This window comes from Anguilla rostrata, chromosome 8, assembly GCF_018555375.3.
Source record: "Anguilla rostrata isolate EN2019 chromosome 8, ASM1855537v3, whole genome shotgun sequence".
Taxonomy (NCBI): domain Eukaryota; kingdom Metazoa; phylum Chordata; class Actinopteri; order Anguilliformes; family Anguillidae; genus Anguilla; species Anguilla rostrata.
In genome coordinates this window covers 29,372,449-29,442,244 of record NC_057940.1, presented here as the reverse complement: position 1 = coordinate 29,442,244, position 69,796 = coordinate 29,372,449, and the positions used below count along the sequence as shown (strand labels likewise).

Here is a 69,796-nt window from a genome sequence, read left to right as displayed (position 1 = left end):
CAGGACTAGAGAGGATGTACTGTAAAATAAAACGTTGCATTTCTCTAACTCGAATTTTCACATGCACGTTCACCGGATGGCCAGAGATGGCGTGGTCACGTTCACTAGTAGTAAGCGAGGTCAAAGGCTAAAGGGTACAAGCAAGATGGCAGCCGCCAAGCGTGTGCTTTACATTGGTGAGTTAAATTTTGGTTTCTCTCTTAAAACCAGTTTATAGAACTTATTAAAAGTACAAACAAGCACAAAGGATACTTCGGTATAAGTTCGAAGAACTGCATCTACCTAGCTAGTTAGTTATTATGTTTTTTAGCTAGCCAGCTAAACTAAAGTATTTTGGGTGAAGTTAGCAAGCTAGCTAGTGTCGTTGCTATGTAGCTAGGACTAGATACAGTGCGGAAACTGTATTATGCGTTCACAAGGATTCTGTAATAAGCTTTTCCGTTAGCTGATATTTTTGCTAGATGAGCGTGGTAGTAAAGTCAGAATTATTTTTTCTGTAGTAATCTTGACGTAACTAGCTATCGCTTTGCGTTCCTGTTCTGTGTAGGTGGGCTTGCGGAAGAAGTTGACGAAAAGGTTCTTCATGCAGCATTCATTCCCTTTGGAGACATAACTGACATTCAAATACCGCTCGACTATGAAACTGGTGAGTCATCCGTACGCAGTTGGTGTCCAGAGTTCATATTAATAACGTGCTATCATCAATATGTTGTAGGCATGTGCTTGTTTTGATTAACTCGAGGCTCAAGTATTGAATACAGACTATCTTGCCATCTTTTTGTTTGGTAGTCGTACTCATGTAAAACAGACGAATGCTCGCAATTTGTTCATTACATGATCCCTACAAAACATAGATGTATTTCTTTTTTGCTTTTCACTTTCAGAAAAACATAGAGGTTTTGCCTTCATCGAATTTGAACTTGCAGAGGTGAGCTTGGAGTTGTTTGCTCTGAAAAGCCAGGTGTAATAAGTCAGAGGTTCCTTGCATTGCTCGAATCAAAACTGTATGGTTCAGAGATGGGTATATACATTCCTGCAGGGCTGGTGTGTATGCAGCTTTTTCCAGTGTTTGATTACCCTGACTCAGTTAATTAGCTCAATAAACCTATGGCAGACGCTGTACAATGCTTCATATAGGCACACCAAATCTTAACTGTGATTGGTGAGTTTTGTCAATGTACTTGGCCCACATGTCAGATCACACATGATTGGGCTGATTAAATAATTAATAGCAGAAGTTGGTATGATAACCAGAAACAGACATGGCCCTTCTTGCTCAGCCCTGATGTATTCAGTTATTTCATTTGCATGGCATCATTTAATCGGTGCACACATTTTACGAGGACATCATTAAGCATTGTCACTAGGGCATCATTGCTTCTTTGACTTACAGTATTTCTTTCCACTCCTTTTGAACAGGATGCTGCTGCCGCTATTGATAATATGGTGAGTTAAACACTCATAATATATTTTCTGTATGTATGCAGCATGCTACATAAAAAACATGCTTTTGGATTTCACAGGTATTGTATGATGCAGCTGGATCAATACTAGTTATAGATGCTGTCAGATGATAGGAGACCAAAGTGGAAATGTATACAAATGTTATAATGTGTAGCCTTGAGCTTGTGTTGTAGCTGAGCCTTGTGTCTTCCCATTAGAATGAGTCAGAGCTGTTTGGCAGAACTATCAGGGTGAACATTGCCAAGCCCATGAGGATCAAAGAAGGCTCCTCGAGACCAGGTGATAAGTTTTATCCATTACTTCTGTCTGTCGTGTGCGTTGCATGAGTACAATTTTTAAGAATTTGCTGCCGGCCAGCACACAGTTACTTTAAGGCTTGACACCTTGGCAAAAGTCAGAAAAAGGTGTGACCAGATGGATGCGGAATCAGAAATAAAAACTAGTTAGCAATGGGTGATTATGTTCTGCAGTCTCGGGAGGGAAAGGAAAAGTCAGATGGGGGGAAGGTATTTAAATTGGTTGTCATCTCAGAAATTTGAAGGTTACCTGGTTGTTAGTTACAATTATTTTTAATAAAATGATTGTATTTAAAGTAATGTATGCTGTGTGATGAATAATGATAGGCCTATACTAACCATATGAATACAAAGATTAACAAGAATAAGCAAGCTTAACAACAATGAAAAAGGCATCTTAAAAATTTTATTACCTTCACGACAAACTTTAGAAACATTGGATGTAAAATCCTATTGCTTGCTTTCGGAAATTGGCTTACTGCGGCTGAGACTGCTCAAAGCAAAAGCAATCAGTTTTAAATTAGCACAAAACAGACACATGACGATATAATTAATGATAAGCCATGTGGATGGTTTTATATATAAAGTTTTTTGTTTTACTAAGGGCATCCTCGAGAGTTTTTGAGCATGGGTGTGTGTTTTAGTCAACCTTGCGGTGTTCCTGCTCTCCTCTCTCTCCTCGTTGCACTATGTGTGTGCGTGCAGTCACGGCAATCTCCAACTTGCTTCTTTTTTTTTTCGGGTTGGGCTCGGACTTAGTAAAATACATGTGATTTTAGGCCGGTCCGAGCTTGGGCTTCAACTCACTCGGGCTGGGTTGGGCCAGGCTTGAATGTTTCACCCCATTGAGAACTCTAACCCTAAGCACACCACAGTTCTCTGTCTCGCTGATAAAGCACTCCCTCCCGATTGGTCTGTTCGCAGTGTGGTCCGATGATGATTGGCTGAAGAAGTTTTCAGGGAAGACCTCAGAGGAAGCCGAGGGGGCGGAGCCTGCAGGAGAGGCAGCCGGTACGGAAGCACAGGAGGTATGCTGTCACGTCGCTGCTTAAAGAGTGCCTTTTGAAACGGTGCATGATCGCTCTGTTTTAGTATCCTGGGAAACGGGTCCATGATTGTGGAGGTGTAGTGGAATTCAGAGACTTGTCTAAAGGTCCACTACGGAATGTGACATCACCGCTAGAAAAGCAATAAGAGTCTGATTAGTTCTCTTAGCTGCAGACCATTCGTCTTCAGGTTAGCTGGCTAATAGTATGTTTTGCTGTGTGGTAAGGTTCAAAACTTGCAGCTGAGCTATCCCCATTCAAGTGTGTAATTTATCGGGGGGTAGGGTGGTTACAGTATTTTCTCCTTAGAATTCACCAGAAATGATCATTTCACAGTTGTTCTTTCAAAAATTTATTCTGCAGGGGCGTGGGCCCGGACCCCCCTAGGAGGTTGCAGTTCTCGTGGTCTATGCATTTCAACCTTCCCCCCAAATATTAAAACTGAAGTTTTGCCCTTGCCATATTAAATAAGCCTTGTCCCCAAATACAGAAGGATTTTGCCTGTATTTAGTTGGGATTTTTGCTGGCTGTAGTCAGTATTATTGATGTGATGATTCTTTAAGGGCGAGCCACCAGCCAAGAAAGGCAGGTCCAATCCTCAAGTCTACATGGACATCAAGATCGGCAACAAGCCAGCAGGACGACTACGTTTCCTACTCCGAGCTGACATCGTTCCCATGACTGCAGGTACACCAGCTGCACACATGGGTTTCCATTCTAGAATCCCAGTCACTTTTGAAAGGTTTTGTTACATTGTCCATTTGGTGAGCTAACCTTGTAATGTGTATTGCTTCGTTAGTCACTGCAAATGCGACTCCCTAGCAATAGTCTGTCACTGGTATTGAGCCTTACCCACAATGCTTTGCTGTCCCTTGACAGAGAATTTCCGTTGCCTGTGCACCCATGAGAAGGGGTTTGGGTTCAAGGGCAGCAGTTTCCACCGCGTCATCCCTCAGTTCATGTGCCAGGGAGGAGATTTCACCAACCACAACGGCACAGGGGGCAAATCCATATATGGACGCAAGTTTGACGATGAGAACTTCGTCCTCAAACATACCGGCACAGGTCTGGGAAACTACGTTATCTTACCTACACATCCTGAAATGGCATAGTGCAAAGTTCACAGCTCTGTATTTTAACGGGTTGCTTCAATTGCTGTGTTTCAGAATTGTTCTCATGGTGAGACCATAGTTAGGTTCAAATGTTGTATGCATAAATATACATTTGACAGCTGTCAACTGATGGAAGGATTTCATTACTGAGCTTGGAAGAAGTCATTTGTAGCTATAGCCCAGGACTGTGCAACTTCCATGTTATGTCTGGTATTTATTTGTGTCTGTAACGGTTACATTTTGAGGCTATAGGTGAGACCTGTTAAATGTGCCGCTCTATAGGACAGTGAACACTGTCCACCATTTTAAATCTGCCCGGTACAGAGACGCTTATTTGAGGTGATCCTACCCCCTATTGTTTCTGCAGGGCAGCTCTCTATGGCCAACTCAGGCCCTAACACCAACGGCTCGCAGTTCTTCATCACCTGCGACAAGACAGACTGGCTGGACGGCAAGCATGTGGTGTTTGGGGAGGTGATCGAGGGCATGGAGGTGGTGCATGCCATGGAGGTGAGGACTGAGGGTGTGGGAAAAGGGAGAGAGATGTGGGAAAAGATGGTGGAAAGAGTCAGGGGAAAGAGAAGATTGGGGGAGTGAGGAACCAGAGGGGGACAACATAATAAAGTTGGTGTTATATACTGTGTACTGTTATTGAATATTACCGTATTGTCAAAACTGCTGTTTGATGTTGCCTTTTTGGCCAAGACTCCTTGCAAAAAAGATTATCTCCAGTAAAAGGAATGTACCATTTAAAAATAAAAGATAAAGAGGTACAGACAGGGGATTAAACCACAAGGGATCCTGTACATGTAGTCAAGATTGCAGCCTGGCTTGATAAAGTGAGTTCCCAAAACCCCATAGTGGCAGTGATGTGACCATGTTCCCGGCGTCTTTTTCAGGCCCAGGGGTCAAAAGATGGCAAGCCCAAGCAGAAGGTGATCATCTCAGACTGCGGGGAGTACGTGTAACAGGCACATACAGGAAGGCAGACACGCCCTGCAAGTTCTGTCTGCCGTTCTGGGAGAGGGACCCATCCTGAGTGACTACAGCTGACCAGGGCCAGGTCAGATTTAGAAGGTTGGTTCTTTCCACACCAGCAAACCCACCTGAATCTGGATTCCTCCCACAACTGCTTTAGGTTTCCAGACATGTGCCAGATTGTCCCCACAATAACACTGGTGTGACCTCAAAATATCCTGTTTGTGTGAGGCCCAGGCAGAGATGTAAATACTATGTGAATAAATGTTTTTTTACAGTCAGAAACTGCTTCAGTGTTTGCTTTTAGAAACCTGTTTTCTATTTCCAATCTCAAAAGCAGTGCCAAAAGACAAAATGAGCCAAACTTTGCAAGTCCTTCCATGTGGGTGTTCTTGTGCTCTTGCCTTGAACTGAATTCCTGAATAACCCCTCCGAGCCGTGTGATTTACAAATGTTGCAATGGCAACATTTTCCATGTTGTAATTAGCTGCATGTTTAGTTTTCCTTGTTTGTTTATTATGAGCAGTGTTTTGTAACTTCATAAGCTACGTGCAGCAGACAGAAAATGGAGCACCAGTGAGAAACGAGGGTGTTGGGTCGTCACGTGGTCAGTGTGGCCTGTGTGCGCTGTAGCACAGTCTGTACCAGGAACACAGCACTACTGGTTCACAGGGTGGAAGTGGAAAATACGGTCTCGGGTATCATTCCAGAATGTCTCGTATAGAAAAGAAAAAAGAACACATGATTACAGTCACCTATATTGGTTTTATTAGTTTTCAGATAAAAGCAGACAGAAAGGGGTCTTGCCCACATCGATATACAGCACTGGAGCTAGTGCAGAGATGAACAGGGCCAGTATTGCACTTTAATACACAGCTTTAAGCTGCCCCGTGTTCATTTCTACACTCATTGATTTGATTAATCCGTGTTATTAACAGGTTATGCCTTTAATCGGTTCTCTTGACACCTTATGTCTGCGTAAATGTATCCTGGTTTGACTTTGGCTGTGTAAGGACCTTGAGATAAAGTGGTTATATTTCCAAAGGTGGACCACTTAACTGGGAAGCAGCTCGATGCATAATGCGTAAAGTCAGCCATGTGTCTTGCAGAAGTGCAGCTTTGCAGTCATAAAGCTTTAGCTTATCAAAATGGCCTTAGAACTAGAAACATCATCACAGCATATTATGAGCAATGGCCGTAGTGTGTTTGTGTTCTCTCTCTGTTCTTACCTTGTGGCTGTATCAGAAGGGTTAAACTTTACTGAAAGCGGCACTAGGAATATAATTGTCCGTTACTATTGCTTTCTCGTCACAGTGGAAAAGCTCTAAAAATACCTCTTGCGGCCGACTAGCTTTGCCTGCTGACACAATGGTCTTCTCACAGAGATTAAGGTTTTCACAATATAATTGGCCTATTAAAATGTCCTCTAAATTAGCTACAGCAGTGAATTTGACATATTAAGCACTTAAGTGACAATGGACTTATGGGTAATAATTTTGATCCAAAAATTCCACGTGGTATACTTACATACATGTTTTTGTTTTTTTGTTTACAGTCTCGGAAAACCTGAGAACATGTTAGTGTCCCCATCTATTGTCAACACCCCCCCTTCCCCCCCAACCCCCCTAACCCCCTACCCCCCCCGGGAACTCACACAGCACATCATAGCACACTGACCCTGAAGGTGTACCTCACACACATCTCCCTGTCCTGCAGGACCCATTCTCAAGTTACAGCTGAGTTAGTCACATGGGCTGCGGCCATTTTTTTGTCTTAACGCTGAAATTCACCAAGCCGTTAAAATGAAAGCAGCGGAAAAAGGTAGAAATAAATGCTTTAGCAGTAGGGAGTGGCCTTCCCTCTACGACACACCCACTTCTAACAGCCTGCTTCCCTCTCCCTTTCAGATGGTCTTTAATAAGACTCATCTTGGAATGCACTATAAAGAGATTAATATTGCCATTAATATTAGCGTAATTACTGGAGATACATACTGTGGCCTCCCTACCACTAGGGGGCAGGGAGGGAGGGGCACCAGAGGAATACCTCGTACCACCCCTGGCCTTGACCTCACCCTCTGAAGCCCTCAGTTCAGGAGCTTTGATTCACCAGCTTTATCCATGTCCTTTCCTGAAGTTCTTGCCCGGGATTCACTCCTCGTCAGCTGCCTCCCTTTTAGATTCTTCTGCTTTTTGAGTCACAAGCTGGTCGCCAGGGCTGGGCAGGCCCGCTACCTCAAGGGCCAGTGAGCCAGCGTCTTCCTCAGTGTCCTTCCTGGAGGACACTTCTTCCTGTGAAAGAGGAAGGAAAATTACCAGAAGACAAAGAGTGGAAAGAAGAATGCCTTGCTTGGATTGCGGTAGGGTAATGCTGCATGGAAATGAAATGACTCACCTGCTCACAGAACTCAGAAACCTCTACTTCCTCTCCATTTGAGTGGCAGCTGGGGCTTGGCACTTCAATTCCATGGCTTTCAAGAATGGCAGCTTCTATGATGAAGGGAAATGTGCTGTCACTTTCCTATAGTAAAACTTACGTTCTAAGTGCTGAATGCAACGCAACTTGTAAATCACTCAGGATAAAGACACAGAGTCCAGTCCAACAGAGGGTGCAGAGACAAAAGCATAAAGCCCCAACATCCATTCATGCTGTTCCATCAGACGCATCTCACCGATGTTGGCCCGCCTCTTCATCTCCTTCCTGCGATTGGCAAACCAGTTGTACACTTTGAGGGCCGTAACTCTCTCAAACTCGGACAGCTTGCATCCTGGGAAATGGAGGAACGACAGGCAGTTGGGTGCCACAATTGGATTTCATCCCTTATTTTAAATTGTCCATTTACTTAGCAGGCACACATTCAGCCTCAAAGGTATTACAGCCATGAAACACACGTGCGCAAAGGGAAATCAGACCATTTGACACAAACGTGTTCAGAGATGAGCTGCCGGACAAAGGGAAATCATATTTGCGACTACAAGCTGAATAGGCCCACTGAGCTGACCCAAATGCCTGTAATGTAATGACCCACGGGGCCAGAAGTCAAGTAACTGACCAGGTTTCTGGATCACAGAGTTACAGGCATTGGCGATTTCCTCTCTCCTTGCTTCATCTGGGTACTGGTTCTCAACGAAGAAACTGAGACACAGAAGTCAGCTGGTCAGATGAAATATAACACTCAAAGAGCCATATCACTTAACCTGAAGCCTACCAGGAGCAACTGTGTAGTGATAAGAGCAGCACTGACATGAACAGCACAGGGGAAGATAATTACCGTCTGATTCACAATGCTTCTCAAAGGACCCATTACCTAATTTAGCTTTTGCAATTCAGCTTTCACAGCAGAAATTTATCTTGGCGATACAGTTACTGGAGACCTACACGCTGCTCAATATCTTCTGCAATAGAACTACTCTTACTTAAGTTTTCCTTTATTTGTTAGGACGCAGTGCTTATTCAACACGAAGGAGTAGCCTGTTACTTTATATGAGTGGTGTGCAATGAAAGCAAAGCATTTCAAAACACTAATGGACATTTCATTTGTGGCGTGACCACAGTGACTTCATTAATGCAAAGCGTTTGATTGGCTCACCTCTCCATGATGGACTGGCACTCCTTCCTCCAGGTGAACCGGCTCCCCCTGCGCAGCCGCAGAGGTCCGCCCCCCACCCCGTTCGCTGCAGGGCTGCCACTGGACCTCCAATCCGGCTCCTCTTTCACAAGGGAACGCACAGACATGCTGGCACCTGTAGGGGGCAGTAAAAGTTCAAAGCACAAGTACCATATTAGTTATTCAGAGGCATCTCGGGCAGAAAGTGACTGCCACTGTAAAGTTCTGTGTGCAATTAAAAAATTTGCATCCATTCTTTTTTTTTTGTTTTTTGCATTTGCAATGCTATGGCATTTACCCCATTTCAGAGCGCGTGCGTTTCCTGTGCCGTTACCTGGCTGTGTTTGATGGGCAGAGTACCAGGGGAGCAGCTGCATCAGCAGCTCTCTCTGTCTGTTCCAGGGGGTTTCTGTCCTCGTCCTGGGGACCTGCGTTTGCTGGCTTTCGTTCCATCGGAACCCTTGATTTTTTTTGGTGGGCGATCACAAAATCCTAGTCAGTGACCACGGCGTCGTTTTTTCCCTGCGACCAGACTCACGTGACAGGAGAAGCAGCACTTTCTCAACAAGCTGATCGGCCAGAAGACGCTTACACTCATACAGCATATAAGGGCAAATTCATTACCACAAACCGTGCTGAAATGCAGACCAACAAACGCAGATTTCTTTGCCATTCGTACGCGCAACGTGGGACGAACCCACAGGCTGAGGGCGCTCCGGGAGAGCTCACCTGCGAGGGAGGCAGGGAAGACCGCGGTGCTCACCTGGGTTGTTGCGCTCCAGCAGGTACCAGCGGTAGAAGGCTCTCCGTTTGGGGTCGCTCATCTCCAGGCCCTGCTGCAGCAGCCATTGGGAGATGTAGCTCTGGCTGATCCCTGGCAAGAGCCACATGGTTGAGGTGAACACCGAGAGGCGTGAACAGCCATCCGCCAGTAAGTCAAAGTAGATCAGTGCACATTTTAAATTAGAAATGTGGTGCATTCAATCATGAAAAGTCATTAATCCTGACGTAGTTACGTGAAGGGCCCAGTTGTCACTAAAAATCACATCATTATAAATTCTGCTGGCAAAATAGACAAACAGCTATATAAAAATATTTCTTGAGACAAATTACTATTTATTTATTTTTTAATGAACTTTGTACATTGGGTTTCTTTCCCACATCCTTGTCCTAAATAAAATCTGACTTGAGTTTTGAACAAATGAAGTTAGCTAAAGGTCAGCTTGGCCGTGGTGTTGAATTGAACTCTGTTGGTGTTTAAACTGGTCAAGGTACCTGTCACCTGGCCCACGATGGCCTGCGAGATCCTCCGGTTGTTGAGGAAAGCCTTGATCTCCTCCTTCACCAAGTTACTGTCCCTCCTAGGACCAGGGCAGCGCAAAGCAAGAGCCGCAGGGATATGTGGATCGAGAAAAAGTCATGCTAAATGTAATGTGCTGTATGTGCATATTCCATTTAGATGCCTTTCCTAAATTTCCCGTTCCTCACCAAATCCCTGTCTGCTTTTTCTCCATATAGTCCCTGCTCAGCTGACCCATTTCTGCACTTTATGAGCACCATGCCTCTATCCAGGAAGGTAACTTAACTTTAAAAATGTGCACACAATCTTCCAAGTGAACAGGGAAAACCCTGAATATACACAAACCAAAATGTAATGGCTGAATGAAAACGCTACAGTATATGCTTATAAATTCTACTCTTCCCTAAACGGAATCTTTCTCATCGCTAGTGCATGTTGAACTGGGTTACAGAACTCAAGAAATCTAAACAGAATGATTCAGGGTTCTGGGCTAACCATACCTCTTCAGATAATGTCAGAGGCAAAAAATAGCATAAGAAAAGTCCCACCCAGTAATCTAACATGCATAATGCCATGGAATCAAACTTTTACAGCTTACCTCATATACTCCTCCACTTTCTCTTCCACGTCCCAGTCCTCCTCAGGTATGTCGTAGCTAAACGACCTCTGACCCCCACTGGTGGGGTACTGGGGTGGGGGGGAAGCCTCGTAGCTGTTGCTTGGTGACGGGGAGGTGTCTATGTTGGGGGTCTGCGTGGTAGTGGAAGTCAGGGAGGAGGAGGAGGAAGACGGGGCAGCCGCTGCAGCGGCAGGAGCGTTGGCGGGCGTGGCGTGGGTGTCGCAGTAGGGCGACCGGTGGTCTGAGTCCAGCCTCTCCAGGGACTCCAGGGCATGGACGATCTGGGGCTTGGTCAGCCCCGACAGACGCAGGCGCTGCAGCAGGTCAATCTGCTCGATGGTGTACCGAGGCTCTACCTCGCAGCATTCCATCCTGGCATCTGAACAAGAGGCCACAAACAAAGCCCGCTGGAGTACTGGCAGCCAAAACAAAAATAACACAGCAGAGCACTCCCCTACTTAGAAATTGGTTGTGCCAATTTTCTACAGTAGATTACTCTCCCGTCACTGTCACTCACGCTGAACTCTCGGTTTACACTATAGCTTAGGTGGCTAGCAATAACAGAGACTTCAGTAATAGCTTGCTAGCTACATGTCTACTGTAGCTCACTAGCTTGCTGTACACTTATACAGCTGGTGAAGGGTGTACTGAAGCTAGCTTAGTACCTTTGTAGCTTGCCAGGCAGGCTATGTAGCAGCCACAAAGCATGCTAATAACCAATGTTTGTGTGCTATTCCTGTTAGCTTGCCAGCCAGACATTTGTTCTGGTTATGGTAATTCTGGTTTAGGCTATCATCATCATTTACTACAGACTGATGCTAAAATAGTTGGAAAATGTTTTCACTAAGCCGAGTGATTTATCGTTTGACCCCCTAATAAGTATGTTTACATTTTATCCTGCTTGCATACACTGTGCCAGCTGATACACATAATTAGCTGTTTACTAAATAACAAGGGACCCAGAAGTCAGGACTATGCAAATGCTTCACAAGATGATTCATTAAGGATTTTACACACCATAATATATCATTTTTTGCATTAATTATGTTTACAACCCTCACTTCATTGTGTTGCTAGGAAGAATATGGGCACACCTATGAAAAAATTTAAATTCTCACACTTGCTTTTAAAAAAAATAATAAAATACTAAAATGCAGTGGGGACCAAAAGTCTAAGGACACTGCCAAGCATTGATTGTTTTCATTATTCATCAAGGGCTACTACAATTATCATACTACGTTTATACTTCTTATTCAAGAACACATTATTTTTAAGTAATACTAAATATACTAAATAAGTCTAAAAAAGGTGTGTGGGTATTTATTGAACATCAAAAATTGTTAGAACTTGGTGAGTCTGCCTTTCGCCTTGATTACCACCTTCACTCTGCTTGGCATTAATTCCACCAGCTTATGCAACACCTCGTCTTCCATTTCATCACAGCACTTTCTCAACACACCCATAGATGTTATTTGACATTTAGCCTTTTCCCTCTTCAACTGCTCCCATAGATGTTCGAATCGGTTCAGATCCAGTGACTGAGGTGGGAATGTCATCCTGATAAGATCTCCTTATTCTCAATACTGTCAATAAGTAATTGGAGTGTCATAATTTAATTACTCCTCAGTAAATAATGAAAACAACCAGTTATTGGCAGCGTCCTCATACTTTTGGTCCCCACTATATCAGTTTGAGAATTTACCAATATGGTGAGGTGAACAGTGATCAGAGGTGGCCCTGTAAATATGTTGATATTAATAATGTATCAGCTTTTAATTGTGGTATAAGGTCATACCAATATATTGGTCTCATATAGCAGGCACCAGGTGCTTTTTTAAACTTATATTGCTTCAATAAACCAATCACCTGTTGAAGCCAGGACCAATGCTCACATGCTAACATGCATATCAATCTGTTAGGGCCAGGACTAAAAGATGAATTCAACCTGAAGAGAGACCAACTATTCTTGTGCTCCCAAACGTATTACTTTTACAGGACAATATTTTAATCCACAAGGATCCATGTCCAGCAAACGACTGGGAAGCACAACCAAACAAAACATACCGGGATGCCAGAAAAATAAATGCATATACAACAACTGTATTCATTCACAAGTGGCAGACAGATCCAGAAATTTGGCATAAGTCTGTTCTATAAATAAATAAAAACAGTTCAAACGCACCCTTGCAAAGGACCATAAAAGGCAATTAATCAATCGATCAATAAATCAATCAACCAGCCAATCAATAAATAGTACCTTTTATTTTTTGTTTACCTTAAATGAAAATGCAAGTGAAGACACTGAACTGAAAGCCTACCAAATCGAGATTAAGGCCTGGAAGAATATTTGCCACTTGCATCTTCACTGTCAAGCAAGCGAAGAGAGACCATCTTTATTGAACCACACTTTAAAATATCCACATTTTCACAAGAATCTCTTATGCTTGTGTTTTGGCAAACCTGCAGCAAGGGTGGACCACTGGGCAAACTGCCACAGGACTGCAGCTTTGCAATTATGGGAGAATGAGCTAGAATATAAAATATCACAGTTACGTGTCTAGGACTGCTTGATGCAATTTTACATATACTGGTGAAAACAGCAGTTACGGTCCTCTGGTGGTCACAGGTTAAAATCCCTGGATGGACAAAACACCCAGGCAATTAATAATAATAATAATAATAATAATAATAATAATAATAATAATAATACAAAAATAGAGGGATCATTTGAAATAATGTTTACAGCCATAACATCTATAATTAAACATATAGGCTATATTCATGATAAAATAAATGTCAGTAATAATAATAATAATAATAATAATCACCATCAATTGTATTATCAGTGATACTTAACAGTTCCACACAGGCAAAGTGTCCCGCAACAGTTATAGCAATGAACCTCGAAACTGATGACAGCACTTCGTTACCTGACAATTGAGGTGACAGTCGGCCAGTCAGGAGCGGTTCTGTGCGTGGAGCCACAGCCGGAAGGCACCACTGTCGCATGGCTGGTGGAAACCACAGTTACGAGGATAGGACCATAGCCAAGATAGCCTAACTACACTACATTGAAAATATCAAATATGACAAGAAACATCAAACAAGGCTTATAGGTCCCTTTCTTAATAAGTTATGTTTATGTAAATATACTGCTAGATACAGCAACCTAGTTAGTCTCTAAAGTCGTGTTCTATTGTATGATAGCTAGTTAGCCGATTCAGCTGCTTTCAAACTCATTATGCACTCGCACTTTTATTATTAGCTAGCAACACAGCTACCTAGTAAAGTCCAACTACCACTTGGTCCCTTTGAGACTAAGGAGTTTTCTTTCCACAAAGTACTCAGCTAGCTGGAGTCTCTGTTTTCCACCTTTGTATATGGTGCAGCCGTGACATACGAGTTCGCTGTCTAGCTAAACTTGCTAGTTAGCTAGCTCGCTACTGTAGCACTTACTTGCCAGCTACACAATGTGACAATACACAAATTAGCAATCGTGTAGGTTAATTATGTAAGTAGCAAGCAAGCAAAGAGGAACCACAGCAAGCGAATTGCAACTCGGTACAATGTTTGCGGCTGATGAGTAGCAACCTAGCTTCACTGTCTCTATGGGAAAAACCTAGCAAGGGATTTGTCTTACCTCCCTATGCCGTAGCGGCAGCCGGAGTGATGGATTGTTCGGCAGGCGAGGCAGTCGGGAGTCCTCCCCGGGAATTTTGGCCCACTTGCCTGTGCAATGTTTCACCTCGCGAAGCCGCAGCTGGATATCAACGATTTAAGTTATGTGGCGATCGGACAGCAGTCATTCAAACTAATGAAGGTGATAACAGGGTCACATTGTACCGGGATGCTGCTGCGAAAAGAATCCTGTCTCCGGGACTTCGTTTCTGTCTCTGACCCCTCACCCTCTCCCGTCCCGAGTTGATGCAGGAAGTACTTACTACGCCGGGAGGGAAAATCAAAAAGTTAAAAGCGGAGAAAAGTTTTTACTGGACTAGCTAGCTTGTGAATGTTGCTTTTTTATCATCAGTTCTTACTGAAATAGTAATAATAATTTATCTAGGCTGTAGTTATAGCTATACAATCTGGCTATGCAGCAAATGCATACAACAGGTCGTTATTCTTGGAAAGATGGAATATCAATAATAAACTATTTTCTACATTAAGGATTGTCATGTGCAAATGAGTAATGGGGTTCTCTATTATCTGCATCGCAAAAAAACAAAAAATATTTCAATGGTGGGCTTTTCGTGAAATTCATTCACTAAAATAAAATAACCTGGAGTAAAACTTTGCAACCTACGGTAAGAGAAAATGGCGCTGTTCCACTGTGACTGAATATGTTTACTGCCTGTCTGAATTTCATGAATCACTCCATCATTATTGCACACATTCTAGGTGTGATAAGACCTCTCCCTTTCAGAAGGGTGTCACATGCTTCTGTTTACCTATCCCATGCATAGTTAAAGTAAACATTGTTTAGCTGTGCTATCACTCAAGTGCTGCAGAAAAACTTTGAGAGCTTTATTCGGCACTCCCTACCAACTGTGTCTCAGTCAATCAAGTAGGTCTGAACACTTGGTTTAATAGGCTTGGTTTAGTCGCCGGAGTTGGACAGGCTGGCCTCAAGATGAACTGGCTTTTCCTCCAGGGCCTCCTCAGTGGGGTGAACAAGTACTCCACAGCGTTCGGCCGCATCTGGCTCTCAGTGGTCTTTGTCTTCAGGGTGTTGATTTTGGTGGTGGCTGCGGAGAAGGTGTGGGGCGATGAACAGAAGGAATTCTCCTGCAACACGGCCCAGCCGGGTTGCCACAACGTCTGCTATGACCATTTCTTCCCCGTGTCCCTCGCGCGACTGTGGGCCCTGCAGCTCATCTTCGTCACCTGCCCCTCGCTGCTGGTGGTGTTGCACGTGGCCTACCGCAAGGAGCGAGAGCGCAAACACTGCCTGAAGTACGGCGACGGGTGCCCTCGCCTCTACGCCGACGTGGGGAAGAAGCGCGGAGGTCTGTGGTGGACGTACTTCCTGAGCCTGCTCTTCAAGATGGGAGTGGACATGGTCTTTGTCTACCTGGTCTACTACATCTATGAGGCTAATTTTTTCCCCCTGCTAGTCAAGTGCAAAGAGGAGCCCTGCCCCAACGAGGTGGACTGCTTCATCACCCGGCCAACGGAGAAGCGCATCTTTGCCACTTTCATGGTGGTCATCAGCCTGATATGCATCCTCCTCACTCTCAGCGAGCTCCTTTACCTGGCCGGCAAGCGCTGCAGGGAGAGCTGCAGGCCCAGGCGGCGCTCCGTTCAGCCGTCTGCGGCCTCTTCAGTGCTGGATAAGAATAAGACTTCCTTCTTGGAGGTCCACCCTCTGAAGCAGCTTGATAATGGTAATAAAGACACCAGCGTTCCCGCGTACAGCGTGGCGGTCTCCTGAGCAGGAGACACTAGTCTTTGGAGGTTGTCAGAGGAAACAAGGTTCAAAAAGACTAAAGATGTGGTGGCTACTTTTGTTCCTAATGCCCAACCCCATGCATTGCAAAGCAATTGAAGCAGCAGTTAATATGTTGTATTTTACTGAAAAATTGCTGGAAGAAGAACAGTTACAGTAGGTGTAGCTAATTTTATCCCGAGTGGTTGATAAATTTCTATGTTTCCTGAGAGTGTGTGCAAATATGACAAAAAGTAAAAAGTTATAAATAAACTGAAATGGAAGATTTGTAATCATCATGCCAAAACCTCACATTGAAACCCTGTAACAGAACTTTAAAAGATTTTTTCTTCAAAAGGACGTTTTCTTACAAGTTCTGTGTGCAATTCAGTCCTCTTGACTTCATTTTTGAAAGACTTTGAAATGTAGGGAATGTTACATTTCTTCCTTATCTAGTGTTCCTCATTGTTGTTGATATGTTTATTTTTAAAATCTAAATGTAAAATGCTGTTGAATAATATATCCTTAAGTATAGCACCCTGGAAAATGGCCTTTAGCATCAAATAAAATATCAAAGAAAAACACATATAAAGGAGAGGAATGGCATTCCCTTTTACATGGCTTGTCACATGTCTGAAATGCACAACCAAAAAATAAACTTATATTTGATTTATTTGTTATCCTCATATCTGTTGTAAGAATAATTTGTCTTAAAATGTTTTAAAAAACATTTCTGATCATTTCAATTAAAAGATTAAATACAGTGGACACTATTAAGGACTGATTGTTTTCATTATTTATCAAGGGGTAATTCAATTATGATACTCAAACTGCATTTCTCATTCAAGAATACATTATTGAGAGCAAGGGAAGCTTATTACGATGGCATTCCCACTCGACCTGAACCCAATCAAACATCTGTGGGAGCAATTGAAGAGGGAAAAGGCCAAACATCAAGTTACATTAAGAGATTCTCTACGGGAACTGCTGAGAAAGTTCTGGAATGAAATGGAAGACGAGGTGTTGCATAAGCTGGTGGAATCAATACCAAGCAAAGTGGAAATGGTAAACAAGGCGAAAGATGGACACACCAAGTACTAACTATTTTTTACCAATAAATACCGACACACTTTACATTGTTTTAAATTTATATATTCTTGAATAAAAAGTATTAAAAAGTATTGCGAAGTATCATAATAATGAAAGTAATCAGTTCCTGGTAGTGTCCTCAAACTTTTGGCCCTTACAGTATTTCTAAATCTCTGTGGGGAAAAATGGTTATTAAATTAGATAAATTATTTGACTTTAATATGTACATAAATTGTACTAGTTAATATGATTATTCACTACACTCCCCAAATTATAACCTCCTTTCATCCAAGAAGTTCTTCACTGTGCACCAAATAAACATATGATTTTTTATTTACTATTGTGTGCTTTGTTGTCTTTATATGTGGAATTCAGGGATGATGCATTTAAATAACTCATTTCCTTTATCCCAATGTGTAGAAAAATATTGGCATCACAAAGGAAAGAAGCAGGATTTCATTGCTAAACAATAAGTACTACTGGAGGGACTCTGGGACTATTCTGGCTCTCATAGCTGCAATACAAATGTTTTAATTGCATAAAAGCACACAAAGGCATGAAAGTAATTAAGCTACTTATAGTTTATCTTCCTCTTGACTATCTTCTGAGGCCCATAAGCCCAACCCCTAGCAGTGTTGGGAGTCTCTTTTCTGAAAACTTTGAGAACTTTTGATTTGTAAATCCCAATGTGCACTGACAACATTTTCCAGCAGTTCCCTGTCTGCATTTTCTTTTTGAGACAGAGAATAGAACTGACAATTTCATCCAGAAATCACAATGCAAATATGACCGCACAATCGTAAAGGTTATAACTGGCTGTGTCAGTTATGGCTGACCAGAACTTATTGCAGGACTAAATAAAAAATAAGTTTGGTGAATGTCTAAAGACATTTGTGCCGTCACAAAACAGATGCACATACTTCATTCAATTACATTAAATAGCTGTCTGTGGAAGACTGAAGAAAGAAATATTTATTGCCTGGTTACTGTGATAAATCAAATTACTGCATTCTCCTGGGTGGTGTGACTCGGTATGAATTTGTAGAAGCTTCACATTTTTTATAATTTGATGTGCTGCCTCTTGTTAAATTATTTTCCAATGAAAACATTCAATCATTTTATCATCTCCCCTGGAGAGCCACCAGGGTTGTTGGTTTTCATTTTCACCTTAAAATCAGCAGACAATTCAGACCCAGGAAAGTACATGAAGTGAGTTAACTGTAATCAACTGCTTTAATCAGTCTGTTACATGCTGAAAAACAACAAATACCAGCACCCATGTGGCTCTCCAGGGGCAAGTGTGAATACCACTGTTTTAGAGCTCAGAGATTCAATCTGTTCAGTATAATGTATGCCTTATCCCTAATCAAGTAAGCGTGCAGGAGTCACATGCACATTGATGTCACTGGTGAGTACTTGCACTGATACAGACTTCTATAGAATCTAGAGGACCACAGCGATATCATAATCTCGAGGTGGGCCACCAAGGGTAGGGTTGGGTGGAGTTCAGGTCACGATGGGTGAGTTTCCTCAAATGTAAACACTTGTGTGTTTACAAATGTGCGATAAAACCTGGAGGTTCCATGAACCATTGAGGCAGTGCCCATAAGATACGCAGACAAGTCATAGGAGCCACAAAGCCCAACCTCAGAACATTGTTCTCCAGCATAACTGTACCAAGGGTTTGAGTCTCCCAAGAAAATAAAGGATTGGCCTCGAGACATTCTGCTATTCAGGTGGGTCAGATACCACACAAATAGTGGGGGGAGGACATCCAGGAGTACAGCGTCACACCACGTCCTCTCACAGGAAACATATACGAGCGAGACAAACGCCCTGGCCTCCACCGATAAAATAAATGCCATCATGATGATCTAGGCACCTTGTCACTATATCCACATAAACCACGTAAATGCCTGCAGTGCTTTGGCAACTCAGTCACTGAGGTGAAACAGTGAACATGTTTACCCTGGAAACGGGGCCATTACAAAGAGTGTTTTAGTCAGGAAAGTAACAATTCTATTGGTATTAGTACCCTTCTCTTTCTGATTGCATACTATACAACTGCAGGCAGATAAAGTATCTGTGCAGGTTGCATTGGAGGGAAACTTTTAACATCGTCAAACTGTGAGAAAAGAATCAGCACAGAGACCAATATAAAGGGATAGCATAGGAATCTTAAGTTTCTCAGATGTTAAAGACCCTTAGCCACTGGTGTAGGGTGAACCTTTTTGTGAGTCGTCTCTATATCTAAGTCTGGACTGTATCAGTAGTGAGCTATAGCCTGGAGTCAGAAACAGAGGAATACAATTGTCAGAATAGGGTAAGCTTCAGTCAGCTATAGGGTTCCTCGGGTCACAACTGACAGCTCCAGCTATTTCTATACCCCTCACTGGCACCTACAGGTACCAGTCGTGATGAATGAGACACGTGCCTCTCCTTCATGTCAATGTAAGCTGCCCTGTTCTATGCTGTGTTGCAGATAGTGCAGGCTGAAAAATTAAATTGCCTTATATGTAGGAGAGTGTTTCAGAGGAGCGCATGCAGTTATGCTGATTGTATGGGCACAGGTGACATCGAGGTGACATGATGTAAGAGAACAATCAGTGGTTTCAAATATGAGAAAAGGGGAAAATGAAAGAATGGGATAGAAGGGTCACATAATTCTTGAAAGCAGCGATGCATTATATTTTATATATAAAGAATACATACAGTGGGGACCAAAAGTCTGGGGACACTATGGAGAATAGGTTGTTTCCATTATTTCGCAATTGGAAGTACAATTCTGATAATCTTTTTATATTTTTTATTCAAGAATATATCATTGTTTCAATAATATGTCAAAAAGTGTGTAGTTATTTATTGAAGGTCAAAAATGGTTGGTGCTTGGTGCCTTTTTCCTTGATTGCTGCTTTAATTCTGCTTGGCATGGATTCCACCAAGACCCCATATTCCATTTCATCCTAGTGCTTTCTCAACACTTCCCATGGATCATCTGTTGATGTTATTTGATGTTTTGCCGTTTCCCTCTTCAGCTACTCCCATAGATGTCTGACTAGGTTCAGATCCGGTGACTGGTGGGAATGTCATCCTAATAAGCTCCCAGTGTTCTAATACGATAATTTATTCTTGAATAAGAAGTGTAATTGGAATCTCGTAATTGAATTATTCCTTAATAAATGGTAAATGGACTGCATTTATATAGCGCTTTTATCCAAAGCGCTTTACAATTGAGGCCTCTCATTCACCCATTCACACACACACTCACACACCAATGGTGAAAGGCTGCCATGCAAGGTACCAATCAGCTCATTGGGAGAAATTAGGGGTTAGGTGTCTTGCTCAGGGACACTTCGACACGCCCAGAGCAGGGGATCGAACCGGCAACCCCCCCGACTGCCAGGTAACCGCTCTTACCTGCTGAGCTATGTCGCCCCTTCATGATAAATAATGAAGACAATTAGTTCTCGATGGTGTCCTCAAATGCTTGGTCCCCACTGTATATAAATTACACACAATTGTGCTCTGTCTGAAATCCCTTATACTATGTGTTCCAAAGTACAGGCTTCCAATGTGTCTGTCAAATTTTGAATCAAAGTTAGCACACAAAACCTGCCAAAAGCTTATGTATTATTAATTTGAAGAACATGTGGTTACTGAAGTCTGGATGATCAAAGAAAGTTATTACATCATAGTTTTTTTTTTCTTGTGTTGTCTTTATAACGTAGTAGTCTGCTCATATGCTTCTTATATATTTTTTAATGTAATTGTCTAAAAGTGTATTTATTTATAATCACATCACATGCCCAAAGTTTTTGGATGGGGGGGTAAGTTTATTATACATTAGTACAACCTAGAACAGTAAAACCAGTACTCCACAGTGAATACTCAGAGTGTTCTTTGTGTGTGTGTGTGTGGCCATGTATGCGCACGTGCGTGTGTGTGCTTTATTTTACCACACCTTCAGGCAAAACACAAGAAATCAGTTCATAGGTCTGCGTACAGCCAATGTGTTTCTTTCCTGCACAAAGGTGAGGTAGGCTGATCAGGGTGGACATCAATCAAATGTGATACAGAGGAGCTGTAATAAAGGTGAGTAAGCAGTGAAGTTATATGTGAGAATGAAATTACACTTATTTAAGTATAAATAATCATTAAGATTTATAGTGTTTATGAATGTATTTTGGTGGAAAGTTGTTACTGGTTCATATGAAGAAAACAAAGCTAAAAAGCTAATCATGACAGTATTTGATTGTGTTCAGTCTAATGTCAGTGGCAGTAAACTGGTGTAATTTCTGAAAATTTTAGATGTCAATGGGTCCTCAGCTTAAGAACCAAGAGGTCTGGCTTTTAGTGCATTTATGTCTTTTAACAGACGTCATTCGTTAACATTGATGTCTTCCCAAAAAATGTTTTGACAGTGAGGCTGCTGGGCTTACTTTAGCTAACTGATGGCTCATAAAAGCATGCAGTTTTATGAATCGCTTGTACACACTTCAGCCATTTTTTCTCTGTGGGACAAGTATTTAATGTTTCTACCAACATTTCCTGAAGAAGAACCAACAAAAGTGTATTGTGGTGTAGGTAATATTATTATACGTATGTATTCCATATTCCTATACTACCATATACTAATTTTAATATAAAGTGGGGTTTTTTTGAGCACAGCACACTTCAAATATGAATAATGTACTATGTGATTTATTTATTTTAATGAGGTCTTTATTCATTTATGATGCTGCTTTATTCAGGGAATTACTGGGTTTGTGAATATATTCTGCATACAAAAGGTACTTATTTTTGTGTGCAAGATTTCTTTGAACTTTTCACAGAATGGTGATGACATATATATAGTGGCCACATCTGTCAGATTGTTTCAGTTATCGTGTTTTTTTAGTTTAGATTTATTTGATATAATTGTCTCTTATGATGCAAAATGTTAAATTATCATAATCATAAAATAAAGAACTAACACAATTGTGTGTGTCAAAGCTGGGAACAAGCCTCAGTGCAATTGGAAATGTAGCTTTAGTGTAATAATTTATATTCCTGATTCCATATCAGCAACACAAAGGGTCTGGGCTTCGGCCTTGCCAGAGGTGTGGCTGTTTATTCCTGGCTATTCTCCAGCACTTCCATTTAAAGCCCAGAGTTGTAGAATGTTTAACGTGGAGCAGACATCACTATTGTTCAGAGATTTTTTATAACCACTTCTCCCATGCTCGTCTTATTAACGACAACAGAATTCTCTGCGACATTACGACTTCACCAGATAGGGAAACGCTTCAATTCGAAGGCTTAACTTAAATATATATTTATTTCAAAACTATGTTTTTAAAAGCTAGAGTAGCAGCGATGAGAATAACGACTGAATAATAACGAGGTAGGTCAAGAATGCAGTCACAACTACTAACATTATTCAGAATTTGTTGCCCATAGCCTGCTGTGTTTATTCTTTTATCCTTAGTATAAACTGTTTGTCTGTTTGTACAACCTTCTAGTGAACCTATTTTTAAAATAAACAGCTAATCATTTGTAATGTACATTGTGTTCCTTCAGGTTCTTGTTTGAGGTGAATCGGTAACAGGGACAGATATTCAAGTGCTTCAGAAGTTCACAGAGGAAGTGCACCTCCAACTATCATCATGGATTGGAAGATGTTTCAAAGCCTCCTCAGTGGAGTGAACAAGTACTCCACGGGATTTGGGAGGATCTGGCTGTCCGTGGTGTTTGTGTTCCGGGTGTTGGTGTTCGTGGTCGCTGCCGAGCGCGTGTGGAGCGACGACCTGAAGGACTTTGACTGCAACACAAAGCAGCCCGGCTGCCCCAACGCTTGCTACAACTACTACTTCCCCATCTCACACACCCGACTGTGGGCGCTGCAGCTTATCTTCGTCACCTGTCCCTCCCTGCTGGTGGTGATGCACGTAGCCTACCGAGAAGACCGCGAACGTAAGTACCAGTTGAAGCATCCCGAAGGAGCAAAGCTTTACGACAACACGGGTCAGAAGCACGGAGGCTTGTGGTGGACGTACCTCCTCAGCCTCTTCTTCAAAACGGGCATCGAGGTCACCTTCCTCTACCTGCTTCACCTCATCTACCACAGCTTCTTCCTGCCCCGCCTTGTCAAGTGTGACGTCAGCCCCTGCCCCAATCACGTGGACTGCTACGTTGGACGCCCCACCGAGAAGACGGTCTTCACCTACTTCATGGTGGGGGCCTCGGCCTTCTGCATTGTGCTGAACGTCTGCGAGATCGTCTACCTGATCGGCATGCGCATCTACCACCTGGTTCACAAGGGCAGCAAGAAATTTCCCCGTGACAGGTGCAAGGACGAAGACTGCAGCGAATGCAATGAGCCAGTCACCCACCTGGATTCCAAGCCGGGCTCCCGGCCAGGAGAGGAGATGCCAGCGTTGGCCCCAAACCTCTCCTTCAAATGTTAGGCTCCCCTCATTCTTTCCACAGACTCAAAAACTGCCCTTGTAAATTTTTCAACAGAGCAATTGTTCAATATGATATCTTAACTGTTTATTGTCTTGATCTATTGCAGTAAAGACTACAAGAGGAAGCCATGTAATAGGAAGTGAAGGTGGACCATCTATTAGACTTTTATATTTAATTTAATAATGATCTAATGACAATGTTTTTTGTTGTTTGCAATTGATCTGACATTGTGAATATGTGTTTTATTTTTCATTTGTATGCATGAGACGTGAAGATAATGGTTTTTATTTTTACAATATGGAGTGTTGGTAGATAAAGGACAATCATTGTATTTGGTCAGAATAAAATGGGTGATGATTCTGACTTTTCAATTTGCCAATTAGATGCTTCATCAAGTTTTACAAATGTAGCCCAATGTATAATACACACTGTCAAAATGCCGACCACGGCTATCATTGAGGTATGGTTAATTATTATACACTGCCAGAATAAGATGTAGGCCTACTGTATATCGAATATCCACACCTATGTTTGTCAAGATAGGCCTTGTGTTCATTGTTAAAAACCAAGTGAGTCACGACCAACTAGCTCTAATAAACTAGCTCTGTTTGCGTATCGCCGATGTCTTTTTTTTTTTTTTTTTAATAGTATCGCACCATTGGGTGCTTTTATGCTATAGGCCTATAGGCTACATTTCCCAAATTAGAGAGCAGCCATCAAACTGTAGCTAATATGCGAGCCTCTATGCTCTCACGTACAGAGTGGAATCAAATCGCTCTTCCAGTCTTATAACTCTGAAAACACATCAAACTCCATGTAAATTTAATCGAACTGTTCGGCGAATACAACGATAGCTCACATTATGAATTCACGCTTCAAACATCATCTCCAAGAGTCCCATCCACTGTTAGGTAATTCGCGTATTAGTGTAGTTTAAAATGTATCTGTCCCTTTAAGGAAAATAACGTAAATGAGCTTCATTGCCTGTGTAAATTGATGCGCAGTCGTTTGTCACCCGATAACGGTGACGGGGATCCGATCGAGTTGTACACTGCAGGGAAGAGACGAGTATGCCTTCAACAGAAAGGCAAACAGATGGATCGGTGAAGTAAGAAAAATGGACTTATAATGACTTAAACGAGGGATTCGTACAAAATGGTCGGTTTAGGTGAGTCGTTGTCTGTCGTGTAAATTATTTAAAATGAAACAGACTATAAATAATTATGTAGAAGCATTCCATTAAGGATATAGCCTAAATGCCCATTATAACGACTACTCACTTGCAACAGTCACAAATAACTTTTCAGGACGAAATAATTGGCATTTACTTACACATTCACGTTTTAAAGAGAGAGAGATCAATACAAACCCACCGCTGGTGGCCAGAAAGGACAGTTTGGGTGTGTGTGTGTGTGTAGTGTAAATCCAGAGAGCTGAATATATTCACCTCTTTTTGTGCTTTGGTAGATTTGTGGTGTGACATCACTGTCGAGGAGCTAGCCTCCTAGCTAAAGGTTTGACTCCACGACAGGACCCAGGTGGGCCTCAGTGAGACCCAGGTGTCTCATTGAGATGGGTTAAATGAAGTGGCTTCATAAACATCTAGTCCTACAAATTAATGTTTTGTATGTGACAAATGCGCTGTCAAAGCCTCCATGGCTGAGAGATTCTGCCAAATACACTCATAAATAATGTATCACACCTCACTCTGTTTTAAAAAATGGAAATTGCAAATGGACAGGGAAAGTTATGAAACTCCCCTACCCTGAACCCCCCCCCAAAAGAAGAACCTCAAAACTAGAAGAAAAACTGTTAAACTGTTTTACTTTAATCAACCAAGGTTAAATATTTGCAAACTTTCACTTATTCAAATAGCACTGACATGAAAGTCACACTCATTGCAGTGAAATGCATAATGACACAGTAATAACTTGGTGTGGAACACGTTAGGAGTAGCCTATAAAGGAGGCACCATTCAAACCATTCACTTCCACTGAAAACCAGTCTAATTGGTTTGAAAGCCACAGATCTACAAACACAGCTTTAGTTTCTGCTTTACCGTTTTCTGAGTTAGTACTGGTATGTTAACGAAGTGTATTCAGTGTGTAATCATTAATGAACATGATATCTCCGCCAAGGCATTACCTCGACTTGAGCAGAACGGTCAAAATCCGCAGCCTGTGTTTGACACTGACCTCCTAACTGGAATTTTAAAAACAGAAGCATTTCATGAAAGGGGGGAAACCAGAGTGGACTGAGAAAGCCTGATAGTAATGATGTAGAATGATTATATTAGGGAGAGGGTGTTCTCATAGCTTAAATTCACGATGCGCATGCTAGTCCATTTAGTAAAATGTACCACCAATTAAATGTAAGCCTTGCAAACGTTCAAAAAAGAGGGGCTTTATTAAGACAAGAAATACTGTTATAAAGTTATGACAAAAATCCTTGCGGAACGTTTCATCATCCTGTTGTGCATCTCAGGATCTGTGCAAAGGGTGAGGCTGCGTTATGTCATCGAGACTGTGCCAGTTTTGCGGATGATGGCTCTCGGATTCATAGTGGCTGGCGCCCGCACCCCCTTGGGCAATGCCTGTTAGATACCTCTTCCTGTGATATTTCTTTCCAACTGGGCTCTCTGTTCACTTTTACACTCAAACTGGACATTGGGGCATTTTTTGGTTTTCACTCACCCCTGGGAGACACCTGTCTCATTTTTTTTTTTGGAATTTCCCCAATGGTCTGGGAACATGGGCTGAGATGTATTTATTGTTTTCACTCACACTGAAGCTTTGGTCCTGTCATCTCTCTCTGTATTTGGTCACACCCTCAGCCATTGTGTCATCACTGTGTGTTTCCTGTGTAATCTCTCTGTGCCGTGCCTCTCCCAGTGTTGCCAACTCTTCAAAGCAAAAAAACCTTTATCTTTACTAGAGTAAAGATAAAGGTTTTCAAGAGGGAAATGCAACTGTCAATAAGTTTGGCACATAAAATGAATATCTGTTTTTTTGGGATGTTTTTTTCATTCAGATTATTAGCAGCAGAATATTAAACTGAGTGGTTTATATGGTAACATCAGACAGGTTCTGTGATAGTCTAACCTAATGACACGTCTCTGCTCCACCCACTCTGCTAGGTTTGTGCAACGCCAGCCTGAAAGATGACAAGACCCTGATGAAGATGGGGCTGAGCATGGTTCTGGTGGGGCACATCAACTTCCTGCTGGGGGCGCTGGTGCACGGGGCGGTACTGCGACAAATCAGCCTTCACAAGCAGGCCCGCGTCACGGAGTACGCCGTCTCCAACCTCATCGCCCTGGCGGCCGGCATGGTGGTGAGGGGGCCTAGATCTGCTCGCGTTGTCTCTTTGTCGCGGTTGTCATTTACAGATTGTAACTGCAGAGCTTCCGTTGCCATGACAGTTATTTCAGTGTAGCTGTAGCAGGTGTAGCAGCCCAGACCTTCTCGCATGCCATGTCTACAGGGTGCCATTGTCGGAATATCGGCCATCGTCCTGTCCAAGAACAGGAAGAACAAGACGCTGGTAGGTCATTGTTGCTTGTGCTATGAATCTGCTTGCTATGAAATTGAGTCCTGTCTCAGTTTCTTCCACCTTTCACCACACATTTCTCTGTCTCTCTCCCTGAGTTCACCCTTCGGTCTTTACAAAATATAAAGGAGTTTTAGTTTACTTTTCCTGCCTGGTGTAATGTTACATGCTTCTTCAGTAAATGTCATTTTTTCCTGATTGTGAAGTGGCGCCCTCGCATGGCCGTGATTGTACTGCATGTGCCGTGACCTGTCGCTCCCTTGTGGTCTGTCTGAAGGTTACAAGTTTTACCCTGTGTGTGCGCGTGTGTGTGCATGCATGCGTGCATGTGTGTTCCTTTGCATGATTCTCACACTGCATATGTTTCAGGAACAGCACAGTGTCTATTAGAGTTGGTGGGATCAGTCTGTGTGTGTCTCCCCATTTGCCAGATGTGGTTCCTGCTGGTAGTCAGTACTCTGTGTAGCCTCCTGGCCGCTGCCTCAGTGTTGGGACTGTGCGTGTCCGTGGGGAAGGCCATCGCTAATGGAGGGAGGAGCCTGTTAACCCACTGCAAGTTCCCTGACGCTATTGGCTACTCCAGCATCACCAATGAGTGCCCCTTTGACCCCACGCGAATCTACGTGAGTTATAAGGATGGAGAGGGATATGGGGCAGGGTGCAGAGGGGTGGGGGGTGTGTGGGGGGGCGTTGTGTTCCTCATGTCAAATGTCAAAACTGACCAGAAGTGGTCACCCCAGAGCGAGCCAATGCGATAGCCACTAAAGCCCCCCCTCCCTTCGGTGTGTGATTTCCAGACTGCTGCAGAATCATTGACGTGAGGAAATGATTGTCTGAGTCTTCCTCGTCCTCGGGGAAATTGCGGTTTAAAAAATGACATTCTGTCCCGGTATTTTATCTCAGTGTACACTCATTGAATATCTTTCTAAAGGTGAGCAAGCTGTCTGGGTAATTTGTCATAAAGGATAAAGTGCAGTGTCTTTGCACATGTCGTTAGGCCATTGTGCCCAGTGACAGTGACAATTTGCCCTGCACTTTGCGGACAGAGCAGAAAAATGTCATGCTGGTTTTTAGTTTACAATCTGAGGCAGAGATCTGACGCAGGTTTTTGATTAATAGGTTCTATTTTAATCTCACTCTGAGGACTGCACGTGTTTATGTATACACACACACACACGCACACACATACACCAGAATCATATACACACACAAACACTCGCACACTGAAACAGGCAACGCATACACACGCCCGCTCACACACGTGGCTCCTTGAAATGACGGTGGGTGAGCTGACAGGACTGGACAGAGACGCTGATGATGGAGTGCAGGGTGAACACAGCATCAGCGCCTTTGATGAAAGGGGACGTTCGGGGATTTTCCTCTCTGCACAACTGAATGTTTTCTGTCGGCACTGAAATGAAGCACAAGCGCTCTCCGCAGCACACCCATCATTCTCCATTCTCCCCAAATCCAAATTGTACATGAATTACAGTGATTCATGGTGTGACGCAAGAGAGGTAGAACTCTAAGCCCTTAATCTGGGAGTATGTGAACGGTAGACAAAAAAATAGGCACACAAACCAAGACCCAGCAAGCTACATCAGCTAACTGCATATTTGCTTGCCACCATATGCATACAATAACATAAAAGCAGACCTGTAGGAATTTATAGCCGAGGGTTTATAAGTTGCTAACAGTGCACCATTTCTACATCCCCACAACCAAGCAAGCCATAAGCAGCACTGAAGACATTTTTTCAGAGTGAAAAACTGTCCTGTCTGTGCACTATTGTAGGTTAAGGCACTGTTTCACTCTTGCACTCTTGATGCCCCTAGCATTGTGTGTCCATGGATCACTTTGCCGTGTTTGTCTTTACTCTTACTGTACCCAGACATGTATTGTGTTTTAAATATTTTATGTCTGGTGTCGGTCATTTGAACAGCAGAAAGAGATTTGAAGGTGCATTTTTGCATACTTGTGAACAGTATCTAATTCTGTCAAATATACTGTCTCCAGGGAACAACCATCTTCCTGTGGGTGCCCATGGTCTTCCTGAGTGTGATGGAGCTGGTGTTCTCTGGGAGGTGTCTGGCTGCCTGTGCTTCCTTCCTTCGCCTTCCCTGTGCTGTCAGGAAAAGGAGGAAGAGGATCAACGTCAGGAGGGTGTGTGTGTGTGTGTGCATGCAGATTTAAGCAGACACGTTTGTATGTCGTTTATCTTCTTTGTAATGGTTCCACAATTCTGATGAGTGTGTGTGCATTGTAGTATGTTTTTGTTTCTTCAGTGTTTCTTGGTTGTGTGTGTCTGTGTGTGGGTGTGTTCAGGTGAGAGTATGGCGACCGGAGGAAATGACATCACCTCCTCAGACAGAGTGCTGGCACCAAGGGCCGGAATTTCAGCACCAGGAGGTGGAACTCCCGTCCCCGGAGGTGGAGCTTCAGTATCAGGAGTTGGAAATTCAGTACAAAGGGGTGGGGCTTCAGCATCTAGAGGCGGAGCCTCAGCAGCAGAAAGAAGAGCCTCCAGAGCAGCATGATCTGGTGAGACAGCTACCCAGGCCCAGAGTCAGCCGGGCCAGAGAATTCAACAGGGCCAGCCTGTGGATCTAAGGCTTCCTGTTCTTGTCAACTTTGACCCCTACGGAGGATTATGACAGGCAAACTTCAGGGGAGCTCATGTTTGTGTACCCTCTTTAATGAACATACACTGTTCATTCTGGACCCTTGGATAAAGTCTTTGATTCACCTGGGATAATGGGGTGGACTACTTTGACACCCAGACAATGTTGATAATATTTTGGGACTTCTGCTCTCCGTTGGGCTAGAGCTTTCTCATGGTGGGCCCATCACCCTGAAACCAAGGGAGGTTTACAGTGAACCCTATCCACAGCAGCAGAGACATATACTGTGCATCAGGCCTGTAAATTCATATGACTATTTTTGTATTTTCTAATTGCATATGCTCCCCAACAATTACATTACAGGAAATCGCTTATGTTCATTTTAATGTTTATCTATCACTAGTCTGCTAGCGATACCTAAGTTAGGACCCATTTTTGCACTGCCTACTATTATTTTGCTTGCCGCTGTATCTGAGGGTAAAGCACAAAACTTTGTTTTGTTCTTCCCTAACAAAAGTTTAAGTAAGGTTCTATACATGAGAATAAAGGTGATCTTCTTGTAGCTTCACCTGTGAAAATGTTCATTATAGCGGGGCAGACTCTAGATGTAGAAGCAGTCCGATCATATTACTTCAAAGAGTTTTATAACTTGAAAATAGCTCACAGAATAGTGTAGAAATTACTTCTGTGAACAAGTAATTGATTAGATGGAGTTGCGTCTATTTCCCTGAGATATAAAGGAAAGCCAGTCTGTATTTTGGTAGAAACAAAATACAGACAAAACAACCTCCAGCCTTCAGGAAACTGGATGTTCTCATCCAGCAATTTCCTCATTCAGTGAAATTACTAAAGGGTAGGACAAAAGAACACTTGACCTCACATTATAAGTGGACCAACTCTCCCCCAACCCCCACAGTAATCTATTTTATAATGAGTTACATAATCAATCCGCACAATGGAGAACAGATACCTGTCAGAGTAATGTGACCAAGTGCCTTCTTGCAGTAGGCAAGCTATGCAAAAGTGTTGATTACAGTTCTGTTGTATCAAAAGTGTAATGATACAAATGTGACAATGTACAGAGAAAGTTGGCTAGGAATTCTGGGTTACATTCAGCAATGACAATTAGGTAATGCTAAAACAATTTCTCTGTTCAGGTTATTAGTGAAGCTTTTGCAGTGTTGAAATGTGTGCCAAGAACAGACTGAATTTTTATAAACCCTTCAATAGATGACAAGTATATGAAGCATGAGATAGGAGATGTTTCACAGTCAGTCCTGCCCATGAAGGAAACGTAATTCCTAACTGTCAGTGTCTCGGAGAAAGTGTCCGAGGGTTAGGCTTTTAAACACTGTCACATGATGCTGAGCTATCAGCAGTCACACACGTTACCGTATTGGGGATTTAGCGGTGCCTCTCGCAAGCTTTTGGCTTTTTAATGAGCGGAAAGTGAACCTTCTCTCTCAAACTCCTCTCCATGTGCTCATGATCTGCAGTCTGCTTTTAATTATCCATCTACTGGCAAGTAACGGTAATTTTACCCGAGCATCTTGTTTTCAGTTACATTTTATATTGTTTTGTTTTCCCATAATCCATCCCCTGATTTTACTGCATTACTGGTCCTCTCTATTATATGATTCTAACATTGCCTGTTCCCCAGGCTCTAGCTACAATATAGCAAAGATAAACTGGTCAGATTTGTGATGTGGGTCATTGGTAAAATGTGTATGATAAAATTAGGACAGATGAGAATGACAGGATCATTTCTGGAGCCGTTGCCACAGTTTAAGAGAGGTGTTCTCAGCAAAGCCTCATATCAATTAGATAATCTTGAAAAATATCCCCAAGGCACTCATAATGGTTCAAAAAATTAAAAGTGCCTTTATTACTATGGCATATCTACTGATATCTTTTACAGGCCTGAGTAGATGTGCCATTTCAATAGACATAAGAAATATGCTATACTACTACATGTAGTCTGTGGTCTGACAGGCAGGGTTCCTGCGATGGCAGATTCAGTGGCACACAGCAGCGTACAAAACCAGTACAGTGTACTGTATGTCTCACTCGTAATAATAGTAGTAATAATAAAGTGTGTCCATGTTTATTTGAGATTCCTGGTTAAAAATATTGTTCACGCCTGCTTAAGGAATAGCTTACAAAAAAAAGAAAGAACATTTGAGGGTGTCCTGAGAATGACAAAAACAAAATGACAGGCAGTTTCAAACACATAAGTATATATTTTTTTTTCATAGATTTGGGTAGTAGGGGACAAACATGGCATCCTCATGAGAGGCTTTCATGCAACAAAAGAAAGGGGTGCAACAGAAGATTTCAGCATCGAGACTTGAGAACAGAACCCAGAATGCACAGCACAGCCTTCACAGTGCGCATGAAAAGGACTCTGCAGCCGGGGTCTCTAAGCAGGGGTTTGTCTTCAAGCGGTTGCCTTGTAATGAGATAACAGCAGATGCTAATGACAACATTGTTCACTGTCCACCTTCTACTGAGAATGGAAATAAGCCCTTATTGGTGGCTTTTCCTCCTTCTGTGGAATGAAAAGGACACGTTTACCCAGAGGGGAGAAAACGTGTGTAAACAAGACATTAAATACATTCGCTTTAAGTTTGTCCACTGTTGTAATGTGAGTGTGTTATCTGTTAACTTCTCAAGTAAGTCCTTAAGTATCTTGTTCATGTCCTGCACCATGCATTGCATTTGAAACGCTATGACACCACTTCACAGTTTGAAATTAATTTTGAATACTTGAATTTTCAGAAAAGGAATGCAAACTGATAATACTGTTACATTAGCAAGAACATGCACACACACACACACACACACATGCACAGCACTCTCACCTGATACATGCACCTTCATCTTATTTCACCCAAAATGTACATGTCACAGATACATGTTGTTGCAGCTCTTTCCCAAAATTCAGTGCAAAAGCTTAGTTTAGATTCATGCTCCAAGCAGCTATGGAATCAAAACATCTCTCTCTCTCTCTCTCTCTCTCTCCCCCCTCATATGCACCACACAAACACACACACACAATCTAAAAGTGATACGTTTGCAACATCCATGAAAAAAAAATCATAAAGGAAACAAAATCAGAAAATAAAAAATATAAATTAAACAACTGGATCTTCAGCCTTTTTTGTAAGAAGATCATAAGTTCCAGTTGGGAAAAACTCCCAGCATCCCAGTCCATCCCAGTATCAACATTTTACTGGCGTTTACTTGCTTGGGGAACTAAGCTATATAAATACTACCTCCAATACCATGGTGGTTACACATAAACTATTCTGTTTATGCATACATAAATATATATGCATGTATATTATATCCACATAAATATGAATATAAAAAGTGGAAGGAGATTTGTGTCTTCGGGAAAACAAAAGCAAACAAAGAAAACATACAGCACATATCTGACCATGATATGTCAGATTCCCAATGTGGAATGTTCCCTTCTGAAATTTTGGTTCTGTAAGACACTGTCCGTCTGACATTCTGATCCGCACGTGTTTGTGAATTCAACGGAAATCTCTCCTCCACAGAGTGACGGATGATGGACAGCTGACAGCTGATGTCTTGGCAGTTTTTTTTTTGTTTGTTTTTACTGAACGCATGTCCAATTTCTGAAATTAAAATGAATACATTATGCTGTTAAAACTCTCCTCTTTCGTACACAAAAAGACAGGAACCTTCATGCATTGTGTGTTTGTTTACTCTGAGGAACCGGGGAACCCTTAGAACTGTGACGCGCTGCTGGGGTCACACTGCAGTAGCCGTACGATCGAGGGGTCACTTTTGGCACCTTTGATGAACTCCTCCAGGGAAAGCTTGCCTACAAGAGAAAAATATTAGCATGTTTGAACAGCAGTCGATGTCACCTAACCTCAGTACCATCTAACCCACACCTCCTGAACCTCTGTCATCTCACTACACCAGAACAACTTGTCAGAGCGAATTCATTTCAAAGACCCTTATAATGTGATTGGACTGGGCCACTGTTGCTGCGGTGACATAACTGACCATCATTGTTCAGATCCATCTGTCTGAAAATCTTGTCTGTCCTCTTCTCAGGCGTGGACTCATCCTCTGGCATCTTCATCACTGAGGACACCATCTTGTAAATTGCCTAGGGAGAGAGGGGATGCGTGGGCATACACACTGATATTTCACAGGCGGATACACATTCTGAAGCACAATTAGTGCTTGGTCATGTGATCACAGCTCATTTTTCTGATATTAGAATCTCAAACTGTGCCTTGATAAGATGCTCTCTGCTCTAAAAAGCCCATGTGGGGACCATCCACTGTGGCTAGTTACCAAACATTTTCCTAGCCATGAAATACAAGGTGAACAAATATCTCAAACATCAACTATATGCCTTGGCCCTTTCCCAAAGAGTTATTGATCAATCAATTTATGGACTGGTTTGATTGATTGATTTGTAAGTGCCTGATAGCCAATGGTGTTTAAAGAAAGCTTGACCCATGGTATTGGATTGCTGAAGGTGTCCTTTTTTTTCTGAATGAAAAGCGAGATGGGGATATATTGGCGGCAGCGTTAAGAATGGGTGAATCTAACGCGTGCGGGTTGTTCACCGTTTATCCGCGGGTCTTTTTATAACCACTGAGGCGATGCGTAGAGCCTCCGTGGCCGCCAGCAACGCGTAGCCGCGATTAGCTCTTGCATAAGCCGCCCGTTCTGCACACTCAGGGATAAATCCCAGTTAAATTTAACTCCATAATCCAAAGGCACACAGCACCCAGTTCCTCATCCATTTCCACCCCCCTTCCCCCAGCTCCAGGATCGGGGATCCCGTGGAGCATGCCTAGGTTGAGGGGAAGGTAGAAAGTGCTGAATGGACGTAGGCCAGTGATCTGCATTCCTGGTCCTGGTCCTGCACAGCCACAGGGTCTGCTGCTTTTGGTTGTTACTCTGCACTTAATTGATCAATTAAAGCTGTCAATTGCACAGAAAACTCGCCTCACATGGTTTCTTCGGTCTGAATTGGTAGTCGATATGCAAAAACAATAACCAGCAGACACTGCAGCTCTCCAGCACCAGTAATGAAGATCACTGATGTAGGCATTCCAAGCAATGATGCAGTACCCATTCCCTGCCACAAACGGCTGGTTTCTAAACTAATTAATATTATTATACTAATCTTTTCCACATTTTTTCCTTGCTTTAATAAGGTACTATTATATACATTTAGAGTATGCACTTGGATCATGCGTTGTAGTCTCCTGCAACAGTATCTCACTGCATACTAAGCTGTGTTCAATCTGGATATAATTTGAGAAGCCTACATTTAGAATGGTCGTCTTGCCACCACCTAGAAATATCACACAACCCCTCACCAAGAAAAAAGCAAAAAACACCTGCAGTGCTCAGTTTGACACACATCAAACAGTCAGCTGACCACTAGCCTGAGTGTACAGCCGCCATGTTGAATCACAGTCTCCAGCACACTCACCTGCACGATCTCCAGCATCTCATCCCGGCTGATGTACCCGTTGCCGTCCAGGTCGTACATGCTGAAGGCCCACTTGAGCTTCTGCTCCAGCTTGCCGCGCGACGTGACGCTCAGCGCGATGATGAACTCCCGGAAGTCGATGGTGCCGTCGTTGTTGGTGTCGAAGGTGCGGAACACGTGCTCAGCGAACTTGGAGGCGTCGCCGTAAGGGAAAAAGTTGGCGTAGATCTTTTTGAACTCCTCCACATTGAGGTGACCGCTAGGGCAGTCCTTTAGGAAGCCCTAGAAAGCAGAGAGGACATGTGGGATTAGGAGTAATTAGGAGTGCAAGAGAGATATTTTCAGAAGCGCTTCTGTTTGATTATGACAACATCGCAATCCACGACAATGCTTCAGAAATGGCATTACAGTAAACAGAGGGATGTTCTATAGAAATGATCTATACCTGGACATAAATCATCAGATTGCATTTCTGCTCAGCCATACTTTTAAAGTACGCATGTCTTATTATATTTATGTATGTCTCATCACAATACAAGCCTATACCACACTCTGGAATTGTGGCACACAGCCAAACTCTAGATGGGTTTTTTCAGATCCTGCTTGATGTGTTCATTGTTAATTATCAGTCACGAAAGAGGGACTGAATAATTAGTTTGCTGCAGTTCTTTGCAAAACACAATTCAATATGTTTATGATGAGCCCAGTATTTGATATTGCATACTGTGTGTTCTCTGTGTACTCCAACTATGTAGGTGGCGCTGTGCTCACCTTGTACCACTCCTGCAGCTCGTGGTCAGAGAACTCTGTGTTCTCTCTCAGGTCCTGGAGCATCTCTGGCCTGAGCTTGCTGTTTTGTTTTCCCATGGTGACAAGTCTCTGTGTGCGCAGCGACGACACCAAGGCCCCTGGTCAAACCTTCAACCAAAACAGCAATGGATCAACAACCAATCACAGTCCCCACAGTAAGCCTGAAACCAACAACTCCCAGGGTCAACCAATCACTGACCCTGGTCCAGCCTACATCCAAAGCAATTCTAGGCTTACCCACCACAAATCAACACAGCTTTGATAGGACATCTGCCAATGACAAGAAAGTAGCAATAATAAATAACATACACAAGATAATAACAAATAAACAAACAAAAATGTGCCCCTCCATTAGTATATTATCCGGGTAAAGATGCTTTGTCAGTGCTTAACAGATTATTCTTCCTGTAACAAATTCTGTATAGTGCGAATAAGGTAATGATATCAGGCAAAATGTGATTCGCGAAGAACAAGTTTTGAGAATGAAAATGAGTTTTTAGAATGATCCCATTTCCTTTCTGGAAACATTGATGATAATAAAAGCCACCTGTCACAGCGAAGGCAGTCCCAGGAACTGCAGTGCATAAGGATCAGGGGAATCTCTGCTCTCGTAGCACACTTCTCTGACAAACAACATAACAAACAGGCAGGACGCAAGCCATGGCCCCATGCAACATGGGCGCCACATCAGGACCTTCTACAAAAAAACAAAAACCGAATGGATGTGCATGCACTCCTGAATGTAGCTGCAAAATGGCCGTCTTCTATTTTGGTTCATGTTGTCCAATCCCAGGCATTTAATTGTTCTTCACCAAGCCCCTGTTGTTGTGTAAACACTGCGTTGTAAATCCTGGGTACCTGCAGCAATTAATAACGGGGTCGCCCACGCGCCTGGCAGCCGGCAAATTAAAATGCCAACTCACCGGGAGCGCCAGTACGCTAACGTGCCCCTCTGTTTGCATCCGCCCTGCCAGGAAAATACTTTCAGCACATATTTAACCAATCACCACAGAGCAAGACGGAGAGGATTAAGGGAGCTCTTCATTGAACAATAAGGGAATGGATGACCGAGTAGGAGAAGGAGGAAAAACCACACAAGCTTCCAGTCCCGCCAGGGTCTAGCCCTGCTGGAAATACGCCAAGCTAAAGAACTGATACTGACTTTGATGGTGCGTGATTTCGCAATGGATTCTGACTATAATAGTCCGCAGATGATAAAGGAGGCCTGTCTGAGTCGGCCCTGAAACCACCACGGCGGCCAGAATGCCACTGCGGTGAACTGCGGTGTAATTGAATTAAATTAGCATGACTGCATGTCTATGCAGTAATCTCTTTGCTGAAGAAATGGGAGGTATGATGATAAAATCATCCCCGAAACGAGAATCAAAATCATAAGCTGGCCTTCAAGTAATGGAACTGCAAATGATATCACCTTCTACCCTGATATTACTGTGAGGTGCACCGCATTGCTTTTCCTTTTTTTTTTTTTCTTCAGTGCGGCTTTGCTCACACAGGTGGTGAGTACAGGGGCTCCCGGACAATAAACAAAAATAATGGGACAGCTACTGCACCACCAAGGAATAATTCAGATGTGCTTCCCATTAGCGAGCACAGGGCTCAAAAGAGAGGTAAACGGGGAGCGTAGAGCGATAGCCTCCCCTTTGTGTCAGCCCTGGTCTACAACAGCCAGCAGCTTCCTGTGTGGTTATCATCATCACCCCTTCTGCCTGGCTCACAGCGTGGTGCGGTGCAAAGCCCTGTGGGTATGACACCACACCCAAGCTCTCTATGGGCAGCGTGTGCCGTGAGAGAGCTCCTCCAGGTGCCGCCCCGCCTCTCCCGCCCAGCGCACCGATTAGCGGTTAATGCTCTTCAACGAGGGCTCTGCGCTACCACCAGCACATCACCTGCTATCCAGCTGGAGCAGGAAGAGAAGGGCGGGCAGAGAAAGCACTGAAGGCATGAAGAAAAGGAAGGAGGTATGATGAGCAAAATAATGAGATGGGGAATAAAGAAGGAATGATGAGAGAGGGAATTGAGCGGTGAACAACGAGGGGTAAAAAATGAGAGGCCAACAGATGAGGAAAGATGAAGCCTGGGAAACAAGGGAGACAGAGAAGGAGCGGGGAGAGGCAAACGTAAGTGTAGAATGGGGATGTAATTAGTCCCCTGCGCACCATTATTAGAGATACGGAGAGCGTGACTGAGAAATAGAGTGAGAGGAAGAGCGAGAGAGAGAGTCGAAAAACAGTAACAGCTTCTCAGTAGTCCCTCCACATAAATGGTTTTCATTTAAAACTCATATTCAGGGATTCTACATGAGATCACACGGGGTTTTCCAAAACACTGAAGAAAATCTCCTGTCTGCCTCGCCCTGCTTCCCAGCTCAAATAAAGAGAAAATCCTCAGCAGTCACCTTACCGCCCTCATTAGTGCTCAACTGCAGGAACACGTCCAGCCAAGCATTGGAATTTACAGCTGTATGCATCATGCATTCGCAAAGTTCCGCAGAAAGCCATTTTGATGGAGAGAGAGATCAAAACTTCTAGCCTATGTCAGTAACATCTTTAGTCCAGTCTTTGTTTACTGTTGTTCAGAAGCCACACAAAATGGCACGTCAAACTGGGCTGGACGTGGGTGGGTGGAGACGTGGCAAACGTCCATCCACAAGCCTCAGCTGCGAGCAGACATGTTTATCTTTCTCCCTCTTGACATTTGTTTCCTCTCCCGGCTTAAAAATAATCCCCTCTCCCTTACTCTTTTCCTCGCGTCGGTTAATATCCAGCCTTGTCAAACGCAGAGCAAAATCGACAACTATTCCAACCCTTTTCCTCGAACATCTGTCAGATTCCTTTTTTTTCTGGGTCACGAACAGCTGTACTGCAAATCCCGCGATCAGGGGGAGCTGGCGAGGAGAGAGTGGTTTGGGGGGGGGTTGGGTAGATTGCCAGAGGTGGGGGGGGGGTTTGGGCTCAGAGGAGAGAAATGAAGTGTTTTCTTATGCTAATGCGCGCGTGTGAGCCCGAGGAACGGACTCCGCGGCTCGAGTGGGCCGCCGCGGCGGGACGGCGGGGAGGGTCAAGGGCCCCGGCACTCAGCACGCCGCGCGCCTGCCGCAATTAGCCAAGAACCGCGGCTCCCAAACCGAGGCGCCATTATGACCGTGCGCCCGGAGGCTGAGAGCTCACTTCAGCATGACAAAGGGAGATGAGAGCATTCTCTCTGTCTCTCCTTTTCATTCCTAGCATTCATTCTGTTTTTGCATGAAGCCTCAATGACCAGAACGTTTTGCTGTGGCTGAGGCGAGCAGGACGCTGTGGCTCCGGAGCGCGACCCGAAAAGCGGCTCGCGACCCTCCCCTTCTTCTCTGGCTCGGACAGCCACATCACCCTTTTTGATCCTGGTGTGAGGCACCCTTAGCCGCCCTCCCCACCCCTCGCATTTGCCGTGCCGCCGACGGCATAGCAACATCGCGGCGCGGTCACCGTCGCTGTGGCGCTGATGTGGCCCCGACACCGCACCAGCGTTACCGGCGAGCTGCTCGCCGGCCGCCTCGCGGAGTCCGCGGCCGTCGCTGAGGACGCGGCGGGACGAGCCCAAACCCGGATCGATGCGGAGTCCATTTCACACGGGCTCTCAGAAGCAGGAGCCAATCGATGAGGTAAAAATAAGAATGAGGCTGTGTCCGCGGTGAGAGATATCTCCACTGCCTGGCGAGAATAACATCCCTTATTAGTCATGTTTTTCTCCATTATTCCCGGCTGATAATAATGCCAGCCTCAGTTCAAACGTACACCGCTGCTGTTTGTCTTAACATCACAACAGACAGGTTAATTGCGGCAATTATAATCAAGTCAAAACAATCGCTACCGCACACGATTCCCATATCACAGCGATCATGAACACAAATGAACTGAGAGTACAGTCTCTACGGTGTTGTTTTTTAAAAACATGACGATTGATCCACATCTCCACTCCCCCCGATTCCCTGAAAAAGGCCTGCTTCCCCAGCGGCCATTACTGAGCGGAGCGGAGGACAGCTATCCGTCAGGACGGCCGTGCGCGCAGGACTCCGCGCTCAGCGCACCGTCGCCCCGGGGATCTGGCAACCCGCCGCCCTGTTTACACACAGCACAGACGCAAGCGCTCGAGAGCCCGGCAGAGTGCGGCAGACAGCGTCTCATCCGCATTCACTCGTTCTGCACACCGCTAGCGCAGGAGGGGCGCAGAGATAGCAGCGCTGGCCTGTCACTTTTAAACACCCCGACTGTGTGGTCAGGGCCCAGATTTAAAACTGAGATCTGCAAAGGTGAAAGGTCACATTCACCCCCCCCCACACACATGCACACACGCATGTACACACACACACACACACACTTTGTCCCAAACATACATGCACACATGCATGCAGGCATGTACATAAACACACACACACACACACTCTGTCCCAAACATACATACACATATGCATGCAGGCATGTACATAAACACACACACACACACACACTCTATCCCAAACAAACATACACAAATACACTCTCGCACACACTCATGCACAGCCACAGCCATTCACTCACACCTCACACCCAAGAGTGTCAATAACAATGACAAACCTGCATTTCCTATGCTGGGGAAGCGAAGCTGACCACGGACTGCAGCTCAGCTCTGTGTGGCTCTGCTTGTCTGTAGCATGTCAAATCACACTGACAGCAGGTCAGCTCTGTGCAAACCCCACAGACTAAACCGGGGAACAAATGGTCATTAAACTGATGGGGACCCAGCGCACACTGGATGCTCCTCACAGTGGAGAGCTGTGGAGGAGACTCTCTCTCTTTTTCTTTCATTAAATAAATGAAATGATTTTAAAAATGTGTTTCGTATTTAATCGGGTTCCCTTTGTCAAATATTACATTTTGTCTAAAGGTCTGCAACCATTCAGCGTGACTAATATACAATGATAAAGGAAATCAGGAAGGAAGCGAATACATTTTAACGAAACAGTACCTGCAGGTACCCTTAGGGGGCTTGTAGTCCTTTAACCCCCTCTCTAAACACTCATCCACCCCAAACGATGCAGGCGCGTGTAAATTTTTCATATATTTCATTTTTACTTTGGGGGTACTCAAACCCAAGGTAGTAGCAAGATGTACCCAGACAGGATTTACACTGTGTCACAGCTCCTATAAGAGTGTACCCATGTGAGAGAGGTCCACAGTACTACACAGGGAACTCAATAGACAAGCTGCAGTAGCCGTTACATGATTATATTGTTCATAGGCGTGGCACACCAATTTTGGGTACATGTTGCGTAGCTTAATGCTAGCCTGGCTCACCCAGGACATGAACCCATAATGCCTCTGGGTATGTACTTCTGATTAACCTCTCCATTCCCCATCTCATCTTTCCGTCCATGGCTAGAGGTCTCTTTACAGAGGCAGAAATTTGGCAGGGAGACTAACAGACAATAGCTACAGCATATCAATAATTTTTACTGCAAGAACCCCCAACACACACACACACACACACACGAGGCAGTGATTCTATTGTCATGACCCAAGGGACAATGCCAAGGTCCCAGAGCAGTCAAGAGGCCAAAAGTCCAATGACAGCTGTTTTATTATGCTGACAATAAGCAAGTAAAATCTGTGGTTTGCACATTTTGAATCTGCAGAGACCAGCTGCAATAGTTAGAAATAGATTCATAAGAGAGGATGAAAGGAACAGAGTCATGATGAGGTAAGCCACAGCTGAAAAAAGCAGGTGGCTAAGAAGGACACTTCAAAAATGTTTTTATTTTTTTTATTTGCACTTGATGCATCCATGCTCCCCTCAATAGGAACTGCCCTTATGTATATGAGGTTGGAACATGCGGCTCTATACATCCATAAACAGCATATATATATATATATATATATATTTTTTTTTTCTCAATTTGCGAAATTGGAACAGACCTTAATTGTCATGCTGGAGCGGAGCCCATCTGCGATTCAATTTCTCTCTTCACTTCAGCTGTGGCAAACACAATCCCGCTGATGAGGACCCATGCATTTGCACCTGATTGCGGACTTCCTGGGCGCCTCGTGAGGGGGAAGAAGGGCTGAGGCGCGCATACAAATCACACCTCGCTCACGGAGCACGCCCGGCCTCACCACGTCCTTTAAATATCAATGGGCACGCATTTCCTCTTCATTCATGCAAATCGCCCTCCAGTGTAACACAGGGCCTTTGATGAGCAGAAATGAAGGCGCAGTGAGATGTCGTATTCTGCATTTTGTGAAAATAAGTGGGTCACCCTTCTCCCAATTTGGAATGCCTGACTGTATTCATCACCACCCATTGTCGCCACCTCTGCTACTGATTTGGATGAGCGCAAACAAGAACGTGCTCTCCCCCGAAGCGTGCAATGTCTGCCATGGCTTCTTATGAGTCGCGCTTGCTCAGACATGAGTTGGAGGAAGATACTTTATGTACATTCAAAACAGATGGATTGTGGGTGCCAGATGGGCAGGGGTCACTTGTAACTGAAGCTCTCCCTTCCCTGGGCGACACCAAAACCAGCTGTGTGGCTGCAGACCAGTCAGGAATGGCACAGTCCAGATTCCATACCAGACCACTGGGTCCATGCATGCACTAGAACAGTGTCTTAATGACAAGCTGATTAACGCTTAACATTTTAATGTGCGGTCTTCAGCTTGTATCCAGGAGGAATATATCCCCAGCAGCAGATAATAAAAAGAGAATAAAAGCTTCTGAGGAAAAGAACACAGATCTCAATTCATGAGGAAAAACTGAGGGACGCCCATTCCCCGCAGCCAAGCTCGGCACAGCCGTCCCAGAGACCCACAATGCAATGTGCCATTACAACAGCTGCCATTTAAAAGCACCCTGGGACGTTTGCAGAGAAATCATCTGTTCTGAGGGACAGACTTATTATTCCTCTACAGCCTGGGTATCAAATTAGTGTGTTTATTTCCTGCATCACAGAAAACTGTAGCGCCTGAAGACTCATGAAAATAATTTTGCGTGTTCTAATTTAGAGGGAAAGGTACATTCAAAATATTTTTTGTACGCACACAAGTATAATTCACGCGGACAGTTATAAAGGAAAGTTTATAAAGGTGTGTGTTAATGGCTGCCTCATTTTTATGAAAGCCCATGAAATAATACCAGTCACACCGCAATACACAATGACTGCATATTACAATTCAAGACAAAAGTCATTACACTGTCATAACGTATACCGAACATTTTACAACACAGATTCCACTGGCATCTGTCACTAGCTGTAATACACTGTAATGACTGGTTCTAACCAGTGTGCATTATGTCATAATTATGTAGGCTTTATGGCATATAGCACAACTACAATTTCAAACACAATTTTTCAACATTTTCCTACTAGCTAGGCAAAATTATGTATTTAAGCAATATAGATAGGGTCATTAAATTGTCACCAGGTGGTGAAAATGTTAAAATTATGAGCCATTAATGCCACATGAACAGAACAACCAGACAGGCTCTCATGGTCTCATTAACTCTGTTAAATCAAGTGTTTTTATCTGGTTATATTTACGTATACCGTGACTGAAACTGAACATCTCACACTATGTTACATTTTGTAACCCATTAAGTGAGATTCTATAATATTTCCATTGTCACTGTTGTCAAGTGTACTCTAAGCTACCCTTCGTAATGTAAAATTATTATTTATAATAATAGTAACGACAATGGCAATAATAATAAGAATAAGAAGCACACAAATATTACAGAAGTATTATCATTATTATTATTATTATTATTATTATTATTATTCCAATCAGTACCACCCTCATTATCAGTGCCAGTGCAGGGCTATCGTGAGATGAGAGAAGAATTACAGTCTGACGTCAGCTGAGCAGAACACCCTGTCTGCAAAGGCCTTGGAACAGATTCCTGTCTCATCAGGGCGCAGCAGCTTTAATTCAGCCCAGATTACACAACCATTTAGCCGCTCTGACCCCGTTCCCTGCCCCCTGGCCCGCCCAGCCGCGCTAACAGGAGCGCTAACAGGAGCGCGGCTCTGCCGGCAGGCAGGGTCGCACTGGCACGCAGGGCACCTTCGCCTCCGTCTTTCTCAACTCCGACCTCTGCACTCATTGGGAAAGCGGGGGAGAGTGTGCAAGAGATGGGCAGACGAAATGACACAGAAATAGGACCAAAAAAAAGAGATAAAAATGAGGGGAAGGGGTAGCCGAAGAGGAGTTGATTGCTTCCATCCTCGGAGAAATGGAGGTGCAGTACAACCAAAGCGGGTGCTTCAAAAAAAGAAACAACAATAACAAAAAGGCTCCAAATGATATTGAAAGCACAAGTTTAGATTATCATCTCATGAACAAAAATGCAAAGGGCAAATCTGGCATACACAAAGCTATCTGAATTGAATCTGGAGCCAGCACACAGCCAATAACAGTGGTGTCACTCACGCTGAATTTGCCTTGTCGAGTACGCTATCTATAAATTGACACATAATGCCAAATGTGGGTGTAAATTTTCAACAAATAATTAACTTTCACGCCTACTGAGGACATGTACTCCTATGTGGCATACTGCATACATTTAAATATAACTGAAAGACAGATATTTTTATTGAAAACGGGCTTACCCGCCCTGTTAGATGCACACACTATTCTGAAGACTGATAAAACGCCACAGTGACACAGATGGTTCTAAGTGGACTGCTGGTTTCAGACTGTCTGTGCGTCCACCTCAAAGGTTCTACGCTACCCTCCCTGTCTGTACCAGGATTCTTACATAATGTCGCTGCATGATAGCTAGATTTTTCTCCTGAAAGTACAAGCACAGATTAAATCAGATAAGGCCTTTTTCTCGCCACATGGTAACCAAAATAATATGTAGACAGAGAGACAGACACACAAACAGAAACACTAACATAGGTCCAGTCAACCACATGTCTCTCTGGGCACAGGAAGTTTTTAGTGGTTTCACAGCTCCAGCTGTGTGAATCTGTAGAAGCTGCATATCGCATAACATGCAAACTACATGCAAGAAAACAACCTGTACAGATAAATCAATGCAATTTGATTATTCCTTTGCAGTATGAAAGAGTGCAATTCACCAGATGAGCCCGTTTTTTTTTCTTGACTAGTTATTTTCCCTGTCAGGGGTGGCAGCAAAAGAGGGATTTACTGTACATGCAGACAAAGAATATCACTAGCAGAATAGAGCCTTGTGCTTCTATCTTACAATGGCAAGGCAAGATTTTGATCCATCCGAACTGAGCATCCATTGTGTTATAATTACCTGCTGAGCTGAAGAGCAGCTACACAATAGCAGATTAACCACACTTTGCTTTAGAGGAGCATCAAATGAGTGTGTGTCTTTGGGGGGGTTGGGGGATGAGGATAACTAGGGCTTGCCTCTCTGCACTGACAAGCCTGTCAGTTATCAGTTACACTGACACAAAAAAGCAGCCCGACCTTGGTTACTCCATAGCCTTCTCGCTAATCAAAGCTGCTTCTCCTCAAAAGTGTACTCTTTTTTCATTTCCCTGTTCAACACTTCCCAACTAATCCGATGCACGCTCCTGCTCTGTATGTGAAAGCACCTTTACAATCGGGTTAACCATCAAAAACGTCTAGCCCGAATGTAAATGTCAAAAAAGAAGGCAGAGAAGAAGGCGCCTCTTTCTAACGGCGGGGGGTGCGCCGTATCATCGATTGGCAGAGTGGCACGGCACACCAGGGAAGCCTTCACGTTCCGGCACCGCGCACTCCTCTCCCTACCTCTCTCCTCTCGCCATCACAACCTTCCTTTTTACCGTCTCTGATCTTCTGTAAGTGCCTGCTGCCTCGCCGCGTCGAAACTCCCGCTGTTTACACAGCCCGCGGGCGCCCGCATAGCGCGTATCGCTCTGTCCGCCGCCCGCCAGCGCAGCCGCGAACATTCCGGCCGACCCCGTCTGAAAGGAGCCGTGCGCCGGCGAGACCCTGCAGCGCCTCAGAACGCCGTTCCAGAAACTTCCCGGCAGCCTTAGCCCAGTCGCCATTATCTCGTTTTCTTTAATGGCTCCGAGAGCAGTTCTCAGAAGATTACTGCTACTTTACCTCAAATGTAATGTTTAGCGCAGGTGTCTAGTTGGAGCTTGAGCTGAATTGCAACTTATCTGAAAAAAAGGGTTTCTTGGAAATGGACCCACAGAGAAAGTATTTGGGGTCGCACCAAAGCCTGTGACCTCCCTGAAGTGAAACACTTTTTCTCCCATTAGGTGCCTCTGCTTGATGAGACTCGCTTTCACATGACCCACACATGACCCAGGCACACCCAGGTCAAAGGTCAGATCGCTTGCTGAACTAACGTGTCTGGAGAAGACGGATCACCTCCATACCCACACCCCCTTCCCTTTTTTCGAGGAGCATAAATCCCTCACACAAGGATTTGAAGACAGACCTGTCTGTACCAGGAACGCAAATAGCATCTCATGTTCTAGCTGCTAGATGATCTTATTAGGTGCACAGGGTTGAGAGCAGAACAAGTTGAGAAGTCTCTCACAGCTATCATACTCACTCCCCTCTTACTTCAAGAAAGCGCTGCTGTTTAGGATGAGATGGATCTATCTGCGGTCAGTCTTCTGGGGACTCCCTTTTCTTATTCTCGTCTTAGCTTACACATATGCCAAGTAGTCTGAAGCGGCAGCAATACAGAAACTGGAAAAAATGACCATTTACCATAAATGGCTTTGTCAGTCCTATGGTGTTAAACACTATAGATCTCCACTACATTCTTATTGCATAACTTGTTCCGACCTATGAACATAAAGCAACAGAATCCAAGGATGACATTGCTAATGTATGACAGGTAGGTCCACCTACTGTACCAGTGATACTACCCACAGCTCCCTGAGATAGAAATACAGGTTGAAAGTTAGGGGTGCCAAATGCACTTTATCCTGATGCAAGGTTGACTCACATTCTCTTCTGAGTTACACTACAGTACAGCAGGAAAAAAAGCCGCTCCCCCCCAAACACACCCAAATACACATGACCCCACCTTGAGTCCAGATGGCAATTATTTTGCCCGCATCTCAGCTGGGTGGGGGGGGGGGGACATGCATTATTCAGGTCAAGGAGAGCCGATCTGCGGCTTCCTGGTGGAGAGAGAGAGAGAGAGAGAGAGAGAGAGAGAGAGAGAGAGAGCCATGCAATCTGCCAACACTGAAAGTCTGCGAGAGCTGCAGCGCACCCCGCCCGATAAACAAAAGCAGGGCCGGATTAACGAATCCGCTCGGGTCACAGCCCACTGCCTCGCACCTGAGTGCCCGCACCTGAGCGCTCTCCCCCCAGGCGCAGGGGAACCGAAGCGGCCGCACGCAGGGCCGTCCTCCAGCCCCGAAAAGCGCCTTCGCCAGGCAGCTGGGCCCTTTTTGTTCTGAGGAGACAGGCACTCGTTTCGGTTGTTCTCCGCAGAGGGGCAGCTGGCAGGGGGGGAGAACCTTGAGGAGATACCAGCTACAGGCCCTTTTGAAGTCGACACATCAGAGGCTGGATCACTGGACCGCTTCGGCTGTACTGCCACGCAGAGACAGCTCTCTCACATCTTGTTTCTGCCTTTCATTCTCTCTCTCTCTATCTCTCTCTTTCTTCTTGCCTGAGCATATGACTATTCTGAAATGTAATGGTGAAATAATACCCTTTCATTTAAAGCTGAGAGCTGCACAATGAATAACACAGCGGGGAAGAAAACAAATGCCTTTGAATTTGAAATATTCCCCATTAGGCTGATTTATCCAGCATATGCTGTAACCTGGTAGGGGTTATTGGGCAAGGACCTATTGCTCGTAAAAAAAATAAAAAAAACACAAAGGACTGAAATCGATGCAATACAATATACATGTGGCCCTATCAATTTCCATCCATTCTCTGGCCGGCTCTAAAAATACACGTGAGAGCCTTGATCAGGACACAAGGTGCCCACTCAGCTGGATTCTCCCTGACAGTGGTTTCACGTGGCCCTGAGCGATGACTCTAAGCCCGGAGCCCTATCCCATAATCACCTGCATCATCTTACACGCACCACACAGCGAGCTCTTCAGCCCAGGGTTACACACATCGGGCATACCATCCACCTCTCTTTGCAGCACTTCAAAATGAGCCCACTGCTAGTCAGTCTGCCGCTGCTCTGATACCTGCATTTCACATTTCAGCCGAAGTCCCCGTCCAGTAAGGTCGTCATCTTTACACCACCCGCGTCACAAATGACAACTAGCCTAACTAGAAGGTGGAACACACAAATCCTTGTGTCAGCTAATATAATGAAAGATGTTTGTTCTAAAATAACAGATGAGTCAACCGCAAATGAAGCACAGAGTGCTTTTTTCATAAGCTGTTGAGTCCTCCTAATGTCCTCACGCTGTGAAGAGAAGGGACTAAAAATTGCAGTGTCATGAAAACCAGCTACGCCACAGCTTTAGTGGATGCGAGGCTGGGAGCTTCATTGATTTTCTATTTCTGACGGGACTTTTCTGTTTGGAGACCGGTATGTCATCTCAAGGGACCCGCCATATTTAACCCATCTCACATTCAGGAATAGCGAGGTGACAAACAGCCGCATATTCTCAGAGTATTGATTCTCCTCCCCCCCTATAATTCACTTTAAGCATCTCCCAGTGCGTTCGGATAACAGGAATTCAGGTTAGGCCTTTGCTGCACGGCTTTCAGTCCGCTTCTATTTGTGTCTCGAGAGTACTCCCCTCTCCCGGCTTTATCCATCCCGGCTTCCTGCTGTGCCCCCCCGATTCTGCAATTCGATTTTCGGATAAATGTTAAGCGCCACGCAATCAAGGACGCAGTCTGTCGAGAAAGAGGAATGGACGTCTGGAACGGGGTCGAAGCAGAAGGCCTCACCGAGGGAGGCGGCCGGGCGAACGGACGTGACACTGAAACAACGTTAGCGCGGGAGCGGCTCTGAGCTAGCGGCGTCCCGAGGAAAAGGGGTGAGCGAAGCACACGACACGCGCGGGGGGAGGCCAAACACGGCGCCAAAGGGGGCAGGGCCAAGCTTTCAGACGCGATGAAGGAAGCAGGAAGAAGGGGAACAGGCCTGAGTCTTTTTTTATTCTCAGTCCTTTCGTTTCTCAGTAGTGGACCCCCCCCCCCCCCCACACCCCAAAAAAAAAAAAAAAAAACACACGCAGCGTTGGAGAAACTGCTGAGAAATGGTGATAAATTACTAGACTGAAGAAAAAGAAAAGGAAGCACCTCGTCAAGTTGACAGGGGTGGAGTTAAAATTTGCAAATGTGGGTATGGGGCCTTCTTGTGTCTCCTTCCTCTAGCTGATAGCTGTTAGGCGCTGTCCCATTTTTTTTTGTCAAACTGTAGTACTGATCCACCACGCAAACTAGCCACTGAGGAAGACACGTTAGCACAGCGCAGGGGCTGGGAGTATTTCAGTGGCATTTGCTTGTTAATGGAAAGAAGTGGTGAGTGAAGGAGCTCTCAGTTAATGCTGCCAAATGAAAGGTTTTCACCCACCAGTGAAGGCCACCCGGGGCTGGGCTGACTGTTTCCAGAGTGCGGCTGGCAGAGAGCCGCAGCAGCAGAGAGCGCTTTGCGGAGTACGGCACAGGCCACGGCCAGGGGACCCCTGTGCGGCTGCAGGGTGAGCCTCTCCTGCCATTTCCTCAGGCAGGAAACCCGGGCTCTGGTGCAACCCACACCACAGAGCGTTCTGCCCTCACCACTGAGTAATGAACCTGAAAAAGCCTGACGTTCTTCTACCACTTCCTCCCACACCGTCTTCAGCTAAGTGGCTGGTATTAATCAAATCGCCATGTAAAAATCAAAGTCTTTTTTCTTTCTTTCTTTTTTTAAAGCAGTTGCTAAAATGTTTCTCAAAGTTCACGACTAAACACGCTGAGTTTATATTGATTCCAGCCCGTTGTCTGATGGGTGAAATAAATAAATATTTGTAATTCATGTGAAATGTGACATGCTGAATACCCATACTATTGTTTGAATGATGCTTATGATATAAATAGGACTACTTATTTAAGTTCAGAGAACATGTCCGTGGATATAAATACACAGACCTTAGAACAAGCCTTTTGTTTACAGAAGCCACATGACAGTGGAGCTCTATGGAAAACAGCATTCAGCTACAGGGCCCCCCGAACACACTCATGGGACAGTCACGACCCATCAACATTTTTTAATGATTTCCATGATTAACATTACCATAGTTAATACCATTATGTTTCTGGTTTTTATTAATGGTGTTATTGTTATTATTATTATTATTATTATTATTATTATTATTATAGTAGTAGTAGTAGTAGTAGTAGTAGTGAGTATTATTATCATCATCACCATCACCATTGGTGCATCATCATCTGTGGCAGCAGCAGCATCATAATAATCAACATCATCATCTATTTGCTAAACAAAAGGAGCTAATGCTGTAGAGCATGTGTGCCTAGACCAAATGTACCTGACACAGTATAAAAAGGGCTTTGTGGCAGAACAGACATTTCTAACCCCATTCCTTAAACTGTGTGTGTGTGTGTGTGTGTGTGTGTGCGCGCATAGTACATGCTCAACTATTTATGTGATGTGTTTGTCTTAAGACACAGGATAAAAACTGAAAATCTGTGGGATGTTTCCAGGTTTTAAATATGCTTTGTTATTTTGCTGGTATGGTGTACACAAATGTCACAGAATATTCAATGAACACTCTAGCTTTGTAGAATTTCCTCATTGATTTTCAATCAATGTGGGAGACAAATGTAGGCCAGGAGTCCACAGTGTCTTCAAGGCTTTGTTCCAGTAAAACCATGAAGGTTAATATTCACCTCAGGGAAAAGAGCTACTGCTCAGCATTCGACAAGGACTAAACATAATCTTTGCATTGAGTGAAATGGTATTAGGCAGCAGAATCTCTATTCTGCACAATGTATCAGATCAGTTTGGATTTCTGGGGCAAGTGTATGTCATAAGCTTCCCATGTTCCTTAAATTGAATCCTACAGGATATCCATTATTAACGAGCAAGTTGGCAACAATGTGTTTGTGCATTTATTCCTATGTAATAAATACTGTCTTCATAATTTACAATACAACTACCACCACCACCACCACTACTATTACTACTACAACTACTACTACTATTACTACCAATAATAATAATAATAATAATAATTATTATTATTATTATTATTATTATTATTATTATTATTATTTAATTATTATTATAATAACAACTGTCGTCATCATCATCATTACAATGTACCAGACTCCCGGTCTACGCAATCCTCAATATCTCTATAAAATTGCATTCACAGAGACACTGAATTATACCAAGAAGTACTTCCCAGTTTTATTTTAAGTATCGATAACATAATGTGCGATTTTATTGGCCTCGTAAACAATGTGTCGTTTTCATTTTTATTGGCGAAGAAAAAAAAGCAACTATCCAAAACTATGTAAGACATTTTTTTTTTAAATACAGTAACAGCAGCGGTGCAGATACTCAATAATAATAATAATAATAATAATAATAATAATAATAATAATAATAATAATAATAATAAATCTTATAGTGAAGTAACTATCATGACTGGTGTTATTTCCCATAAGGGGGAGTGACAGCAGCTGTATAGTTCCTAATTATACACCGTCGCATTAGGTTCAAGATTTTTATAGACGGAAAACCTTACTGTCAGTAACATGGCATTAATGTTGCAGGCTTTCATGTAACCATCCGTAGCATTAATCATAAATAAATCCCTAATCCGAAACATGCTTATTGCGTGTCAGAGAATGAATATGACTGCATTGATCCTTTATGCAGTAGCAGCGCCAGTCTCTGTCCCGTTTCCTGTCGTGTGAACGGATGGAGATATTTACAATAAACAGCACTGCACGGAAAAGAGATGATTTGGAGCAAGATTTCATCACCAATAGATGCGGTTTTTGCAGTCATGCCATAGCAAGACATTCTTTACTTCTAGATTTTTCTCCGTTACACATATAATCACTCGTAGATCGTCTTTTAGGAATTAAAGCAAGGCTATATCGTTGAAAGTTAACATGGAATTGAATAAAGGAATTCAAAAACTGCGAACAGAAACCAGGCATTTGGTAGAATGTACATTGGAACGCGACGTGCAATTAAACAGAATGGAACAATTATTACATAATTATACCCGCGTATCCCTTCATCCGATGAATGATAACAATGTGAAACATACGTACTTAGGACCTGAAATAGTATATCGCAAGAAGCTGTCTTAAAATTTAGACAATTTAGGTCCCAGCAAGGGACAAAAGATATAAGCGCCTCATTAACAATTAAATAGCGATATAAATATTTCAAATTGATGCAGGACAACTTGATGCATGGTTAATTCTTACCTTTTTTCAGTTTACCCCGCTTCCTCTCTGTACAAATATGTGTGAGTGAGAGAGATGCAGCGTGCAGCCTTCCGGAAGATCCTTAAGTACTGGGCACTACTGCCGTGCTCTACAAACCATGTTACCATCAAACGCCCCGCGAGACAACGAACCTCGCTGCACGGTTCCACGGGGCTCAAAGTATCAGTTTAGCAAGGTGAGACGGGCGAGCGGATTTAAAGGAGGGGAGGGCGTTTGTAGGATTACGTGGTGTTGTTTTAAGCAGATGCACACCGCTATGCTGATTGGCATCGCTGTATAAATGTTAACGCAACAACGGGCTGTGTGCTGTATAGCATCCTTCATTGGCTGGGTAGCTGTGTGGTTGTACATGTGGTTGCCTTCGTTTGCCTATGATTCAGCTTCACTGGAAATCTTCCTCCGGCACTTTTGTGTTCATTATGAAGGTAAGTGTAACGGTGCTAGAGCCCCCTAGATTGATTAGAACCAATTAGTCGGAGAAGATAGCGTTTTATAAATATTAAGAGATTTCTTGGACCTATTTGCAAGAACAATAAAACATAGGAATTCTAATTATATAACTTCAGTAATGCGTACTGTATATCTATACTTGTAGCCGAATGCACGCACAAGTATAAAGCAACTATCAAATGCAAATAAATATTTCGCAGGATCTGTTTTTTTAGACGTATATATATAGGCTACTACTGTGATTGTTGTTTGAACAAAACCTACTAAATCTGAACTGCAATTAAGTGATTATGCTATAATTCTTTGTTTTTAAAGTGCCCATAAGTATGACATAGTTTATCTGATTAAGAGAATAATGTGACCTCACTCTCACTTTCCTTTTCTGTCTCTCTCTCTCATCAGGTCTTGTTTCGGAGAAGGTTCCAGGCACCGTATGATAATGAATTCTAACAATAACTATTCTAATAAGGAAAATGTGTTGTCTCATCTTGATACCTCATTCAGAGATTGTGCAGCTGTGGTACAGGATCCCCTAAAGTTTTGCAAGGTAATAAATGAGCCTGCATTGTTGCATTGCTGCATTAAAAAAAAAAAATCTTAAAGAATGTACATTTTAAAATATTAATTTTAAACTGACCTTACAATTTGGTTTGGCTCTAATTAACACCAGGCAAATTAAGCTGGAGAAGGTGACATTACAGAGCAGTAAGATCATTGGGAGACAACAAATAACCACAAAGCATCTTTATGAGCAGACAGTTTAGAAAGGAGAATATGTAATGGCTCTTCCTTCACATCTCCTGAATCATCTTACCATCAGGAAGAAGACTGGGGTCCCCATCCTTAAAAACAAGGAGGGCATTTTGTGCTAACAGCTTTGTACTAAGATTCATTTGCCTCATTAGTGATATAGAACATCTTAATTTTAATGTTTAATTTAATTTCCTGATATACAAGCATAGCCTGAAATGTATTTGAGTGTTTTAGTCCTATGCAATTTTTGTATGGAAGTTCTTACTAGAATTTCCTTAATAGAATTATTTATTTCTCATTTGTAATAATAGTAGTACAATTTATGAGTATTGACATCATTGAATCTCAAATATATAATGTAATTTTTTCATCCGCCGTCCCAGTCATGCCATGTTTATTATGTCTGAATCTGAAAAGCCCACTGGTACAGGGGGGAGGCGACATAGCTCAGGAGGTAAGAGTGGTTGTCTGGCAGTCGGAAGGTTGCCGGTTCGATCCCCGCTCTGGGCGTGTCGAAGTGTCCCTGCGCAAGACATCTAACCCCCAACTGCTCTGGTGAATGAGAGGCATCAATTGTAAAGCACTTTGGATAAAAAACGCTATATAAATGCAGTACATTTACAGTTGTAGAGTCTGATAAGTGCCGTTGCCCATCACAATCATACTTTTGACATTTGGCCCCTTCAAATAGGTTGAAAATCAAGAAGTGTAGATTATAAATGTATTTATGGGACAGCACAACCAATAGCATGCACAAAATGTGGTGCTAGGGTGAAACATATTTATTTTAGACATTCTTTACAAAGGTAGATGAATTGTCATTCAACTAGTCCCATGTCTCTGTCCACCAGCGCCTGAGTACACAGGAAACACATGAATGCATTCAGCCACCTTGTTTTGTCATAACAATCCCACAAGCCCCTAACATGCATGCTTAGTACACAGCTGTCTATGTTGGCTAGTACAGACCTACAGTGTGAATCTTTTACCGAAAGACCGATTTAGCCCATAGCAGCCCCAAACTTGCAGTTTCACTGGTAAGGTTTTCTCTGCCTCCTCTAGTTAGGTTTTTCTCCATCAATAAACTGCTATTTTGTGAGTGATCTTTTTCTCAGTGGGTATGCGGTGTAAGATGCGAGATTGCTTCATTAAGTTTTCACTGGTGTGTGAAATATTTTCCCAGGCATACTTTCAAAGGCTGAAGCCAAGTTTGAAACCAAGTCGTGACCAGAGAGCTAATGTCAAATGTACTTCATGGGAATGAACCAAAAATGCAAGCACTACCTTTGATTGGGTTTATACCGAACCCACAGCTTTTTAATTCATTAATTTTAATTTTGTTCACTAAGAAGACAAATCACCAGAACTCAACTTGTTTGAAATAGGCTTTGTGACATTGTACTACCAGAACTCTCCATGGTAAAAAGACTTGTAAATAGTCATTCGTACAGGTTGTACTTGCAGAACCCAAATGCTCAGATCGCGAAAAGCAAAATGCTATTAAGTACATGTTGTAAATCCTAAGAGAAGTTGGGACAGTCATCAAACATTGACAAGAGGATCCCATTTTCCTGCATGGGATGCCATCATTAGTTTCTTCTCATTATGGCCTGTCAGGTGCTTTGAGAACCCTGCCTGGGAGGACAGGAGATTCTCCAAGCAGTCAAACATGTTATGAGAAGTGAAGCCCACTGCCTTAAAGGATAACCCTGAAGTCCTCTTGCCCTGGCTCGTGTGTTGTGTCCACCCCACCCCCCGCTAGTGCGACCCACCACGTGTGGTTTGGACCAAGTTCTGGCTCAGCGTTTGGTGATTTCATTAGTTCTCTCTGCTCCCACTGTCTCCGCACCCTTCTCCCCACGCGAGCGTGAGACTGACGGAGATTGAATTACTGCCCGTCCTTTCTCGTCTCCGAGGCAGAGTTCAGGGCAGGGTTGCACTTTCATTGTCTTATGTAACGCGTTGCTCCATTAGTTTTCTCCTCCCAAGCTTCTTCAGTTCCCCAGCGGCTAAGTGGGCCAGAGGTTCTCGTTGGTGCCCACTTGCCGTTCACTTAAACAAATTACAGTTAGCCTGGCGACATGGGCAGCAATCAGGCTAGCAAGGAAATGTTGCTTCAGCAAAACGGGCAAGCAAGAAAGAGTTGCTTCAGCATTATGATGTGTAATGTATCAGTGTTTGGCCAGTGTCTTTGACTGTTCCTGGTCTGAAATGTTCAGAAACAGGTTAGGTTCTTATTATTATTCATTTTTATGTATTTATTTGTGGTTGGGTGGTGAAGTGGGAATAAATATATTTATTGAGTGTAATAGGGGATGAGTTTCAATCTTCAGTAAGGCAGTGTCCCTTTAAACTGGAAATGTCCCTAGTGAAGGGCATCATTAACAAAAGATTTAAACAAAATATAAACATGAACCTTTTTAGGGTTCATCATTCATTCTGTTTATGCCACCATGGAGGAGATTCAGATGGAAGTTACATTGATGCCTCTTGACTCCTCAGCAACCTTTATCCAAGTATGAATCAGATATTCACTGGTGACCATCTGAATATGTGTTTGGTCCGTGCCATTATCGAGCAATTAATCAGCCTGGCGAATATGAGCCATTTCAGTTAAAACCAATGGGGTCTTCTTGACATGCACGACTAAGTACACCATGTCCAGACTAGAGAGATGCATTTGTCTCCTTTTATTAGCCACAGTCTCATTTCATCTGATTATCATTCAGTTTTATTGTTATTACGCCATTGTCCATTTGTAATGTCCTGTTAGGGAGGGAACAGTGATGGCTTTGACATGTGGAGCTATAATTGAATTAACTGGGCCCTGACAGAAGTGGTCTACAGACAGATTCTTTTTTGAAGGGTCAGTAAGTCCTGTGTTAAGCCCCCTAATTCACCCCATACACATGGGGGTTCCCACCCAAGGGACAATAAGAGCTTTCCTCCCTGATTCCATAAGTAAAATAGTAAAATTGAGAAGCAATGCTTAAGACTCCTACATCTTTAATTGAGCTATGTAAACTGGCTCAGGATCTTGCTGTTCTTCTGACATAGCCAGCTGGATTGTTTTTTTAGACAGTTTTGTGATCAACAGAGACCATTACAGAGACCATTACAAAAGGTATTCTGACTGTAGTGAATGCTGGAAATGTCAGTAGTGTCACAATATACATTATGAATGTAAATCAATTATTTATAATGACTCGCTGTTTCAAGTGTAAGAACTGTGTTGTGGTCTGTCATGACAACCTGTGTTTTCAGGAGAACCCTTTCACAGTCATCTTAGTCAAGCTATCCATAGAGAGTAAGGGAACACCCTTTTCTTCAGCTTCATACAGCGTGTGTTACATGCAGTGTTACAAACCCATTCCAGGAAGCTTGGACTGCAGAAGGAGCTATCTGAGCCACAGTACTTTTAGTGAGGGCATATCAGTCGTGTCTGGTCCTGGCCTTGAGTTCAGAGGCCTGTCCTCACTTCTGCTCTCCATCGCTGTTCTTTGCCTCGCCTCCCACAGCAGTCAGAGCCATCACCCCTGGCCTCGGGTCTGACCCAGAACCCCAGACTTCACAGGGGAACACAGGTTAGGGCCCTGTCTCCTACGACTGCCGCCGCCCACTCCCTCGATTACGGCTAATCCTAACATGTCACCTGTGCTCGGCGAAGGGATAAGCCACCCGGGCTATTTTTGAAAAGCAGGACAAGCTTTTCCGTAATCCCGCCAATGAACTGACCCCTGGTTCCTGGCAGCTTTGGCTGATTCAGACTTTCTCTCCCTCTAACAACTGCTACGGGACTCTCACAAGCTTGGCAGCGAAATCGCTGGCCAATGAGAAGGCCAGAGTTGGCCAGTCTCCTCTTTGAGCCAGCGATTGTGTTAATGGACTTTCTGAGCTGTGATACATTGACCGTGCTCACCTCTGTGTGATGATTTCTACACTGTGCAAAAGAAGGGATTTGTATGGGCAAGAATTAGCTGATTATGAAATTAAGAAATGACTGAATGTATGAATAAATAAAGCCAAAGATAAGTGAATTTAAGTGATTTAGCATGCCTTTTAGTAATCAGTAACACAGAAGAATCCATAGGATGTAACTATTCCTGAAATAACATTGCCTTTTTCTAATGCAATGTATTATAATGTAATTAGAAACTCTCCCATTGCACTGGTAGTATGTATTATGGGAATCCTCCCTACCAACTCAATGACAGGCATTGGTAGTCATTACCCCCTCCGTGCTCTGGGGTGTTTAATGTGCAGCAGTGGCAGTATCCCTTAATGTTCTTAGGGCAGAAACGAGCCTGATTAAACCTTCTGCCATTTGTCCATTTGCCACTGTAATACCAGCTAATATCGCACATGCAGCTTTTAGACGAGTCAGAGTGGGATACGAAAGGGAAGCGGTGTTTGTTTTCCGCACCAGGCAATTGCCACTCTGTAGCAGAGTCTTTCACACCGCGCGGGGCCTCGTGCTCTCTGTGGGCTCCCACACATTCACAGTGCTCCCATCGTCTGGTCCTAATCTAATTACCATGCTGGCTGGGAGACAGAGGGAGACAGAGGGACAACTTAACTTGCTCTCTCTTTTTTTTGACAGTCCTGTGACGAGTGTACGTTTTTCCTTTTCTCTTCAACGAAGCGGCCGAAGACGGAGTATGATACTGTGGGACTGCTATGGAGGTTGGTGTCTTCAGAGGTCCATCTAAGCCAAGGTAACTCATCTTCCTGTATGAGCGCATTCATGCCAGTGCTGCGTACTGAGTCTGTTACCCACTGGTTAAGGTCTGTCTCAAGCACTGAAGGCCAGATTGTGTCTCCCCAGGGATTTTGGGGAACTGTACATAATGGAGCTCTGAACCACAGAGGGGAACCAACACTCAGCCTCACGCGGTCCCGAAGGCCGCTGGCGGGGGAATCGGGGCGGGAAGTCCCCTCTTATCGGCGCCAGCTACCTCACAGCCTGAATAATATATCCACATTTCCAGTAATCACGCTTGGCTAAGGCCTGGCCAACAGCCCAGAGTCCAGTAATGACATTCAGCAAGGGCTATACTTTATTACATAACGAGGCATGTGTGTAGTCCCCTTTCCGTACTGCAAGATTAATGACAGAACACTATTGTCAAAGTTAGGAAAACAACCACGTCCCGGATCTCTCAACACTCCACTTTTGTGTACCTATGAGTTCTACATGCCTTTGCTTTCTTTGTGTATGATGATGTCATTTAACGGAATGTGTATGGTGAGTGACCACCAATGTACAGTCCATCAGCTGTAATGTATTATTCACTGCAGTGGAAAAGTGTAATTTCTATGGAATGTGCATGCTATAGTGTAAGGACCTGATAGTAACACCCAACCCTTACCACCTCTGACCCAAACCGAAGGCGAACCCAAAGTTAATCTTATCTTACCGTAACCGGCCCAACTTGGCTCAATCAGTTGCAGAGTGGACACAATTGTACAATACCCAATCATTTTTGCTTAGCTATGGACCTTATATTCTTTCACAACTACATAATATTGGACCATTAATAGGCCACATTAATTGGAAGACTGGAGATCAATGTATCCAGTGGCCATAATTTACCGTTCCTTTTCTAATGTAGCACAGATAGTGAGCCCTTCTGGAAAAAACTAAATAAAATTTGCCTTTTCCCATGTGAAAATCACAATTTCACATGTGAATTTAACATTTTCAAATATGAATTAAAATATTCACTTGGGAAAAAGTTGAACTTGACATTTTCATACATACATCATTTTCATTTTTCACATTTTAACAACACAATATGAACAACAATTTTGTGAAAACGAAACGAAAATGTGACTTGAAAAAGCATCAGTGGGATTATTTTTATAGTTCACATGTGTCCTCTTCACATGTTGGATGTTCTCACGTGGTTTTTGGATGTTCGAAGATGTGATTTTTTTGTAAGGGAGTCTTCCAGTGTATGAATGACACAAAATTGAGAAACTATATGCACATTAGTTTAACTTGATTGAATGTCTTAATACAGTCATTCCAGTTCCAGAAATAAATGACATTTACATCCTCTTCTGGGTTAAAATACACTTACTGTAGCAAAGTGTCTCCTCATGCAGCTAATTTTCTCAGCAGGGTAACACAGTCTGAGTGTTCTAATTTGCAGGTAGGTGTATCCTGAATGAATTAACTTATGCTTTACTGAATCTGAAAAATGCCATATAATAATCGGCCCAGCCTGCCCCAAAACCTGTTTCTCTGTCATGAAATAAAAGTCAACTTGTCCTGAACCTGACACAAACCTTTGGGTTTGCCAGTCCTTAATTGCTCACACACACACACACTCATTCACATACACACACACACACACCCACACACACACACAAACACACACACACACACACACACACACACACACACACACGGAATGACTGACTGAACGACTGGGGTAAATACGCATTCGCATGCGCTCTCTTTTTCGCAAATACTGCAGACAGACAAAAGGATCACATCATAAGTCGGTAGGAGAATTTTTTAATCCCTTCATCTAACCCTAACCCTTTGTCTATTGTTCTCAGTTTAACTGAGTTTTTATTTTAAGATGTAAACGCACCTATCAAACACAAGCCTTTCTGCTCCTGTGCACACAGAAACGAGGGTCGGCCTCTGAATGTCTGGGAGCTGCGTTCCCTCGCGCGCTGTGTGGATTGCGGATCCATGGCGAAGTGGCTTGGCGTTCCCCGCAGGCTTTCTGAGATGATGCGCTGATCAATACCCAATAGCTGGGCAGCAGTGTGGGGGAGTCTTAGAACTGCACTGTCGGGTGACTGGGTGTTCGTGGGTGACGTATGAAAATCTCTCTGCTAACTGGATTGTCTCTCCTCGCCTAGCACTCGCATGCCTTATGCTGATATTAAGGAATATGGGGGTGCACAGAACAGCCAAACCTGTATCAGGACAACAACAAAAAAAAACACATCTTAATAAACAAGAAAAACGTTTTTGTTCTAATGTGATAACGGTTGAGTTACTTTGAGGTACGCAAAATCATTACTTTGAAGAACTTTACAATAGCACCCAGTGGGCAACAAAATGTGGAAAATCACAAAAATTGTTTCTGTGCCACAGTCTTTGTTATTAATTTATTTTTTGAAGGTACTAGGTGTGATGGTTGTAGCTTATTCCTCTAGCCTCTCTTTTTCTAGAAGTATGGATGATATTTAATGCATAACACACATAATCATTTAATATATGTGTTCCCCGTGTAGGACAGGGTTCTCAAACAAATCAAGGGAGCTATATAATAGAAATTTTAAAAGAGGTGGGGGAGACATGTGCGTTGCATCCTCAGTATGAAACGGTGGTTTGCTGTTCGCACTGTGCCAGTGGCCTAGTGTCATCCCCCTCAGGTATATTTTTCTCTGCATGGCGTGGCAGAGAAGGAGCCCAGACACGCGAATGAAAAAGCGCGCGCTCAGGTTACCGCGGCAATAGCTGCACACGCTCCCCTGCACGAGCCGCGCGGGCAGGTGCATTGTGGGATGCTCGCTGGGCCGCGGGTGCGATCGGGGGGCTGCGGGATCAGAATAACAAGAGCAGGGGAAGGAAAAGAAAGATGAATTAATCATGATGAAGCCCACCAGCGGAGACAGAAGCGCTGAAATATTGATGAGCACGGACAGAGAGAAACTATTTTGGGGGGGTTTACTTTGCAACGGGTTGTGGTTCCATACACATCTGTTGCATGAAAACACTTGTGTTTCAGAACAAAAGGGTTCAGATAATGAGGAGCTGAATGATCATGTGACCATTTCTGCAATGTCACACTGATGTGGAGAAAGGCAGGGCTAAGGGATGAAGTTGCAGACTCAGAGTACGCAATTATGGTGCCCAGGAGGGCAGGGGAAACTCAGGGCCCAGAGTGAAAGGCTTTGGGGTGCTTTGCGAAATAAGACTTGGGGCGGCGGTCAGTCCTGGGACCCTGGGCCAGGGGGGGCCTAGTGTATCAGTCATTTTCTGACAGCCAATGACCTGTCAGTCAAAACTGGCATCCTCTGTACATTACATTACATTACATTATAGGCATTTAGCTGACGCTCTTATCCAGAGCGACTTACAACAGTGAGTATCCACGCAGTATCCTCCAGGAGAGGAGATCGATGGCTGCATAGAATATATTTAAAACAGTCTGAGGACGAATATATTCAAAAATCAAACTGGGCACGACTGTGCAATGTATTATTAAAATAATTTGCATACTGATAAAATTAAATATTCTGATTGCATACTGATATAGAAATTATATGTCCTTACATATGATATATGTGATATATAGTTTTGATATATAGCTTCAGATAAAAATCTTAACATTCATTATCCAGCTATTTCACCTTCTCACAAATGAGCAGTATCACAGTCTCCCTCAGGTACTGGTCTGAATGAAGCCTGGAGAGATGCTTATGCATTTTAACAATATACTTAAGCTTGAGATCAATAATCAATACCGTACCAAAATCTATACTGGACATGGGAAAACACTGATGATAATCCACCAGCACCAGAATAGGTGTATGCAAACCTAGTGCATGGTGAACATTTTTCAACCAAGAAAATCATCTGAGCCTCATAACGAGTTCCCTTAAAAAAATATTGATGATACATAAAAGGCAATACATGATTACTAACTGTGTGTGATTCAGAATGGATCAAATACCGTTTGTGTTTGCTAGATACTTTGTTGGCCAGACTTGCAAAAATGCTGTTAGTTTTGGTGCAGTGAGTATGTGAGTGAAATAGAACTACTGCTTCAAGTTGTGGTGAAAAATGCTATCTTTCACAGGATGAAACATGTTCAGCTTCAGTCATTAAATGGACAAACTCTATATACAAACATGCTTCGCTTTGTATATAGAATATATATATATATATATACTTTTTTTTTTTTGAAAGTTTTGTACTCACCATTTCAATCTGTTATATTGTGATGCCATGCAATAACATTAAGGTGGTTTTACATGGATCATGCGTTCCCAAAACAGCATCATATTAACTGAAGCATTCAGGTTTATGTCAGTCATGTCAACTGCCTTGGGTGTGCATGACACGTTGGGTAAACATAAGTGCAGAGTGTAGTTTACATTGCAAATAGTGTGGAGAGAGCTGGTATTCCTCTCTCTCTCACACACAAATCCAGCAGCAGCCATACACTCTGGAAGAGAATTTAATTAAGTCATGGCACAGAAAGTGGGGGATAAAGTAATTACATTGGCTGGATTGGACGCTGGAAAATATGCACTTTGCACGTAACACTTAGGATCAAGTAAATGTTGCTTAGGCAACAGGATGAATGACCCTCCCCTGATGTTCCATGGACAGACGGACTGCGCGATGCAGGGAATTACCCTCAGGCTGTGGCATGAGAGCAAACAAAATGAATAAACTTAACGGGAGCTTTTAGTCAGCGGCCTCCACCATAATAAAAACACCAAAATAAGTTGCTGGCCCATTGTCACAAAGCACAATATGAATGGATGTATGTGACCAGTATTTGGCGATCTTCATGCTAAGCGCAGGACTCGACATAGACCGCAGTCCTGCAGCATGCAGGAGTCCCCACCTCCTCCTTTCTCTCAGTCACTCCCTTCTGCATCCCTCCCTCCCCCCTTCCCCCGACAGATCTGCACCGTGACAGGGGAACACCACTTCGTGACTCTGGCGAGCAGAGGCCTCCTGCTATTGGCTCGCGAGGGAGAAGCAGCCGCCGTAGCAACATCAACAGAAGCTGCAGCAATTAACTGAAATGCTGCATACATGGTATTGCTGTTGTGTTGTTAATGCAGACCAGACACAGTCCTGGCCGAATGCAGTCTTAAAGCGCTCCTTCCCAATCATAAATCTATTCTCTGTCATTTCTACCCTCTGGTCCAGGCGCGGCACATGGACCATGAATAATGAATGGGGAGCAATGCACACTCTGTAGAGTGCCGCTATTAAAAATGAAAACACTTTTGGGGATTCGCTTGGACGTGAATTAATTATCCACGTCATCCAAAACAATCAGGTCATTTTTCATGCTTTTCACCACAACCTATGTTCCCAGACCAGGGAGTTGAGTGTTATCATGATGGACGTCCGAATCCATCCACACAAGCAAGCGTAAAAATGCACACATAAACGCATTTTCATTTTCACACACGCACACACACACACACACACGCACACACATACACACACACATACACACACACACACACTATCAGTGACCCTCTCCCTGTCCTTACCACGTTCTGTTCTCTGCAGTTAAGCAGGCCTTTGGGAAGGCAAGAGGTAGGCCTTGTGTGGAATATTCTGGAAGCACAGTAGTACTCTGGCTGTGACCCTGTCAGTTACTGCCCTACTGTCTTCCCCTAGCGAGAGTCTGAGAGATGATGCGGAGATGACATTCATCTCTGTGTTGATACACGCATTAGAACCCCCACATGGGACAGGGTTTGAAAGGACAGGGCATTTTCCATCGCCTGCCTTCTCTGTGGTATGGTTCACTGGTCTGTTGCACATGATTATTGTGAGTTGTCCATGTGTATGTGTGTACCATCTGTGTGTGTGCATATGTGTGCGTGTGTGTGTGTGTGTGCGTGTGTGTGTGTGTGTGTGTGTGTGTGTGTACTATCTGTGTGCGTGCGTGTGTGTGTGAATATTTGCATAATTGTGTGTTGTGTGTGTGTGCAGAAATGTGCGTGTGTATTTTCTCTGTTATCTGTCTGGAAAGAAGAATAGCATTTTTTTCTGTTTATTTGCTGCAACGCATCGACAGTTGAACTGCTGCCTTTCTATTGTCCGCTTACAATTATTTTTCATTGCTGTACCAAACAATTTATCTCTCTCCTCACATTGTCTAAATGGACATTGACCTGACTGGAATACGCCTCTAAAGCCTTTGGGTCAATGCAAACTTTAATGTGAGAGCAAAGATATATGTGCCAGACAGGCATCCTTGAAGTGTCCATTTTAAGAATTTCTTCACATGGGAATGATTTTAATTAAACTAGATTGCACCAATTAGCCTCTTTGAGGCTACAGTAATTAACCAGACAAAAACGAGGCACCCCCTTTCAGCATTTTGATTGCAGTGAAAGATATCGTTCTTTTATTTTTGCTCACAGAGGTCAGTTGTTTCCATGGTGAACTCAGTGAGCGAGAAATTAACTCTGCATGCGTACTAACTTAGACGCAACAGATTATCTCCTTTCTAATTGCTTCCTGCTTCCAAGAGACATTTTTGATATGTTAGAACTAAGATACAATGACCACTTGGTGTACAAATTGTAATTAAATTGACATCCATTTACCTTTTTTTTTAGTCTTTGTGTGCTTCTAAATAACTTTCAGTTACTAATTAGGTGTTTCTTTCATTTCTCAGGGAGAAGGACAGTTTATGAATTGTAAATTCACAACAATTATTTTATAGGGTTTAAGGCATGCTCCTGATCTTAAATGTGAAAATAACCAGGTGCCCAGTCTCTTACGGGAGCCGAGTTGTCCAGCCATTTTTAAAGGATTTGCTTTAGAAAACCTGAGCGACACCATCATTATTAGGAACTATGAAGTCATGTTTAATTTTACAGGCCACCAACTTTATTATGAACATGATGACTCATGGTCTAATTTTATAGAACCAACACATCAGTCCTAAATTATGTCCTGAATGCCTAAGAAGCTGCCATGCTGAGGTTTAGGACAGTTAATTAAACTGAACACTGTTTTTTTTGTAATGAATTCCACGTTAAATGAGATGGTTTTACCATTTCTCTGAAATGAATTAAATTTGACAGGTTCACAGTACAATAATGGATATTTTACATTTTCCATTAATGTGATCTGTCATATTGAAAATGCATGTTAGTGAAAATTATATCAACTGCAGTCAAGTGATCCTTTATTATCCTATTTAGGGAAATAAATCTGGTTGCCGTTTTCGTGCATTAAGGACTACAAGAAAATATTTAAAAATAATTCACATGAGTTTTGAATTTTGGCTGCAAAGATATAGGGCCATAAAAGAACAGTGTTCTTTTTGAAAACATAGATACAACAAACAAAACAATCTTTATTCAAATTCAACCCAAATTTATGTTTAGAAAGTTTAAAATACTTTAAAATACTCTCATAAAACACAGGTGAGTTGGAGGTGTTTTGTACATGTGATATACTGTATAGCTCCATGTAAATTGCTTGCATTTTAAAAAAACATTAGCTGCATTAACATAATTTGCAACATTAACATTTGCAAATTATATATTCTTCTCTCAGGGGTAAATTCTTGTCAAAGCTTACGTATGCAAATGGTGAGCCATAGTATATCCATTTTGAAAGCAATGTGTTAGCAATTATGGGTGTTTACCCATAAACGGGCAGAGATTTTTCAGCAGTATCGATTGCACTCAGATGTGCACTCAGATACCTCACACTGGTCCTCCATCCTCCTGTGCAAATCACTCCCAGTTTCTCACTGCCCCTGCAATGGAGGAAGGGGTCTCTTCTTTTATCCTGCAGTGGAAATTTCATTCATGAAAATCAGTTTGTTTGCTTTGGTGAGTCACATCTGCGCACGCAAGAAGACAAGGGTGTAATGCCTTCAGGCGAGCCGGCATATGAGTCAACATTTCATGCTGATTTGTGGCCTTCGGCAGACAGATGTTCTTTCGTAAGTAATGGGACATAATGCTGCAATTACTACCAACAGAATTTTATAGCACTATTTTAGCGCACACTGGAAGGGAGGCAGAGTTGGGTTCATTCTGTACCAAGCCATAAATGGTAGAACAAAAATATGGATGATATGAGGTCATTTAGGTTTTTCGTATTTTTATCATGCATTTATGCATATCTAATGATGGGTCTAAACTGGTGGAAAAATCATACCATAATTCTGTAGCCTCCACTGACCAGTCAGCAGCCGGCCTGCAGTGATTATAGAGACCTGAGACTGAGAACTTTATAACGACAGTGAGGACAGCCAGAGTCACCCCTGAATATCTGGCTGAGGCACCTCCAGGATCCAAGAATCCTGTCACCTCAAACTGCCACAGGAACATCCTCTGGTCACCTTTATCCAAATCAGCTCTGGGAATCATAGCCGGGTGCATAATGTACTGTATGTATTGGGGTGGCACTGGTGTCAGACATAAGGTACAGTGTGTCTTGGACATTATAACTAAAATCACAGTACCAGCCATTGATAGAATGCTGTTTCTTTTGTCATATTTTTCTTTATTCTACATAGTGTATATGTCTACCTATCTCTACACTCGCACATATGCATATTTGTTTTTATCATTTTTATCATGCAGAAACCACTCACATCACACAGCTAACATGGAATACAAAGCAGGCAGGAAAACCAGGAGAATCTCTTGGAAGCTTTAGAAAACAAAACTCTTAATTTTTCCCAGCATACATGAAAGAGAAAATGTCTTCTTTTAGGAGGGAACATTTTCAAAAATTGATACCTTCAAGCCGAGAAATTGCAAGAAGAAAGAACCCCAGGGGAAGACTGGACAGTGGAGATGTGAGCAGCAGAAATGGTTTCAGGTTATGTCTGAGAGCTATCTGAGTTGAACAGTAAACACACTGGGGACCTCAGAGTCCAGTGGGAACCTTAGCTGTGTCACAAAGACTGCCTTGCACTTCATGTCACTGGGCCCTGGTGGTCTTTCAAATCACTCTTAAATCCTGATTATTGATCGTTATTGTGCAATCACTTGGGGGGGGGGCACTCTTCTGTTTCCATGGCAACCATCCTGCAGCCTCCTCCCTTGTTTTCCGCTCGGTCTCTTTTAATTAAAGCGGCTAAGCTGTCAGAAGCCGGCCGTGCTGATATTGCCCTGGCCGGCTCTGTCAAGGCGAGTTCCTTGTGACTTACAGTGCTGCATCTCTCCGCCTGCCTCTGCATTCCTTCCGCCTGTAGCTACGCTTTGAAAACACACTTTCATTCCACTGCAGTCTCCTCCTCGACCAACACTCAACTTTCAGCATCTTCAGTCTCAAGAAAGGGTGCTGCACCACAATTTATGTTTCACAGCACAGTCTGTATTGTGTTTCAGCATTCGATTGCACCAGTGCTTGTGACCTACACTCTGCCTGAGTGCTGCATTCATAGTCCCAGAAAAGTGCTTCACAACAGGGATTTTCAGGAGGGAATTCAAAATAAAATAAGAAAAATCTTAAAATGTAAGAATACCATTTAAGGCAACCTGGGAAAAACTGGAAAGTCATTCATGATTCATGACTTAATAGATGATAGAGCTGAACTTCTGGAAAACAGTGAGATAATAAAACTATTGAGATAATAAAATCAATAATTCACATAAAATGTTTTATGTAAACTACCGATTTAAGTAAGCAGTCTCCAAGTGCAGCCAGATTTAGCATATTTAGGTGTTCTGTGGTTTTACAGAGGGAAGAGTGTAAGGGATCTGAAGGAGGAGATGGACACCTTTGCATATGAAGAAAGAAGAATATAAGATACATAACTAAAAGGGAGTGGTTGGGAGTGATTTGTGAGGGAGAAGAGAGAAACTGTGTGATGTATCCGAGTGCATTCTGGGTGGCTGTGCAACTAGAGAATATGATGACAATCCTGAACAGACTCCACATAGTAAAGATCCTCTCAATTCCACAAACAGAGAGAGAGAGAGAGACACTATTGCTGGCTGGCGGTCCTGTCTATTATATTGTCGTCTAGCAACAGATGCTTGTGCTTTTAGCGAGCTGTGCATGGACTCCAGCTTCATCGATCTGCACTGCAGAGCTGTGGCGATGTCGTTTCTGCAGACATGTGCAAGTGTTTCGTTATTTATTATATTTATTTGTTTGTTTGATCAGTGCAAACACAATTTAGCCATGATACAGTGTCCAATACAATCATTAGATGCTGTACTGAAGCCTTTACAGCCAAGTCCCCTTTCTGACCCCAGCCCCTAGAGACAGGCTTTTAAAATAAAACATAAAAGAGGAAGAAGAGAGGATAAGGATACAGAATAGACAACACATTTTTGAAGTAGATGTAGACCACCCCTGCACACATGCATTCATGCACACTCCTCCGCACACATGCAAACACACACACATACAGACACATGCACACACACACGTTCATGCCCACACTCACACACATGCACACACACACACACTGACAGACACATACACCCACACAATTGTGATTTTAGTTTTATTTCAGCCAAAATATCTCTTTAAATTAAAAGTCTAGTGAACAAGTGCATCCTGAAATGATTTATTTTTCCATAATTAAGTTGATGGACTGTAGCACACAACCGTTAGAGCGACACGGTGGATATTGAGGAGGGGTTGTAGGAGAAGAGGAAGGACCTCTTGGTGGGATTGTATAGGGCACCTCCTGCTGGGCCAGGACATCCATGACTCTGGCTTGAGGATACTTTTACAGCACCAGGGACTGCAGTGACATTTATCCCTTCCTGGAACTAAGTGCTTGTGTGGGAGAAATTGGAGCTCAGTTTCTGAGGTCACTTAATTTAGCAATATTTTCTAAACTGAGAAAAAAAACAGGCTTTGCTGACACTAACAATCCCAGGGTCATGTTCATTCACCCCAGATAATACCACCTGACTTTTAACGACTACCTGGTTTCATCAACTACTTGGAAATATTCATTCTGGTACATTTAACTATCATACAAAATGAATCAATTCAGTAGTTTTTTGTGATGTATTTATGAAATGTAGGCATAACATTAATAGTTTTTGTTAAAATAAAATGTTTGTTATTTCAGACTTTGATGTGACATGAAGGGTCAGTGACATGGTGGTGCAGTGGGTAGCATGGTCTCCCCACAGCAAGAAGGTTGTGGTTTTGAATCCAGCCTGGGCCTTTCTGTGCTAGCTTGCTATCGGAGACTAAATTGCCCAATGGTATGAGTGTGTGAGTGAATGGTGATTGAATGGTGTGTTTGTGATTGAATGCTGCGACTGATTGGCGGCCTGTCCAGGGTATATTCCTGCCTTTCACCCAATGCACACTGGGATAGATTCCAGCACCCCTCATGACCCTGCCCAGGATGGATGTGATGCGGTAAGATGAAAAAACACAGGCCAATATTGTTTGTTGTAACTTGTCCTCATTTTGATATCAATACTTTCAATGGCAGGCCTAGATTTTTAAGAGTAGTTTTAATGACTTATAGACAGTGCTTTGTATGTTAGAGTAACTTGGCAGTTTTGTATGTTTGGATCATGTTTTTGCTGAGTTGTTTACATTCTTGTTGGCCATTAGATGCTCTAGTGGCTA

The 69,796-nt window shown here is 43.2% G+C and overlaps 6 protein-coding genes and 2 long non-coding RNA genes across 12 annotated transcripts; 6 read left to right on the top strand and 2 right to left on the bottom strand.

Annotated features, from left to right (window-relative positions):
• The first annotated feature begins 51 nt into the window (after positions 1-51).
• ppie (peptidylprolyl isomerase E (cyclophilin E)) lies at positions 52-5,181 on the top strand. The gene is made up of 10 exons (XM_064347614.1): positions 52-176; positions 548-646; positions 885-928; positions 1,420-1,446; positions 1,662-1,743; positions 2,685-2,788; positions 3,370-3,493; positions 3,686-3,871; positions 4,286-4,428; positions 4,818-5,181. Exons 1-10 carry the CDS (start codon positions 62-64, stop codon positions 4,884-4,886), a joined length of 993 nt encoding a protein of 330 aa, XP_064203684.1. The 5' UTR covers positions 52-61; the 3' UTR covers positions 4,887-5,181.
• A 460-nt stretch (positions 5,182-5,641) lies between these two features.
• Positions 5,642-14,397, bottom strand: zgc:91944 (uncharacterized protein LOC436941 homolog). 2 transcript variants are annotated; one of them, XM_064347611.1, is made up of 12 exons: positions 14,266-14,397; positions 14,063-14,182; positions 13,353-13,433; positions 10,402-10,801; positions 9,779-9,864; positions 9,267-9,377; positions 8,838-8,963; positions 8,486-8,639; positions 7,949-8,031; positions 7,568-7,663; positions 7,291-7,385; positions 5,642-7,187 (listed from the first exon to the last, which is right to left on the bottom strand). In XM_064347611.1, exons 3-12 carry the CDS (start codon positions 13,429-13,431, stop codon positions 7,047-7,049), a joined length of 1,371 nt encoding a protein of 456 aa, XP_064203681.1. In that variant the 5' UTR covers positions 13,432-13,433; positions 14,063-14,182; positions 14,266-14,397; the 3' UTR covers positions 5,642-7,046. The 2 variants fall into 2 exon arrangements, with proteins under 2 accessions (XP_064203681.1, XP_064203682.1); XM_064347612.1 differs by having other exon boundaries at positions 7,291-7,382; positions 14,063-14,317.
• Positions 14,398-14,526: 129 nt separating this feature from the next.
• On the top strand, positions 14,527-17,273 carry LOC135261371 (gap junction beta-4 protein-like). The gene has a single exon (XM_064347616.1). The coding sequence runs from the start codon at positions 15,053-15,055 to the stop codon at positions 15,851-15,853; it is 801 nt and encodes a 266-aa protein (XP_064203686.1). The 5' UTR covers positions 14,527-15,052; the 3' UTR covers positions 15,854-17,273.
• Positions 17,274-20,930: 3,657 nt separating this feature from the next.
• LOC135261364 (gap junction beta-3 protein-like) lies at positions 20,931-23,455 on the top strand. The gene is made up of 2 exons (XM_064347606.1): positions 20,931-21,028; positions 22,496-23,455. Exon 2 carries the CDS (start codon positions 22,582-22,584, stop codon positions 23,380-23,382), a length of 801 nt encoding a protein of 266 aa, XP_064203676.1. The 5' UTR covers positions 20,931-21,028; positions 22,496-22,581; the 3' UTR covers positions 23,383-23,455.
• Positions 23,456-24,359: 904 nt separating this feature from the next.
• On the top strand, positions 24,360-31,660 carry LOC135261363 (keratinocyte-associated protein 3-like). The gene is made up of 6 exons (XM_064347605.1): positions 24,360-24,551; positions 26,520-26,716; positions 26,867-26,926; positions 27,364-27,555; positions 28,949-29,095; positions 29,258-31,660. Exons 1-6 carry the CDS (start codon positions 24,539-24,541, stop codon positions 29,540-29,542), a joined length of 894 nt encoding a protein of 297 aa, XP_064203675.1. The 5' UTR covers positions 24,360-24,538; the 3' UTR covers positions 29,543-31,660.
• Positions 31,661-31,773: 113 nt separating this feature from the next.
• hpca (hippocalcin) lies at positions 31,774-52,423 on the bottom strand. 4 transcript variants are annotated; one of them, XM_064347610.1, is made up of 6 exons: positions 52,261-52,423; positions 35,819-35,965; positions 35,048-35,329; positions 33,595-33,700; positions 33,289-33,406; positions 31,774-33,197 (listed from the first exon to the last, which is right to left on the bottom strand). In XM_064347610.1, exons 2-5 carry the CDS (start codon positions 35,912-35,914, stop codon positions 33,309-33,311), a joined length of 582 nt encoding a protein of 193 aa, XP_064203680.1. In that variant the 5' UTR covers positions 35,915-35,965; positions 52,261-52,423; the 3' UTR covers positions 31,774-33,197; positions 33,289-33,308. The 4 variants fall into 4 exon arrangements, with proteins under 4 accessions (XP_064203680.1, XP_064203677.1, XP_064203679.1 ...); XM_064347607.1 differs by having other exon boundaries at positions 31,774-33,406; positions 52,261-52,422; XM_064347609.1 differs by lacking the exon at positions 52,261-52,423 and adding an exon at positions 38,274-38,472 and having other exon boundaries at positions 31,774-33,406.
• Positions 52,424-52,573: 150 nt separating this feature from the next.
• Positions 52,574-53,205, top strand: LOC135261366 (uncharacterized). The gene is made up of 2 exons (XR_010331890.1): positions 52,574-52,706; positions 53,134-53,205. It is a non-coding gene; the product is annotated as an uncharacterized LOC135261366 (long non-coding RNA).
• A 4,372-nt stretch (positions 53,206-57,577) lies between these two features.
• LOC135261362 (uncharacterized) lies at positions 57,578-59,774 on the top strand. Its single transcript, XR_010331889.1, has 2 exons — positions 57,578-58,199; positions 58,310-59,774. It is a non-coding gene; the product is annotated as an uncharacterized LOC135261362 (long non-coding RNA).
• Positions 59,775-69,796: the final 10,022 nt, after the last annotated feature.

Bases quoted from the DNA above. Each gene is read 5' to 3' on its own strand.
- ppie (XM_064347614.1), top strand. From the start codon at position 62: ATGCACGTTCACCGGATGGCCAGAGATGGCGTGGTCACGTTCACTAGT. The intron at 1,447-1,661 runs GTGAGTTAAACA...TCTTCCCATTAG, and splicing joins CTGCCGCTATTGATAATATG to AATGAGTCAGAGCTGTTTGG. The intron at 1,744-2,684 runs GTGATAAGTTTT...GTCTGTTCGCAG, and splicing joins AGAAGGCTCCTCGAGACCAG to TGTGGTCCGATGATGATTGG.
- zgc:91944 (XM_064347611.1), bottom strand. From the start codon at position 13,431: ATGCGACAGTGGTGCCTTCCGGCTGTGGCTCCACGCACAGAACCGCTC. The intron at 8,964-9,266 runs GTGAGCACCGCG...AAAAAAATCAAG, and splicing joins GCTGGAGCGCAACAACCCAG to GGTTCCGATGGAACGAAAGC. The intron at 7,664-7,948 runs GTCAGTTACTTG...TCCATTTCCCAG, and splicing joins CTCTGTGATCCAGAAACCTG to GATGCAAGCTGTCCGAGTTT.
- LOC135261371 (XM_064347616.1), top strand. From the start codon at position 15,053: ATGAACTGGCTTTTCCTCCAGGGCCTCCTCAGTGGGGTGAACAAGTAC.
- LOC135261364 (XM_064347606.1), top strand. From the start codon at position 22,582: ATGGATTGGAAGATGTTTCAAAGCCTCCTCAGTGGAGTGAACAAGTAC.
- LOC135261363 (XM_064347605.1), top strand. The intron at 26,717-26,866 runs GTGAGGGGGCCT...CCATGTCTACAG, and splicing joins CCCTGGCGGCCGGCATGGTG to GGTGCCATTGTCGGAATATC. The intron at 26,927-27,363 runs GTAGGTCATTGT...CCCATTTGCCAG, and splicing joins ACAGGAAGAACAAGACGCTG to ATGTGGTTCCTGCTGGTAGT.
- hpca (XM_064347610.1), bottom strand. From the start codon at position 35,914: ATGGGAAAACAAAACAGCAAGCTCAGGCCAGAGATGCTCCAGGACCTG. The intron at 35,330-35,818 runs GTGAGCACAGCG...TCTGCTTTCTAG, and splicing joins AGCTGCAGGAGTGGTACAAG to GGCTTCCTAAAGGACTGCCC. The intron at 33,701-35,047 runs GTGAGTGTGCTG...CTCTCTCCCTAG, and splicing joins AGATGCTGGAGATCGTGCAG to GCAATTTACAAGATGGTGTC.